The sequence below is a fragment of the Parus major genome, chromosome 4 (genome assembly GCF_001522545.3).
Source record: "Parus major isolate Abel chromosome 4, Parus_major1.1, whole genome shotgun sequence".
In the NCBI taxonomy this organism is placed as follows: domain Eukaryota; kingdom Metazoa; phylum Chordata; class Aves; order Passeriformes; family Paridae; genus Parus; species Parus major.
The window spans coordinates 58546611-58618699 of record NC_031771.1 but is presented as its reverse complement, the minus strand read 5'-3'; the positions used below and the strand labels follow the sequence as shown (position 1 = coordinate 58618699).

Genomic DNA, 72089 nt, shown 5'->3' with positions numbered 1-72089 from the left:
GAAACTGAATAACACTAGCAATAGTGTTATTTGACACATATAAACCAACATTGCATAGGACATGCTGGGTATTAACAATTTGAAACATATCTTTAATTTACCTGCTAATTATCACAAAGTATTCTTAGCATAAATATTTTTATCTCTTTTGCTTATTCCAGACCTTTTTTTCTTTTTTGCTTCAGTTACTGAAAAACAGTGTGTTTATTGTTGATATTGTCATGTCCAGAACTGAAACCCAAAGTTTTCAGGTCCAAAAAAGTCACAAAAAAAAGCAGGCATATCTTCTCAATCCAAGGGTAAATAGCCTCACATTTTACTAGCTGAGACACATAAAAAGGCTTTTCTGCCCATAATTTACTGTAAACTTCATCTATTTATTTTTTTTTTAGCGAAACAGAACGGTTCTAGTGTTAAAATTCATATCAGCACTAAAGTAACACAAGTTCTTTTCCTGATGTGCCAAAGAGAACCTCTCTGGCTTCAGTCTGGAAGAAGTGCCATGGCCACACTTGATGAATGCCTCTTGGAAGAGCTTGTCTGGTTTAAGCCAGAAGATTTCTTCTCTTAAGAAAGCTCTGCTCTCTGAAGACTACATCTACATGTGCACCACCTTCTCAGCTGTAAAATCTATAAAACAATGTCATGGTGTTGTAACAATGCATTGTGAGGATAATTTCTCTACTATTTTAAATTTGGATAAATACTGCTACAAAAACCATTAGAGAAATTTAATCTTAAAATAACTGAACTTGTTAGTCTGCCATTCAGTGCTTAGTATAAAATTTCACCCTACCACTGAGTTTTCCATTGTTCGGTCTATTTACTTTTCCTCTTGCATTTGACCACATAGAATCAACTCTTTCTGTCTTCTGCAGGCATTCTGAATTGCTCTCATTTTCCTGTTTGACTATTTCTCTGTCTTTCAAATTTCATGTTATCTGCAAATATCATTAACATTGCAGATTTCCTTTCTATTTGTAAAGCATGCAGGAGAAAAGTACATGTCCTTGAAGAACAAATAAAATAATAACTTCCGGTGAAAAAATTAATTCACAATATAAAAATGACTCAGAATATTTCTGGTCCTGCATAAGAATCCTGGACATACATAAACTGTTGAGAGGAATGCCAGAAGGGCAGAGTACACAGACACATTTCTTACCTGGCAAGATCTGATGCAGTGTGTTTAAGCCAAGGCTAAACCTAGTCGTGCACATCTTGCTGACATCCACTGGAATTCTGGGGTTATTCACTAACCATCTGTTGAAATTATTTCATTACATAAGAATATCCAAAGCTTCTAGGGAGTAATACACTAAATTTATCAGCACACATGTTCAAAAAATTTAAGGACAGATATTCTGTAAATAATGAAAGCACATCATTTATTTAGTGAATCAGATGTCATTTGTTGAAGCTGGGTCTTCTACCAAAGCCTATGACTCTTAAATACCAAACTAAGCACTGCAAATCTTATTTTTAAATAGACTTCAAAGGGCCTCTGTCTTGTGTCCCAAACTGGTAAGGCAGAACTAAGAGCACAAAACAAAATTAGTTTCAAATGTTTGTTTGAAACTTCTTATATGGCTTCAAAATATTATTTCACATTTCTGATTCACAAAGTTTATTGTTCCAGCATGATTTGTGTTGTCATTTGAATTCACAATGCATGCTGAAAACATAAGAAAACTAAATAAATTTTGGCTTAAAGTAAATTAGAGAAAAAGATTATTTTGCTTATTTTTCCACTACCTTAGTTGCACAAGTATACTGCATAGTGCTGACTTTTTTTCTCCTGTTGTTAACTAGGTAAACATAATGTAGATTATGGGGTCATTCTGCAAAGAAATAATGGTACAAAAATGTAAACTAGAATCTGCTCACAGAGCTGTACTGATCCTTGTAAATTGTGGGTGCATTTAACCTTGCTAGGTATTTGTGACATCCCATCATCTCACTCTGCACAATTAACTCTGCAGCAGTTCTAGACACAATGTCATCTGATGGCAATTAAATACAATCAAACATTCAGAAAGAAATAGTGCACATGGATACCATGATAACCCTTATAACATATTCATTGCTATCTAATAAGGAGTGCAGAGGAAATAGAAAAAAAAATCTGAGAAAAAGTGCCTTGTTCTGACTCTGATACTGCTGCTCATGCATGCTTGATGCCCTTTGGTTTTTTAAGTACTGCTTTATCAATGTTTTAGGTTGAAAAAATATGTGCACCTTTTAATTATTTCAGTTATTTCAATTATGATCAAACAAGACACACGTGAGTTAAATTGTTTTAATGCTTTAAGTTTTAGAAGATCAGCTCTGGAACCATCTAAATGCACATCCTTTCCTCTTTTACCCTTGCTCCCTGTGAAGAGGGAGCTATCTACTAACCCTGCCCAGCAATAAATTAAGGTACCCCCCTACTGTCACAACAGTTCTGAAGATTGCTTCTTTAACACATTGTTTCAGAAAGAGAGTAAACAGGTGCATAGGAGTGAAGCAGGAATATTTTAATGAATCACAAAAAAATATTATTTCTCAAGTGGAACAAAGTTGCTCTTGAAGAATTTAGCATCAAAACCGTCATAATAATTGGGCTACAGGAGTATGTCTGCTTGCTCCTGGAACATAGAGCAGCACCGAAGATAAAGCAAAATGTACTACAATATGTACTACATATACATATACATGCACAGACTTTGATCATCCCTTCTTCTTTGCTGCGGGTTCCTCTTAGGATGGGGCTGTCGTGGGCTCTCTACCTTGGAGAACACCATTTCCTGATGCCAACATGACACATCCATATCCTGGCATGCAAAGTACACAGCCTACCACCATCAGAGCTTTCTCCTTCTTCTGGTGAACACAGGTGACCTGGCTGTTTCTCGTCCTGCTGGGAAGTTTAGCGCAAAATGAAACCTGTTGTTTATACTCTTCCCTTTCCAGATCTGCAGGAGCTCAGGGTTCATCTTCCCCATGCACGATTCTGCCATGCTCTTCCTTTGCCTCTTCTCATGTTTGTTTAAGGATTTCCCATTGGTGCTCTTTTTCATCCTGATAAGGCACCAAATCTCTTGGTTCAGACAATTCCTTCACCTCTGTGACAGCTGAAGCTCGACTACAGCTGTCTCTGGGTGCTCTGTTTGCACACAGCTCCAGGCTGCCTCTCAGCCACCTCTGACAATGCCTCCCCTTCTGCCTCTTTCTTCTCAGCCATAACTGTTGAATTTCCCTGCCTCTTTCTGGTTAAAGTAGATTCAGCTTATTTTCTGCCAATACAATAAATGAGGTTGCCACTCTTACCAGATGCTCAATCTGTCCTTGAACCAAGGACACATGCTCTGAATTTCAATCATAGTCAGGTATATTTGATTTCTAAGGGGCATGAAAATGTGGACAAAACCAATAATTATATCATCCTTCTGTTTTGTCATGGTATTTAACTAGTGATTTGATGTAAATTATATTTAATTTTCTTAATTTACATGAGACAAAGGATTTCATTGAGAGGAGGAGATGCTTTGGTTAAGCTCATATTAAGCAAACACATTAACTATTAACTAATAGTATTTTATTTAATTTTTTCTTCCATTGAAAACTGTATTAAAGTAAGAAAGGTCTCATGTGACAAAAAAAATTTCTCCAGATTAGCCTTTTTCAATGATAAAATATTTTGACATGCTGAAAATTTTTCTTACACTTCAGTGACAGGCTACAGCTTCCTAATGAGGTAACTGCCTCTGCTGTATATTTTTAACAAATTCAGAAGATTGCTAATTGGTGCCCATACCTTCAAGAAAATCAGGTAAGACAATCATCATGACTACAAACCAGTTAATTTAACATGGACAAATTCTCAATTAAACCTTCTATTAGTTTATCAATTAAAATATAAATGCTGGTATATAATTACAGCCAGGGATGATGATTTTATAGAACGCAGACCTCATGGACCAAATGTTATTTACCTACTTGATGAGGTAAAAATTTCCTTTAAAAAGGATATCTGTGAGAATATATTTAAACTTTTATAAGGCATTTGACTTATGCATAATCAACTGATCATCTGATCTAAAAATTAACACTATGCTTTAATAAAGTACATAATTAGTGAACTAAAAAGTGGCCCACAAACCCCTAGAAATAGTCATGAAAGGGAAATCACCATAGAACTCAGTAATTTTAATATGATCCCTCAGGGTTGGCACTGGATTTTGGAATATATAACATTTTCATGAGTGATTTTGAAATAAGGCTAATGCAATCTTAGAACAATTACAGCTGACAAAACCAGGCAGGATGATGAAGAGCAAAGATGGAAGAGTTCTATAGGATGATCTGAAATAATTCAGCATATGAAACAATTAAGCCCACAAAATAATTTAATAAAATCACATTCACATTATACCCATAGAGAGAAAAGTACAAATCATGCCTACAGAGTGAAGGGTGTATTGGCAAAGCAGTGACTTAAAAATGAATCTAGAGTTAAAATGCACAAACAAATGATAAACAGAATTATCTTGTCATTAGTCTCAATGCTATAATGACACAAGGAAAGTTATTATATTCCTTCAGTATATGAACCTGGGAAAACTTCAGTGCATTTTTTGATAGCACTGAAATGGAAATGATGCTTCCACTTCTGATGACCACATTTGGAAAGTCATGGCCCAAAACTGAAGAGAAAAATATGAACAAATTAAAGTTATATTGCCTACCTTTTCAAGAAGAGACCTACAAGGATGCTGAGTCATTGCAGGAAAACCAGGGGAATACAGGTCAAGTTGAACATATTCAAATTGGAAACTCAACTAATTTTCAACTGCAAGAGTGATGAAGCACCAAGACCTTCAAATCAAGACTGAGTACATCTTTGGAAGAAAGTCACAGACCTTTTACAGCCCTTGGTTCTATCAATTTATTATAGCTTAATGAACAACCTGCCAAAAGTAATAGGAAACCAGCTTGAAGCACATTGTCATCTGATGACTTCTCCCATTGAGCTAAGGACCACAAAAAGGAAACTGTGACATTTATGAAGTTTTTCAACCTTTAAAGTAACACTTGAAATTGAAACAGAAGGTTCCCTTCAGCTCAGCCCATTCTTTTCCCTGCCTTGGGCACTTATTTGCAAAGTGCTTTAAGGAAAGACCACAGCTCATAAATGACACACAGACTCTACTCTGTATAACAAAAATAGATTAGGCTAGATCCTCTATTAGCATAAATCGTTGAAATCACATTTTTTTTGGCTCAGTCTCACAGGAAAGGAGAAAATTCCAAAAACCAGGGTTTTGACAGACATGATTTTCACATAACCTAGAAGAAGCATGAACATATTGCTCAGATAATTGCAAGAGAATTCAAAAATATTTTGTGATGATGTTCAAATGGCTTGGAAAGGCTTTCCAGGTTAGAAAGTGTGAAAGAAGCTACAAAAGGTTTTCAAATGTGCATAAATTCAACCAAAAATTCCAACTCAGTTTACTGCTTCTCACTTCTGTAAAGCTGAGATTACATCAGAAACATCCCACATCTGACGTTTAACTTACACCTTAAAAAGTGCAGAAGTAAAAATCTTCTCAGCGTTCGATTTTGGTCTATTTAATTCTTACATAATTTGTTTATTCCCAAGGAAGGATCTAAGGAGGATCACTGCAAAGAGCCAGTAAGGGTGAAAAACTAGTTTCTCCCTTCAGAACATTTCCTAGGAGAAATCAGCTGAAGCTCACATATCTTGTCACTAGAATGTTGCTCCAACAGCATCAAGCATTAGAAATGAGTCACTGGCAATTCCAGAGAGCAACATGTAGGCTTGGGGGGAAAAAAGAACTACAAAAATTTAATCATGATATTAAATCAGCTCTGTTGAGGATTCACACAAGCAGACTAGTGCACAGCCTTGCTGAGAAAGCCATCCATTGTGAATGCAGGGCAGCGGTTCCCAATCCTGCTTCTTTTACTGTCTTGTTTTCCCTGAGTTTTGAAAAACGACTGACAGCAGCCTCACCACACCAGCACCCTCAGGTGAGTCCCAAAAACCTTCACCAATTTCTAGAAAATCAGCTTTTCTGAGCAGTTGTTGCTCCCACATCTTAGTTGCCATCTCCTTGTGGCAAGCTGTGGCAGTACATGGAGAAGCCTGGGAGCAAATTTGCCTGTTAATAGTGAGGAAAAAAGGTCTTGAGATTTTCAGTTTTCTCCCCATTGGCTATCATTAGGCTCTTTTTAACCAACACTTCTTTTCCTAAATTTCCACCAGTAGCTGGCATAATTTTTGACTCTATTCTTACCATCCTTAATCCCTGCTGCTTTTAGCTGTAGCTGGGCATTGCCATTTATAATTTTGTACCTAAGTACCCAAGCAATGCTTGGGTAAAAAAAATCTTTTTTTGTTGTTTTTCTTTATTGATACCCACCTTTTCCTAGATCAAACTTGGAGAAACCTTTCCTCAATTCAGCCTCTAAGGGAAATTAAACACATATCTATAAAGAATGTTGAAATAGCAGACCATGTTCAGCAGACAGACATGAGTACATTGACAAAAATAGAAGCTTACCTTTGCTGTTTTGTTTTTTTTTCAATAGCCCTTTAAAGTCAGCTTTACAGGGGTTAGCTGCAGGAGCACAGAATTCAAATTAGGAAAAAGCACTATTGCCAGATTCATTGAGAGCTGAGCCCATCTGCTTCGTCATCCTCCATCTGACAAGGGTTAACAGGAGATCTTTCAAAGTCAGAAAAGCCCACTAAGGGCAACCACAGGACAACACGAATTTAAGAAACCAGCTTCCTCCATCCAGATATATGAAGGGTGCCTTCTTTCTTGAAGTGCATAGGTTTTGTACTTTTTTCCTTCTTACAGTCTTTTTTATTTTAATCTCCTCTGATACATCAAGAGATTTTCTCATTATCTATTACCCCTTTTTTTGATCCTATTAAGCTTCTGGCAGCAATGATATCAAGAGACAGTAAGGTTCAGAGGTTAATTGTATCTTGTATTTAAAAAGTACTTCCTTTTTCCATTTTAACTGTGTTCATTTTTAAATAATGCTAAAATAGAAAGTGAAAAAAAATCTTTAGCAGAGTTTAAAATAAAAATGAAAGAAGAGAGAGAGAGTTAAATTATGACACCGAAATAATTCTTTCCTGTAAGCCCTGAGGAAAACCTGATATCACTGAGAACTTAACATAAATTGCTACTGTTAAGGTTAGATTAGAAAGAAAATTTAAGAAATAAGCCTTTTAATCAGCTCCTCAGCTGATGTGAATCAGTTCAGTTCTTTGGGAGGTTTTGACCCTAAATTGATTTATACCACCTGAAGATCATGCCCTTTGATCTTTAAATATCTAATAATTTTTATCGATCTCCTGCAGCCTTCTTTTTCAAATCCTAGTGTACAGAACCACACCCCCTACTTCACCTCTGACCTCACCTCCTGCTTCCTGTCTCATCTTTTTGTTCATAAATCCTAGAATTAGATTTATCCCTCTTTTGCAAATCCTTATTTAGTTTCTGATCCATTTTAAGATCATCATCCAGTCAGTAACTCAACATGCTGTACTATTAATGCTCCCTGCCTGACTACAAACACACATCTCCCCCATGTACTGAGCACTTGAATTTACTAAATTTCATCTCACTGATTTCAAATCACTTATGCAACTAATCAAGACAATTTTGAATTGTAATTGTGTCTCTCCCTTTCATTTTTCCTCCAGGAACAGCCTCCTGCCAGCCAGACTGTCTTTTTTAGTTCCAAACTCAGTTCTGCATCAAAATAATTTCATTCAAGCAATGTAACAAGCAGCACAGCACTGGCATACTGCTGACTATAGAGCCACCTTAGGACTTGCTACACCAAAGCTCAAACACAAAGATTTTAAGATTTACTTTCCTCTTTCATAACATACATATCACTGCATTGTATATAATAACCGTACTACATAATGTTTTATTATTTAGCATGGTTGAACTGGATGATCTCAAATGTCTTTTACAATTAAACTAAAAATTACCACAGCTGAAACCAGCACAACAAATCATATTTACACAACTTTATATTTCTTCATATATTTTCCTTTCTTATTATAAATATCACAGAATCACAGAAGAAGTTGAGTTGTAGGGGACCCACAGGGATCATCAAGTTGTACTGGCCCTGCACAGCTCCATCCCCAACAATCAACATCCAAAATTGGACTATTGCCCAAAGTCTTCTTGAACTCAGTCAGGTTTGGTGCTGTGACCACTTCCCTGGGGAACCTGTTCCACTGCCCAACCACCCTCTGAGCAAAAAACCTTTTCCTGATATCCAACCTAAACCTCCCCTGACACATCTTCAGGCCATTCCCTCAGGTCCTGTCACTGTCACCACAGAGCAGAGATCAGTGTCTGCCCCTGCAGTTCCCCTCACAGGAAGCTGTAACTGCAGCAAGGTCTCCCCTCAATCTCCTCCAGGCTGAACAGACCAAGTGACCTCAGCCACTCCTCACAGGGCTTCCCCTCAAGGTCCTTCACCATCTTTGTTGCTCTCCTTTGGACACTGTGTAATAGTTTAATGTCTTTCTTGTATCGTGGTGCCCAAAACTGCCCTCAGGACTCAAGGTGAGTATGTCATGCTGTGTGTCAGTGCTTGCCTATGAATAAGCCTGGACTGATGTGAAGGATGCTTCCATTGGAGGAAGACTGTATTGCAGCTACACTCCTCTTTTCTGAAAGAAACAGTTTTATGTCTTCCATTTGCTTTCGACAGCTAATGAGTCAAAGAAGAATTTCTCAAAGCTGCTTGATGTATGCTAAAAAAAAAACGTTAAAAAGAACTGAGAATACACAGATCTCATCTCTGCCTAAACACCTTCCACTTGTTCAGGGAAAATGCAGAAATGGTTGACACATTCAGTAACAAAAGGTACAGTCTATTTTCAGTGCCAGACAGCCAGCAACCAGAACTAATCTTGTGGATGGACATATACTATGCAATGAAGGCAGAAATTATTTCTTTCAGAAGGATCCAAGGAATACAAGTGCTATCCTGCTTTTGTTCCTCTCTAAAAAGCATTGTTTGTGCTCACCTACTGGGATTTCTCTTACCTCCCTTTCTCTTCAACACCCACTTGGAGAAGGAAACACAACCTATAGGTTTCTCTGTCAAGAAAATACAGCTGATTCACCATTTGACTCTCCACAGATGGAAGCATTGCTATCTGTAAAATGTCACAGTGCTTGGCAAAAATTAGTTACTGTGCAAAGAGCAGCAAATTTCTCCTGGCCCTACAGAAGGTCTAACAATGATTCAGAGAGTAAAGTACTTCAAAGAAGCAGCTGGAGCATAACCTGCTTCTTTCATCAGAAACATCAGTGCCCTATTCATAAGAATAGACTACTGATTAAGCTTTGACAAGTCAAAGAAAAAAACACACATAAAAAGCCATTTCCCATCAGGGCACACATTTAGGAATAGTATTTGCAGCCAAAGCTGATTGCCTGTTGACAACATGTTAAAAAAAATCTGGATTTTCTAAAATTAAGCCCATAATCTACTAATTACAGAGATGCAGTGCTGTGATAGATGAGTAATGACAGAAAAGGTGTACAAAGGAACCTGAAACTGATCAAGGCTTGGTCTTGCATCTCAAAGAAGTTATCAGAAAATAACTCATGTCCTTTGCAGCGCCTTAATAAAGGTTTGGGTTTTGGTGTGTTTTTTTTTTGAGGAGAAACGAGGTGATTTTCCCTCTTTCCATAACACCAGAATCTGGTTGTAAATAAAGGAGGCATGGGAATGGTAGGGCTTCCTGTGCAGCTGCAGAGGTACCTCTGCCCTGTGATCAAAGTGTCCAGCTGTGATGCACTGGTATGGTCCCTGGTCCTGCCCCAGGTTGGCTGTGGTGTGTGATAGATCAGCATTGGAATTTGCTTTCATGACAACTGAGTGCCATTTATATGGCTCAATGTATTTCTTATTATTATTAAAGTTAGAATATCTCTACCTAAAACTCACTGTTTCACTAAATTGCTGTCCAGGGAAGTTCCTTCTCCGTTTGCCTTGCTACTGCTTGGTTGGCTATTCTTACAGCAGCCAACACCAACACTACCCATTTTCTTTCATTTTCCTTATCATAATAATGCTGCTGAGACATTTGCAAAGCTTTAGCAGCATTGCAATATGAAAAAGGACCATCAAAGAAATAAAAAACACATGGTAGTACAAACTGAAGGACTCTCTTAATCCAAAGAATAAATATTTTCTGAGGAAAGCATCAATGTTTAAACTGAGAGAGTGCTTCAGTGTCTGAGACACCACGCAAATCAGCTCTGCAAGCCCTGTGTCAGATGCAAATTGATGTTAAATATCTGGTGGCAAAGAGCGAGAAGATGACAAGCTGTTTTATTCAGGAACTTGAGCTATGAGCAATTACATGCCTCAGACACATTTTAAGAATGTAACTGGCTGTGTTCAGCTGGCATCTTGCTGATCACCCTTTCTTGTTGAATGCCTGTAAGATACATTTATTGTTATTATTTTTACTGAGACACTTCAAGTTGGTTATTCATTTAGTTTTATAGTATTCTTTTGATGGCACAAGGTTCAGAAACATCTTTAAAACACCGCTTCCTATCATAATGATCATTTTACCTCCAAAAGCTGACACAGCGAGGAAATTAAAAAAAAAAATAAATAAATACACAAAGGTACTCGACTGCACCGTAAAGACACTTCTCCACATAGGGACCCCCATAGACACTAATTTGTACCAGTGAGAAGCATTGCTGTAATTTGTTTTGGCCACTACAGTCACAGAGGTTCCAAGAAGCCTTTAAAAATAAAGATTTTGACAGCTCTCTGTTTACCAGGAGACATTCAGGAATTACAAGCTCACCAGATGAGAAGAGCTGGAAAAAATAAGCACCATTATTTCCCATCGACTGCAACACCTAGAACACCACAAACACTTTTAAAAAGTAAAGCAATGTTTGAGATAGAGGGTAAAAAAAAAGAGGTAATATTACATACCCATCTTCTTAATAATAATTTGCATTTCAGCTTACCAAAAAATGACTTGACTAGTCTCTTTCATTTGATTAGTGCAATTATCAAAATAATACCACTTGTGGCATACTTGAGTTACTTCACTTGGTAACATACTTCAGGTACTCATCTTTATTCAGAAGGAAGATCCTAGAGAGAAGTAAATGTAGGTTATCTTTCAAAGGGAGAAATGCAGAAAGACTTTGAAAAAAAGATTGGGAGAGCCAGTTGTCTACATCACCTAAAGAGACACAACGCAGCCAAGCAGCCTGATTTCCCCAGCTGGAGAAGCAGCCCTGGAGCCGCTGAACTCGGGATTCATTGGCAGCTCCTGCTGCTCTGTCTCTGCTGCCTTGTCCCTTTCCCCACCTGCTGGTCATGCTGGAAAGCAGCACAGCACCAATGCACTCTGTAACAGGAAAACATCCAGCTCAAGTGATTCTGTGCTACTTCCAAAGGCCTCTAATAAAATTGTTCTGCTATATTTTTTACTGTTAAAGTTGAGATTAGAAGCCCTGATGAGATATCCGAGTATAAAAAACTCCAAACATTAAAAAAATTAAAAAGTTCAAAATATCTGATCATTGAAGCTTTTCTGAGAAGACTTCTTTCATTTGAAAGCATTTCCCATTTGCTTCAATTCCAGATATAAGAAGGAATATGGCTGCTAGGCTAAACTGTAATTATGTTTACAGCTAACAGGTGATGTGCTCACTGTGGGATTTAAAGTAACTGAAATAATCTGCCAAAACAAACATTAATTAAAAAAAAATAAAACAAAAAAGCCAAACAAATAAACAAACAAAAAACCAAAAACAAACCTAAAATTATTATGTCTCTACTGTTCCATTAGGCATAACAGAGATAAGGATAGCAGTGGCTGTACGTGATGGATTTCCTCACAATGCACCAAAGGCCAGTGAAGACACACCATGCTGGTGGAAAGTAAAAGCATTGCTCCTAGGAAGGCTACACAGTCAAAGGAAAGAAAAAAGCATGACATACTGACAAAAGACAGTCATCTTGAAAAATCTCTGCTCTCTCAATGTTTTCTACCTGAGAAAAGGACAAGCAATTTTCCCTTCCTCTCCCAGCTCCAATTTTTTTTCCACTGGATTAAAAATTTCTACGCAAAACAAATAGGCAAAGCAAAGCAAAAAGGCTCTAATTTCACAAGAGTTGTATCTCTGTGTACACCTCACTCTTAATATAAATTAACAGCGAGGGCACTTCCTTTATTGCTTATTCAGGGCAGCCCTTCCAGGAGGAGACTGTTTGGATTTTGTGTGCAGTGTCTGGCCAGCTGTCAGACATGACTGACTGGAGGGTGATCTCACACTGTGACAGGTGCATCCAGCTTCAGCAGGCAAATGCTGCTCCTTGGGCATCCATCCACAGCCCCCCATATAAAGGCTGGATACACAGCTCTGAGCCAAGCACAGGAGGGCTCACAGAGAAATTAATGCAGGTGGATCCACTGATCTTAGAAAAAAACTTTGCTGTGATGCTCCTGCCACAAAGGCAACCAAAGCTATATTCACCTATTTAGAGCTACTAAAACCTGTTACAATAAATTGCAGGGGGAAGAGAGGAGCTGTGCTGCAATTGCTAAGCAGTTTTCATCTAGTAGTATTGTCATACCCCCCATTAGAACTGGCTTACAGCAGTTTATGAGATGGTAGATGAGCACTAACACATGTGCTCAGGTTTGAGTAATAGAGGTCACTGAATCCTGCTCCCAGCACACAAAGCCCACCACGAAACCACTGCCATGTGAACACAGCACTGCTGCACCAGGCTCCCACAAGAGAAACATCCCAATGCCTCAGAGAAAAACCATAAGATCCTACTCACAGTTCCACACAACAGAAGAAAATCTTCATTGTGAAAACTATTCCTTGTGGCAATGTTGGCATTACGTTCTGTGTGACCTCCCAATTAACTGCAATTTTTGTACAAAAGTACACTTTCAGTGATATGAACAGAAGTAATCAGCAATAACAAAACATTGTCTGACATCAGTTGATGCCAAATGTTTATAGAGATTTTAGTGGATACCTGCCTCATTATTTGTTTTAGCTATCACTTGGATGGATTGTTGCAGATTTTAGAATATTTCATCTCTGCTGATTCTCAAATATCTACCAATACTATGTCCTAAGGAAGGCTATTGATTGCTCACTCTTGCCTATTTTATACAAAGCTAGATTCCAGCTCATAAAAATATGGTAAGATCTTCAAAGATAAAGAGTTAAGGGGGATGTACCTTACCAGGCTTGAGAGCTGAGTGTGTGTGAACCTCAGGAAGTTCAACAAGTACAGTCTATTCAAACTAGCATTTAAAACTTGAAATCTGAACAAACAAGCCCCAAAACCTGTAAGAAGTGGCCTAATTTTATTACAAAGCATAGCCAAAAACTTGTATTTAATGTTAGCAAGCTGTAAGACTTCCTCTAGAAATTGCTCTAAATCTAGGCTAATAATTGAAGTACTGACAGTAATATTGTAAACAGAGAATCCAAATAATAAACAGAGAAAATTTTCTGGTTTGAAATGTACTTAAAAAATCAACTGTTCTGAAGCTATACATATATATTCCACAAGTAAGAATATAGTCCTGGAATTTGCTGTCAGGTTAGGGATGAGCAAATAAATTCAGTCCTTTACTGATGCTTAAAGGCAAAGACAAACACATATTTCTTTGTTATTTAATTTAAAATATTTCTCCAGGCTTAATGAAACTGTAGCTAATCTACAGAGGTAAAGACAATCTCTAAATCTGAGAATTTTTGATTGCAGTCTGACATCTAACTTCTCTTTATACCCTCACTCGCATGAGATATCTACACTGTAAGTATTTAGCCTCTATAAAATAGGCTTCAAATCAAGCTGAATTAACTAATGGGAAGTGATGGTAAAAAACTAAGGAGCATCACGTGAAAAATTGAGGCTTTATGCTTGAATTCTTTGTGGATCAAGAACTTTTTTATGGAGTTGAGCTGGTTCTTACTCCACATAGTATTTCATCCATTGCCAAAGCTGGATTAATGCCATTTTAAGGCTGTGGATCACACAGGAAGCAAGAAGATAGAGAATTTACATAAAACAGAGCCATTTTATGCCTTCAGCAGTTACTTTCACATACAAATGTGGAATTATATAAGGTTGGCATTTGGATGCAAAAATGTTCTCTCACCACTTCTGCAAACAACAGGGAAGTTTCTGTAATTGCAGATTTGCTGGCTGGCTCACCACCTGCAGGGATGCCACACGTGGAGGGGAAGAGCCCTCACACATCTGTGACAGCTGCATGCTGGTGAGTTCAGAAACAAAGCCCGTACAGATGAGGCGCAGCGCTGTAGCAACAGCAGCTATTCCACTTATCATAGCATTGCACACATAATTAAAAAAAAAAAAGTAACTTTAAAACCAATTCACTGGTCTTATCATGTGTATATTTTCAGCTTCAATGAGGCAAGCATGTATTTCATTAGCCTTTTAGTGTAAAGAAGAAAAAAAAACTCTCAAAACCAACCTTATTCCTGTTTCTTAACCTTGACTTCCTCAAAGCCCACCTAAAAGGCTCCACAGGCAAACTCAGGAAATCACCCTTTTCAAGTAAACACATCCTACCCAAAGGTGAATTATCAGCGTAGACACCAATGACTGGAAAATAACTGAAAGTCTGTTTTTCCTCTTTGCACCCTTTGAAAATAATCTCCATCTGGAGACAGCATGAACTTAATTTTACAGGGGCCTCCTCCTCAACAAACATACCAGCATGTTTACCACAATAAATAAGTGTCCTGAGGAATTCTTCTTACTCTGCACATAGCCAAAGGCTAACTCAGGCAACATCATCCCTTGATTACGTTCAAGTTCATGCAATTTCTCAGCTCTTTTCTCAACTCTTGCTTTCTTGATAAGCAAAATGTTTTTCTGATTCTTGCAACAGTAACTACTCCATCAGCTGTGATGCCTTTCTGTTTCATGGGGGCTGCAGTTTTCCTGACTTGTTCTATTCTTTCCCTTAGTCCAATCACCTTCACTGAATATCCAACATTCCCCTTAGTAGGTAATTCATCTCAGGGTATATTTTTTTTCTGAAATGCACAAATTCTGTACTGTCTGTAACACAATGCTGATTAGAGCTGCACTCAGGATGTGATACCCAACACAACACTGCAAACCAGAGCTACAGGAAAGGCTCAGAGCCCACAACAGCTCCTGGCAGTGATAGGCCAGGTACCTGTACTACCTAGCATATTGGAAATGTGGTACATGATCCATGAGCAAGATGCTGCTGCAATTACCAGGGTCACTGTGATCTAGCAAGTGCTGATTCTTTCAAGATCAGAAGAAAAATGCAAAGGAAGAAAAATGCAAAGCGAGAAAGGAGAATATGCATCTTCACGCAATGGACTGCACCCTGTTGCTTGAAGTTAGGGTGTGTGGAACTGTTTTGAAGTGCTTCCAGTGTCATCTTTAATTTTTCCTCTGTTTTGTATTCAATTATTTCCTTCCTTTCTTCTTCAGACTCCCTGAGCTCTCACAGAGTTCTCACATGGCTTATTCACTCTTACCCCTAGATCTCACCTGCGCTCACTTTCTGCGCCATTGCTCTCACCTCCACATTTCTTCTTTAGTAACTTTTTTCTGTAATTTTAATCTTGCCCTTTATTCAGTAGGATTTGCAATCAAAGTCTTGCTTCAGTAAATCAGAGTAGTTTCCACACTATCAATGTACAAACTGGGCCAGAACACAAGTCCTTGTCACAAAGCTTGTACAGCACATACAGTACTTTACAAGTACTTAACAGGTATGAAATATGACACCAGTTCAATGACTGTCACTGAGTAATAATTAGGTTCACTGGTAAGCTGAGTGAATCATAGGACTGGTTCAATTGGGAAAGATCTTTAAGGTCATCAAGCCCAACCATTTACGCAGCACTGCCAAGTTGACCACAGTTCCTAAATGCCACACCTACGTGTCTTTTAAACACCTCCAGGCATAGAGGAGTGATTTCACCCTTTCCCTGGACAGCCTGCTGCAATGCTTGGCAAGTCTTTTGGTGAAGATGTTTTTCCTAATATCCAGTCTAAACTTCCCCTGGTGCAACTTGAAGCCATTTTCTTTTAACCTGTCACTTGTTACATGGGAGAAGAGACTGATCCCCACCTGGCTACAGCCTCATTTCAGGTTGTAGAGAGTCATAAGAGCTTCCTTTCCACCAGGCTAAAAAGCCTCAGTTCCCCAAGCTGCTCCTCACAGAACAAGTTCTCTTGACTCTTCATCAGCTTTATTATTCTTCTTAGGATGAGCATTTAAAAATGAAACCTTTTCAAGAAAATAATAGTCTAGCAAAGAAAATCACAACTTGCTCAAGGTGCTAAATGTTCCTTTGTAAGCTGATACACAGAACCCTCACCATCCCAATATTATTAAACACATTTTCTACTTTTACTCCTTACTTTGAAAATAAGGAAAGGCCAGATTGGATGAGGATTCATGGAATCTGATCTACTGAAAGATGTCCGTGCCCGTGGCAGGGGAGTTGGAACCAGATGATCTTTAAGGTTGTTTCCAATGAAACTCATTCTACTATGAATCTATGACAGTGTGACCTACAAACCCCTAAAAACCTACACATACATCTGAAGGCTTCCACAGTAATTTCCCAGAAAGTTGTTCTTGCAAACCAATGACTTTGAATCAATAAAATAATCAAGGAAAGGACTAGGAAGGGTATTCTATTGTATTATTGCACAGTAACATGAAGGCAGGAAAGAGTGAAACCTCTCATTTCTGACTTCCAAGAGCCACTATGAGTTATAAGAAACCATAAATCCTCCTGCTGAAGAACACATTCAGCACAGGTTGCAAGGTGAGCAGCAGCAGTGTGAGCAGCAGGTTGAGCTCGGGGTGGTGGGAGCCCCAGGCAAGAGGCCAAGAAACACAACCCTTCGAATAGGAAAGGGCCTGGGGACCCATGGCCACCAGACACTGAGATGAGACAGGAGCTGAGGACTCCCAGACTTTGGGTACCCTGTGAGGGTAAAAAAGCCCAGGAGTTCCTTTGTTCAGGGTCCCTCATCAGAGGCAGAAACTTGAGCTGCTATTTTGTTGTTGCACCAAAACCACAAAGTTTAAATTATTTTAAGGATTGAGACATGTGAGACTGAGCTATGGGACTCCTGGGGTCAGCGAGTAAAGGAACCTTGTCTGACTGTGTGAGTGTGGGAAGTGTAGAGTCAAGCCGGGCAATCACGAGCTCACTGGAGCTGCCTGCTGTGAAGGAGCTTCAGTCCCAGCTCAGGTGCTGTGGGTGTGGCTGCCACAGCAGCACCTGGATGGTTGGACAGAGAAGTTTCCTTAACACTCCTTGTAAATGTGGAACAAAACAGGATAATTTTCAGGGTTTGAAAATGCTGCATCATGTACTTTTGAACTGATTAAGAATCATGAGGAGTTTCCCAGGAAATCAGTTTTTAAATTTTTCGACTTATACAAATGCATGCTAGACAAGCCATGACAAATCCAAAAATATATATGTACTTTACTGTACTTATTCCCTGTTAATAAAAAAATAAAGAATTAGAAATACAAGAGAACTGGTAAAGCAAGTGCAAAATAACATGCACAGAAATGAAGAAAATCCCTCCATATTTACAGATGTTCATGCAGTAGGTAGTCCCAAAGTCAATCATAGATTCTGTAAGGTACATAAGCCTAAACACAAGTTGCAACATTTTATTACTGTATATGCTTTTTCTTTTTAATTGTCTGAGACTGCCTTAGCTCCTCAGTCCCATGGGCATATGGGCAAGCTTCAGAAGGTAAAGAACAACCATCAGGATGATGAATGTAAAACCAACAGAGGCGTGTTTTAAATGCTTCAGCTGAAAGGCGCCGTTTCACTTCAGGTTTAGTTTTACTTGGTGGTTTCTCTTTTCTCCAGTCACGAATATGAACTCTCCCATTTTGAACTATGATTTAAAAATAAACAAAAATGCAGCTGTTAATAGACAGCCATGGCAATTATAGTGGAAAAAACTGCAGTGACATTCTGTGAATAAAAAACATTCTACAAATGGATCACTCAGGCAAAACCAGATGAGCAATTTGTACAGAAACAGAAAGACGTACACAACAAACCAAGACAATGCAGACACAGTACACAGAAGACTTGATTGATTTCCCTGAGAGATGTTTTACTGGGATGCAGAATAGTTTGAGGCACCTTTGCATGACCTTTGTAGAAGTTTGTTAGTTCATTTTAAATATAGCAGTTGGGATTACTTAGATTAAAATCATCTGAACTTAGATTGCAAATTCTAACTGAAGAATTTTCAACTTCAAGAACTATAATTCTTCTCATGTTTGCATCTTTATGATTCCACATTTAAAATGTGATTACCAGCAAATGTCTTTCACAAGGGTCATTCACTGACCCAAAAATGCACTGCACAGAGAAGATGACATGTCTAATCCTTCATGTGAACCAACTCTGAACTATCACTGGTTTATAAGGATTCAGCACTTTGGGCTTTTTTAATTCATTTGCTGTGGCAGGACCATAAACTGTACATGCACACACTTTTGATTCTCTGTCAACTCCTTAAACAAGTAAACAAAATAGATGAAAGGAAGTTAGCCAGAGAGGAAGAAAAAAGATGACAAACAAGAGTGAAAATTAAGAGGGAAGAATCTGCCACTTTTAAGTTGCTATACTCTATTTTCATATTCTCCTTCAATCACACCTTCTGCACCAGACTCTCGTAGCTTGAGATAGTTAACCAATACCATTCTGCACTCTGATATTTGCTATTCACAAAGTAAGTAGTCCAGTGAAGGCTGAGTATCACACAGTCTGCACTGGATGAATTAATTTCTCCAGGTTTCTTTGTGATACACAGATCTGAACTCATACTAGGCCAATCAAGAAGCTATTTCAGCTTAGCATTAAAATCCCTCACAAATGACAAAGAAAAATTAACAGCTATTTATGATCAAGCATAATTTTTCCCTAGAAACTCAGTCTTGTATTGGACAAGACACCTGATGTGTAGAAACTGTCACCAATCAGTTATTCTAAGACCCACTTTTTGTTTGGTGTGTGTTTGCAAATCCATCCATTTCCATGTTTTAAACTGAGTTAAGATAACAAAAGAGCTGTAACTATGTTCTTCTCTGTCCTCATGGGCAGGAGCAATGTCCTTGGAGACCACCAGAAGTTTCTTGCTATGGTGACATCTACTAAGGGAGGAATTGCATGGTCTCTCCCCAGGCCCTGGGGAGTATCTATGTGACGTAAATTACTGAGCTAACTCAGATTAAGTCAGATCTTTCTCTACAGGTAATGTGCACACAGCCTCTGAGCCAATTTAAAATGCTCATTCCATTTACAATGTAACACGTTGCAAAACTGATTTCACCTGCTCCTAATGATAGCAAACCAAATTCAGACACATAATAAACTCCATGAGACCAACTTTTTTAATGGATCATAATTCAGGAGGATTTTGTAAGCCAAGTGTACAGAAATCTTTAGTGGATACTAAACCTGCTTAAGTTGAGCTCTGGCAACAAACAGATTGCATACTCAGGATTACTTGACATAGCGCACTTCAAAATTGGAAGCAGCTTTAATACTGATAAAACCCTGAAGATCTCCTATTACTGCAAAGCTACATTTCAGTTTTGCAAAACTTCACACTGACAAAAAAGCCCTAAAGCAATTACACAAAGCACACTGTCACCACACATTACAACAGGGAAAAGAAGCCTAAACACAAAAAACTGCTATCAACAAACCCAGCCAGCCACAGAGACCTGCTACTGAGTTCTTTCTGCCACACTACCAAAAGCTGCACAAACACAAGGTACCACAAGCTACATAAACACATCAAGCTTCACAATTATAGGTTCTTAAAGAGGCTAATTTTGTTTCATGACTGCATTTATACTCGGGGGCTTGGTATGGTCAGACTAAGCCTCAGTTAAATGCTTTAGTAAAATTGCTCTGTATTTGACAGCCTCAAAACCATTAGTAATTCATAGGAAGAAACAAAAATAAAAGATCAAAGAATAGCATCAAATCAGCCACTTGAACAAAAGGTTTGTCTTTTCAGATACAGTCAGTGTGGAACATTTTGCTGATAGATGCCTCACCAATCTCATTCGTAAGAGCTTTACTAACAATATCTTGGAGCAATGGGCACATAAAGAATATTCAGCTTTCCACAGATACAAAAAGCAGTCAAAAAACCACCACCATAGTAATTCTTCAGCTAAGTTTAACTGCATATAAAGGAAATAGAATAAATTATTAAGGAAAAAACTCAAGACTCCTTTACCTTCAAATACTTGATGATTGTTCTTGAGTAGTGTTTGCAGGCCTCCATATTCACTCTTCAGCTTTTTTAAAGTCTCCTTATTCAAGTGTTCTGCCACTTCTCTCAAGGAAAGGCTTTCTGCAATAAAAAATGGCAGAATTATTAGGAACTTTTGTATATAAAACCTTAACACAATTCAACTTCTATATAAGTTAATTACTATGGGCAGAATGTCAGAATTATCCACCAGTATGACAGCAACTTTTTTTCTCACAATATGATGTATGGTACATATTTTATATGCACATTGTCTGTAAAACAACAGCTTTCATTTTGCAGGACTCAGGTCAGAATTTCCACACTAAGACACACTTTTTACTTGCTCTGTTTTTACAGTAGCATGTAATCCTCATTGCAAAAAGCACTGTTTATAAGCATGTAGTTAGAAGATTCAGTCAGTAACATATAACAAACTACAGTGAGTAAACAGAACAGATGGAAGAAAATTGAAAGATTGTAGTAGTGAGAACTGACTGCTTATGCAATTAACAGCAACTTAACATTCTTTTTGTTCCTAAAACAAAACTAAAAATTCCTAATCATGTTGTAAGCTAATGCCACTTCAAAGCACTTCTTACCAACTCTTACAGACTTATAGCTAATCTGTTAATATTCTAAACCACAATACTCTTCCCAGATAAGGTAGAGTTGTGGGCTTAGTTGGGTTTGGTTTAATAAAAATGGATTCTATAATAGTATTTAAATGTAAATCAGGAAAAAATCTCACACCAATTTCAAAATATTCTTCTGTGTATTTATATTTACGTATTTATGTGCAATAAAACATAGTGGGGAAAAAAAGCATCTTGGATTGCAACTGTATTGTCCTCAGTGTTTCTAAAAATCTATTCACAAACACGAAAATTTGCTAGAAAAGACATGTTCTATCAGTTAAAGATAGCATAAAGGAAAGATAACCTCACCTCCTTGATTCCAGGTATTCATATTTCCACCCTGCTTATCAGAACATGATTTTTGGGGGGCTGCATTTAACAGCAAGTTCGCCACATTGAGAACCACTTCATCTACAAAATCCCTAGGGAGGGAAGCACAATTTCTGATTTGTTCCACTTTTTCTCTGGGTTGAAATCCAGGCATCCAAACTGTACCCGCTGTCTCAGTCTCATCTTCAGGAGGTTCTGAGCCTGCTTCTTTGCACTGACCACCACAGTGATCCTTATGGTTAAATCCAACCCTTCTGTCACACGTGGCCAAGGCCCAGGTCTGACGACTGTTAATAAACTGTGTGATCTGCTGGTCAATCAGAGCATGTTCTGCAGCTGGATAGGTCCTGCTTTTCCCAACAAAGCTGACCTGTTTTAGTAGAAATAGGTAAATCACTATCAGAGTCCCGAATTTACACCCAGCCCCACAACCTCCACATGTTTATGGAGACTTCTCAATAAAGAACCTACAGTACCTACAATAAAGAACCTACAATAAAATCCTGTATCAACTCAATGCTCAATAACACCTGAAGGGTTTTTAATTCCAGTCTTTGAATACTGGTGCCCCAGAAGAAATCCAGTAAACAAATCACAATCCATCATGCTATACAATCACACAGCAGAACTATTGTTTGTGACCCTCAGATTATTTAAAGCTGGACATCTCTTCCAACTCTGAGAACATTTCTTTGAATGTCAATGGACAAGAAATACAGCAAAATTAAGTATAAAAAAAGTAAGACAGGCAGCTAAAAAAATTAAGGCAAAAAAATAAGGGTTTTTTTAAAGTTTTCCATCATATAGAGTGACATAAGACAAAATCATGAAACGTTTCATTTTTTCCTGTTTTAGCACTGTACCTATAACATTAAGAGTAGAATTCTCAAGAAAACAATGAGTATTTTTAATCTCTTTTCAGAGCATCCTGTATCAAGTAATGAAGCTGACTATTGTCTTATCTTACAACAGTAACAATGAACAAACATCCATATGCTTCAAACAGAGCAAATTGAAAAAAAATACAAAAGCACTACAGAAGCCAAAATTACCCTTTTTGTGGATGGAATTCTAAGGCAATCTTCTTCCACATGAAAGCCACATACAAATCCCACTTGAGCAACAAAATCAAGATATTCTCTGTACTGAGTTTTCTTGCTTTGTCTTCGGCTGTATTTTCCATGGAAATCAAAGAAGCAGCATGGCAGCACAAAGTAGCAACATGAATAGGAAGACCTACAAGAAGGATAACAAACTGCTGAACAGTAAATTATTTCAGAAAACACAAAAATTTAACAACCAACCTATCAGATAAAAGCAACAATGGATTTTTTTATTAATCAACAGAGCCTCATGCAATAATATTTATAACTTCCTCTTTCAGTCAAACTATTAGTTTAGTCAAAAATACCATTTCACAAAGTACTTGATGTAGCAACTTACTTTGCCAACTTAATTTACAGAAGTAAAACTCTAAATTACTGCTGCTGGTTGAAAAGAGCACAACAGCTCAAGGGAAGGCAGAACCATATGCTTGTATTTACAAGAAAAAAAAACCACAAAAAAAACCTTCAAACAGCTCCACGTATAAGGAATAAAAAATTTTTGGCTTTTGAATTTCGAAAGTAAAATGCTGCATTGAATTCTATGAGAAAGTAAATACTGCATCTGTGCTTCTCCACAGAAAGAGAAACATTTTGTAAAAATAATCAACTCCCATCAAAACTAGCCCATCTTACAAGAAGAACAGGTGTGGAACCAAAGCTGACAGTTTTTACCAAGCCCATAGAGGTAATTATGGAGGGGTTTGTTTGTTTTCTACCTATTTTTTTAACTCTTTCCATCCCACTCCCCTTCTTCTGCAAAAATACCTAGCTGCAATTACAGGTATCCACGGTGTTAACTCATCTGAATGGTTTCCTATGAGCCAGTCAGTATCTGGAAAGAGATGACTGTCACCTGGAACGATCGTAGCTTCCTAAAAAACAGAACACAGTAAGTGAATCCTATGACACGTATCTTTAAAGCATTTTATTTAAACCACTAAATAATAATATAAAGTAATACCAGATGACAAATATAAGGTGAATGAGCACCACAAACACCAACAATGTTTTCCTCAATTAGCAGATTTTATAGCCACAGAGAAGTAATTAAGCAACAAACACCCACAAAACATGGGTCAGAAAAAAAGTGGAACAGCAACTCTGATTAAGATATCTAGCATTTAAATATATGTAACGAATATTATACACTAAATTATGATTTCTTGCCTATCTCCTTCTATGACTTGTATGCCTGAACTCAGTTTTTCAGAAAGGCACTTAATTTGCTGTTTTGCAGCCTAAAGGACTTACACAGCTTCATTGTTATTTTCTCCTTCACAGGTGCTGCCCAAATCAAAACCCAGTATACAGAACACCACTCTTCACATGCTATAGTTCATATATAATAAAACAATAACAAACAAAAGAAAGCCCAAATTAAAGCAACAGGCTGAATTCTTCATACAGGCTGAATTCAAATGTTCTACAGTGCCCATAATGTTTGTGCCTCACATATGTTTTCTCACTTTGAACGAAGTTCAGCAGAGAAAGTACTGAAAGATATTGACACCATGGAAGTAGACTAGATATTCTTCCCTGAAAATGCACATGAACATTAAAAGAATTATTGGGCAAATTTGAAAAAAGTTTTACATTTGAATTTCCACAGATCTTTAGAAAAAGTTCTGAAAATGATATCCATAATCTCTTATTATATAGAAAATATATGTTTTAAGAGCTTAAAATTCACATGTATATGCAAAGCAGTATCTGTATAGGAATTAAAGAATAAAATAAAACAAAACCACTTATTAGGGAATTTCAAACTATCTTGGTTACTTTCCAAATCCCTCTTAAAGATCAATAAGGTGATTGTTCACTTAAAATTGTTCACTTTAAATAGTACAGCTCATTTTTAGATATGTATAAACATTTATAGATAATGAATGTAGCAAGTTGGGGTTTTTTTGGCAGATTACTGGATGCTAAATCACCAAGCCTTTGGTCAGTGTTTTCTTACCGCTGGTTAAACGTGTTACTCATACTTTACATTTCAGTTTTGACCATTCAATTTAGGCATTAGACGAGTTATCAGTGCCACACTGCCCATTTTGACAGTCACCCCCAATCAAATTTGTATCCACCATGTCTGACAGCAGTTTGGAAACACAGAGTGCCACCTGTTACATCCATTTACGTTGTTAGTATTGTACTGAACCACACAGATGGCAACATACACCCTGCAACTCATGTTGTAAGTAAAGATCAAAACAAAATTAGCTTCAGGCTATGGCTACAGGAGCCTTGCAAAATCATTTCATCCTTCCTGTTCATTTTCTTACTCCTTCCAGGATAAATCATCTTTCCTCAGCATATATTTTTGTTGTTTCTTTCAGGGCAAAAAAAGGAACATGTAGCACAAAGCTAAAGAGACAATGCTACTCAGCATGATCAGATGTGACTTTAAATAGAGTAGAAGAGGAACGAAGGAGCACCACAGCTTGATGTTTTGGGTTGTTTGTTGAAGCTTTTCAGTAAGATCTGCTTGCAGACTGCAGCAAAGGAATATAGTAGTTTTGGCAACCTGTACGCAAAATGGCAGGGTGGCAAAGAGAAAGAAGGCTACACAACACTGAAATCTGTGAGCTCTCATCTGTGAAAACTGATGTTCTCTCCTTATTTACTGTGTTAGCATCCAAAGATATGTTGAATGAACTTTAAACAACATTACTAGAGAATAACCACAGGTGGAAAATTATTTTACTATATTGGGAGCTGCCAGCTTTTGACAGAACAGAGTAAGAAATTTTAGACCTGCAGAACAAGAAACCAGGAATACCTCACCTCCAAAGGGCAACGGCTCATTGGCACTATGCTTTAATGAGTATCAGATTAAGAATACCTGGAATCAAATTGAATGTTCCTGTGCTCAAATTGTTCATAAAAATACTAACATGAAACTTGAAATATAATCCCTTTTGCACACTCATTTTCCTGTTCATTTCTGAAGGCCAGTATTGCAATTATTTAGGTTGGCTCCTTTGAGGTTTAACAACAATTCTGGTCCCAGAACAGAACACAGCACTAGAAGATCAGAATCACTTTCAAGAAAATATCCAAAATTATGAGTGGCTTTATTATCTTTTATGTGCTAGTGGTGCAAACAAAACTGCTTAATATTGATTTTCCAGTAAAAAGGAAGCTTGTTTCATGATGTGTGTATCTGTACATGCAATAAGAAATCATCCCAATCATTCTTGGCTGAGAAATAAGCTAGTTGTAAATATGCAAGGGTGCAATACAAGATTTTTCTCATAATTCCCTTTACCACTTATCTTACCCCCAAGGGATATGGGTAGCATCATACCAAACCTATGGGTCTCTTTAGATAACTGTCTGTAACCCAGTATGCTTCCTTACACTTGCATCAAAACAAATGAATAAATGTACATATCAGTAAGACTGACATACATTTGCATAATACCTCTAAATGCGTCTCTGGTCCATACATGTCCCATATTTTTCTTCTCCTCACATCAATTCCTCTGCCTGAATGCTGAAATATTTGAACAAAAGAAAGATTCAATTTAAGTACTGCTTTTAGCAGAAATTTCAAATAAGTTCAGTAAATGTACATTTTAACCTCGATTACTTCATTCATGCTAAAATTTAGACACGTAACAAAAACCAGCTTTGCCATTTCGGGCAGAAGTTGAACACTTTTATTCCCTTCTTTCCCTCTCAAATATGAAGGGAATTACTAGGAAACCCTAAGAATATATCTGGTTCAAAATTTTACCTGGGCACACCTATTGAGACTGCTCTTGAAAATCTGTATTTTTACAAATGTAAAAGCAGAGGTGTTGATTTTTGGTTGATTTATTTTTAAAATATCAAAACCTTTCACAGGGGGAGTATTACTGCAGTGCCCACAGGGCTCAGAGCAGAATGCTACTCTAAGCAGTTCTTAGTGGAGAACCACCATTCAACTACTGAAGCCCAAACAATTTTTCCCCTGCTTGAATTAAAAGGAAGAGGAAATAGACTGGAAATTAAAGCAAGAATGAAGAACGTGCAGTATTTGTAATTCAAGAACCTTGTGCAGAACTAAGCAAAATCAATTACTAAAAAAAGTCTCATAAAAATCTCATACATTATTTTTTTGTCAGTCAATGTTTGTCAGCACTTAATGAATGAATCACTGACTGAATGAAAAATCCACATGGAAAACAGCAGCTTACGTTACACAAAAGTTTTTTGGTGACACAAGAATAGAAAACTTGTGCTAGAACTTGGAACATTTCCCTACTCCCCCACAGACATTTCTTTATCTAGAGAGATACTAATTTCCTCTATAAATTTTCCTATGTTCTCCCAAAAGTGGAAGATGCAATTTTCTGAAACAGACCCAATTTCAATGGGTTTTGTTTAGTCTCACTTTTCTTTCATTGCTGTTTCAAAAACTATGTTCCAAGAAACTGAATTATACTGTTGCCACATTTTTACTCCCAAAAGTAAATTATGCTGCTAGGCATTTTTAATTAAGAAATCTCAGGATTGCTTTCAAAGATACAGAAAAATATTTTCAGGATGTCACAAGTAGTTTGGTTAAGAATAAGTTCATGAATCTGGCAAGATAACATCTTTGTTGTTCAACATCTTGCAAGAGAGAATCTGAATCAAAATTCCATATTGCTTTTTGCATAACTAAAATATTCCATTACTTTTGTTTTTTCTTCTTAGTTTAACTCAGAAAAAAAATAGAACTGAATTTAAATGAAATGCACTAATTAAGATAAATAAATGAATGATTTCTAATCCTCTGGTAGGATTTTCTAGTTAGTAACTACAGTGACAAAATCCTGTTTTAGCAACATGAATTAATTTATTTTGGCTATTTGCATGCCAGAAAAAAGGAAAGTATAACAAATACTGACACTAGTTGTTAATAAACATTTTAAAAAGCATTCTATTTACCCCTTCATTGTTTAGAATATGAACCAGCAAACCATTTCCACATCCAAGATCTACAAATGACTGTTTCTTGGTTAACCCTTTTTCTTTTCTCTCTTCTTCCCAAAGAATCTAAGGCAAGAAAACAGAACATATTAGGCTTCCACTCTCAAGTTTCCCTATAAGAAACCATCAAAGGTTATTGGAGAAGAAAGGAGAAAACTAGAAATGCAGACTTGACAGAAAACACTCACTGTACTCAGAGGTAAAAATAACTTTAGAGGGGGGAAAAAAAAAAACAACTAAAAAAAAAAAACCAAAAAACCAAAAACCAGAAAACCACTGTTTATGAGGTGGAAAAGGAATTAATTTGAAAAAATATCAATAATTTTCTAAGAGCTAAGCCCATCCTCCACTGTGTTTTGAGTCATTGGGAGTTGAAATTAATCAGGGCTTTACAACTCTGGGCTAGAATGAGAATAAATGTAAAGTAAGTTGCTAAAACAATGGGTGCAAGAGAAGAACAGTGAAGCTTCTGTGAAACAGAAGAAGCAAGGGGAGTATCAAGTAAACTCCACCAGACTCTGCAAGTAACACCACAGATGCATTTATATCCACTGCACTAAAGAAAGCATTGATGGCAGAGCTGAAAATAAACCTCAAAATATTCTTTGTAATCACTTGGCGATTTACTGGTACAAGTAACATCTCTTTTACTGAACAAAGCAAGTGTTACCTAGCAAGTTAACTGTCCCAAATTCTATACCAACTAATGGACCCCAAAGCTTTTAGACAAATTCTAGTCCCTGGTCTGTACACAAGTAGGTACTTTTACACAGATATGTAATCCATAATTAATAAGTGGCTGTTTCTCTGCAAAACATGGATTAACCTTTACCACTTTCCAACTCTTTTTCCTTCAATGAGAAGTAAGAGACCATACACTCCTAACTCTGCACTCTGATTTTTTACCATGACTACCTAAATCCTGAAGAGTACTTAACTATGAAAATTAGTATTTGTAATATCGTCACTTTTGAATATAAATTTTGCTAGAGGGAAAGAAGCTGAAAATAAACATAGTCTGCTAATCTCATGCATTGTTTTTAGGTTTACCTATCATTGTACTGTGGCACTCTAGGCAGTATCCCAGAAATCCTTAATTACCTCATTCACTGATCCTACCTGTTCTCCAAGTCCTGCAGAGTTTTTCATAACACAAACTCAACAGCTACATCCTTGACCATGCTCCTGGTCAGTGAGTGATCTCAATATGATTGCAGAATAAAATGAGGTCACATTGAGATGTCATAAACCCATAATAACACTGGACCTACCTTTTCTAAATCACCTGTGTAATGCACTTCCAAACAATGAGTTTCATACACCATCATAAAGATACCTGAACATTTTGAAGCAGGTTAGGTTATTAATACTTCAAGTTTTTATTTACATAAACTATATATCGAATTACTTTAATAACTTTCTGAAAACTACTGCTAATTAGCCAAAACATAATCACTGTAAACCAACACTCACATGTATAAAAATGCCATCACTCCAGAATTTTCTTGTGGCTACAACTAAATTCCTAATTTTCGACATTGAATACTAAGATGGTGGTAAAAATAGTAAAGATGAGTCTATTACATAGCACTTTCCACAAGGCATTATCTAAGGTTCTAAGGGGTTAAATATTTAATTATCAAAATAAATTAGTCCTGAATGAGTACTCTAAATGAGCTAACATTCACAAATACTGATTTAGGTAAGATGCTACAAGTATAGTTCAATGTAGACATGCTCTTGCCACTGCCAGGTTGGCAAACAAAAATATTTATGTGCCTGCCTTTTAAAAACCTGAAGTTTCTAAGAACTGCAGGTAGCAGAGTTTTCATAGAATCTTAAGTAGTTATATGTTTAAGAAAACTGCACAAAGCATTTATCTGCACTCCTAGCATCTGCAGTTGGCCTTATTACACTTGAAGATGGGATTTGAGCTGAAATTTTATCAAGAAAAGGCACAGCAGTGAAAAACCATTAAGATTTTATTTGTTCGTAGTATATAATGAACAAGTAGTAGAAAAATTTATACAACAATGAATCCTAAACTCCAATTGATCCATCTTATCACTTCTACATTAGTGCCTTTGCCTTTCTCACCTATAAATAAATAAATTTTGTGTATGTAGATAACAAATCTCCTGTGACAGAAGAGTGCAAATCTTCATTATGTCTTCATGAAGACGTTTTTTTTACCTCTAAAATTACCTTCTTAAGAGAGGTTCTATTATTAGGAAATATAACCTTACAGCATATTACTAGATAAAGCAGTTCCCTACCAGCAAGTAAGTGGCAATGGCAACATCTTCATAAACAAACTTCTCAGGATCTGTCACTTCAGGCCACACCTTCGGAAAAAAAAACAAAACAAGAAACAACAAAATGAAAAACTAGATGAAAATTTATTTTCTGCATCTGAAATAACCTAAAAAAAACTCAGACACAGTAATTTGGATACTTATTCACTTCAGTAAGTTTCTGGACTTCACAGATTTTGCATTTTAACCTCATTAAAATATACCCAGAGAACAGACCATGGATCTTTCACTTTCTCAGGAGAAAAAAAATCTTATCTATACCTCTGCAAGATTAAGAACATGAACATTTGTAAATTTCTATTCACAAGGGAACAGGCCTAGAATTATCCTGGCACAGTGGACACGAAGAATCAAAATCTTAAATAGGAAGACAGAAAGTGAAAGTATTATTCTCAAGTGTTACTTTGTAAATGAGTAATTGAAACAAAGACTAAATACTCAACACCATGCAGAACTGAAGACCACACTGCTGTCTTACCCAAATATATAGTTCTCCTCTCCTATGTATCTTCCTGTAAGTACTGAAATATTAACAGTAAAACCTTTCAGCATTTTCACTGGATTTTTTACAAAAGTATTTGCCAATTTTTTTGTTTGCAGCAAAAGCCAAGTTTGCAAGAACACAAACATTGCTTCATACAGTGCTCTGTTGCTCTTCAGGATAAGTAAAAAGATTACAGTGCTGCTCCTCTAACTCAAACACATATTAAGATAGTATAAAAAGGGTTTTGAGAAGGAGGTGTTTTATTTATGCCTTCTAAAATGTGGATGACTATTTATTCCACTAGACCTTCCTCGTTTGTATTGTAAGTGATACATCCTGGAATACGCCTAACTCCTCCAAACATTTATTGAAAATTAGTAGGCTCTAAATCCTACTTTTCCAATTAAGTTCTTCCAAGTACTAAACAGTTTTATTCTCCATATATACCAAAAAAAACCCCAAAACATGAAACCAAAAAACATACTTATAATTCAATTGCTTCTTTTATAAAAAGGAAGGATAATATTACTGCTTAACTTACCTTTACCATCTTTTTGTACTTTTCTTTGAGGTCCTGATAAACATTGCTATATTTTGCTACCGAAACGAGTGAGAGTGTACTTTTAAACTCACTGGGCTTTTGCTCCACAGACCATTTAGCCAGTTTGGACAAAAGTTCATTTCCAAGCCATGCTAATTTTGGGTACACAATTCCATCTGAAAACCAATCTTCTGGAAATGGAGCTACAACAGATATAGACCTTAAAAACAAACAAACAAAAAAACAGCATACAGAATTTCATTACTTCAGCTATCTCAAGGACAGAGAAAACAAGGATTAAGTGGAGAAAATCAGAAGATCAGAGATATAAAACTAGACTGGAGAATAAGTCTATAGAATTATTCTAGCCTCTAGAATAAGACAAACAAAAGGAAAGTAAACCAGTGAAGTTACTGAATAATGGAACAGTTTCCCCTGAATTTTGTTAGCTCATTATCTCTCAATTTAAACACTGTACATAAGAGTCCATGCTGCATTTAACACATTAAATGAGGACTCACACATGATGAGCAACCTGATTTCACACAACAGCCAAACACTAAACAGTGAAAATCAACTTATGAAATTCCTGAAAAATAACAGGACAATTTAGGAGAAAAATATATCCATTGCCACAACTCACATTTCATTATCTCTAACTTTATTCATATTTTATTACACCTACATCCCCAGATGCCCAGGACCAAACTGGTCCACATTTCAGTGACTGAAGCTCAGTGTGTTTACAGCAACTCTGGTTTGACCCTCACCCTTACTAACACCCACAGAACCTTTTCAACAGACACTGCTACATCCTTATGATCAGAAGAGGCATATTTTTTCTAGACCACACATGGGTACAGTCAATGTTTACATTCAAAAGTGAAACAGGTTTGTTTTATGTTGTTCTTGGTATTGTAGATGTTTCTTTTTAGAGAACACTATGCACTCATACCACACCACTACTGTAATTTATTAAGCAGAAAATTATAAAATCTCAATTGCCAACATACGAATACTAAACCATTGTGTGACTCTTTCAATAACTGTTTCCTTCCTCTCTCACTCCCATACTTACCACTCCTCATCTTTTATGTGTTTAAGTTGAATTTGATAAATATTGCACTTTTTAACCAGGTATTTTCCTTCACTCTTTTCCTCCAAGGGCAGAAAGGTCACAGTTCCATTGCAAAAATCTGAAAAGATATGCAAATAAGGGTTTATTATTCCATGGAGCAACCCACCCTGGTTAGCACCAAAATGAGCTTCTGCCTGCAAACTAGTGAGGCAAGACATAATAACAGAGAAAGAACCACAATGTCAGGAATAGATCTGTTTCTTGGTGTTTCCAACATATGAAACTACGATTTGAATTCTTCAAATCTAGCATTCTATTGCATGATGTTTCCAAAATATCTAGGGCTTACCAGGCATATTCATGTTCATCAAACCTAACTATTTTAATAAAGGAAAAACTAAACAATAAGATTTTTCTAGTATATGACTGGTGCTTTTCCATACCCCACAGCAAATCCAGAGCCCTGGGAAGCAGGAAGCAGTATTACTTACTCTAAAAACTAAAAAACTTTTTCCTGCTGTTGTTTACGCTGGGCAGTTGCTTCAGAATAACTTATTAAGTTCTCAGTTTTGAAAATGTTTTTAATTACTGTCACAACAAACATTCTTGCTGCTAAAAATACTATACTGGCTACATAATCAATTTTCAAATGGACTCCAAAATTTTATGAGTTAGATAAGAAAGAATTAATTAGCAGTAGAAAAAATGTTAAGTCTTGCTATCCTGTCTCATCCTTAGCAATTCCACTTCTAACATTTTTTAATTGTAAACAAATTAGTTTTTAAAAAAATCTCCTAGGCTTGTTCTCAGAGATAAACTCTATAGATGCAGTTCAGGAACATCTTTTCTTAGCAACAAAATTAAAAATAAATCAAAACATATAATATTTTCTTTTAAGGCACCAATTTTTTGAAGGCATCAGGTAAGAATCATAGGCCTCAAGAACATCCCAAGTGTGCCCCATAAATGACTATCATTCTTTCTGAATTGTAAGTCGAGTTGTTTCTGGAATTCTGGTCATTTCCAAAACATTAGTACTAGAATTTAATCCCCATCAACCTTTTTTTCCAAAATTTATCTTAAAAACAGTGTCAAGTGCTACCCTATGTAAATTTCTTTATATCAGCAGGATTTATTGCAGCATATTACCCTCATACAGTGTAAGAAAACACCCCAAAGCAAAACAAAAACAAAACAAAAAATGTTGAGCTTCTTTCTTAAGGAATACTAAACATTAAGAAAGTCGATACAAACACTTCCACTTGTCCGGGCTGGTGCCATAGCTGCCTACTCCTTTCAGTAATTCTGCATTTCCAAACTCTACAGTCACTCCTCACAAGCCCCTCATTAGGTCTGCAGCACGAGCAGCGTTTGTGCGTGGGCAGCTCACTCGTGACAGGAGCTCCTGAGCGGCACAGGCCTTTGGCCTCTGTAATTTGTATTCCAACTGCTGAAACTTCAGCGCTTCCTAACGCAACGAAAGGCAAAAATAAACCCTAAGCACACGATAGGAACAAAAGACTATCTTCGTTCGCACAAATAGGGGAGAGAAAAAGCGGCATTTCTCTCATCCGCGAGACAATCTCTGAGGGGCCAGGGCAGCGACAGCCCCGGCCCCTCACACGCCCCGGGCCCGGTGCTCAGCGCCGTCTCCGCTCACCTTGCACCGCCAGCTCTCGGGCCGGGGCGGCGGCGGGCCGGCCCCGGGGCAGCAGCGTCCTCAGCACGGCGCGGAGCTCGCCGGGCCCGCCCCAGGCAGTGAGGGGCGGCGGCAGAGGCAGCTGGCCCCGCACCTCCCTCCAGAGCCGGCCCAGCTCCACGGCCCCCGCCGCTCGCCCCTCCTGCCCGCCGCCGCCTCCGCCTGCCTCCGCGGCGGCGAAGGATGTATTTATCTCCCCGCCGATCGGCACCGTGCCCTCCGCCTGGACAGCGGCGCCGCTCAGCCGCCTGTTCGCCACCTGCGGCTTCTCCAGCCACACGCGTACGGCCGCCCAGAAGCCGCGGGGCAGCGCGGTGCCGCCGGGATCCCGCACGGCCGCCGTCCCCACCGGCCCCATCCACCGGCCGCTGCCGCCGCGCTGCGCCGGGAGGCGGAGCGCGTCGCAGGCTGCTCCCGTCAGTTCCCGAGGCGGAGACAGCGGCCGCCGCAGGTAGGTACCGGGTCCCTTCGCCCCGGCCTCCGGCTCTGAGGCTCCAGGTGCCGCGAGGGACCGCTGCGGTGCCGTCCTGCGGCTGAAAACACGGGGAGCCGCCAGCTCCCAGCAGGACGTGAGGCTGGAGGGTTGTCACCGCATGTGCGGCTCTGTCGGGGGAAGGTCTGTGCCCCTGTGACAGCGGGTGCAGAACAGCTGCGTGAAAACGCCTCCTGAGAGCAAAATCCAGACCGGGACGGCTGACTGACACTGGACAGGCAGCCCGGCCCAACAGGGAGACATCTCGGTACACTTTTTTTAGCAAATAACAGTGCATTTGTAGTCTGTTTTTGCCGTGCCTGAGCAGAAGCGAGGCCCTTCCGTGGGCTCGGACCGCTCGAAGACCGGGCGTGCGATGAGCGCACACAGAAGCGCTTCGTGCCCTGCCTTCACCCTGCCCGGGGCTGTCCTTCACCCTGCCCGGGGCTGTCCTTCACCCTGCCCGGGGCTGTCCTGTGCCCTGCCCGGGGCCTGTCCTGTGCCCTGCCCGGGGCCTGTCCTGTGCCCTGCCCGGGGCTGTCCTGTACCCTGCCCGGGGCTGTCCTGTCCTTCACCCTGCCCGGGGCTTTCCTTTGCCCTGCCCGGGGCTGTCCTACTCTGGGCGACTGCCGGCAGCAGATTGCTCGGCAATACAGAGCCACTAGAAAATAAAATAAAGCACTACTTATAGAAGCTCTTAGCTATAAGGGTACACTGTCATTATTCTTGACAGCCACCAAGTCTGAGCTGTGTCATTTGTTAGGCAAGATAGTTGAGGATAGTAGCCTGCGAACTGACCTTAGCCCTTGTGATTTATGACACTTTTTTGGTGCCTGGGTATGAATTTGAATTCCTAGCAGGAGCACCTTCCACGGAAAAAGGTTTCCAACTCAACATTTTGTAGTGAAACTGCAGCAGTTCTTTGCAAATTGAAAATAATGTGGTTTTAACTTCCACCTTCACACACGTTTCAAAATTTCAGAGCAAGGCTGAAATTAACACTGAATTTATTCGTTAGGGCACCCGTTGTTACTTTCCTATTGTAACCACCTCTTTTGATTTCTTAATTAGTTTTGAAACTGTTGACCTGGTGCCAAATTATATGAAGTCTGACAATTTGTAATATATTTTAAGTACAGAATGTTGTTTTTTGGTTTTTTTTAAACTCTTAGGTTTTCTTATTTGGGTAATATCACTGATTTGCAATGTAAATAAAGTTAAATGTAATAGCTGCAACATTCCAATGTATTTTTTTCTGTTCTTTGAGTGAAAGCTTCCAACTGCTGCCTGATTTACCTATTTTCCATATAGAAGAGTAATATCTGTTTATTTGGCTGGAGGTTGAAACACTTTCGCAATGTTGTTGTTTTTTTTTTTTCTTTCCAAACCTGTTGCTCAGTACTGGAGCTGCGTCTTCCTTGAACTGATTTGGAAGTCACATGCAGAAATACTGTACTGCTGTTCTCTTTTACTGTGTTTGTACTGTTCAGAACTAGGGAATGACCTCCACGAAAGGATAAGGCTGAAAGAAAAGAGAGGTATCAAGGAGGTATATCAAGATTATGAGGGGGAAAAAGCAGACTGCTGAAATAGTGTCTGTACTTCATTATGTTCAAGGTCTGTACTGAGCCTTTGGCCAGCCCTGGGCCAGGATGTCCTAGGTATACCTTTGAGTTGCTTCTTTTAGTCAGTCCTGTTAAATTGTGTCCAGCTTCTGCTGCCCTGTCCTGTGGTTTTTGCACCCTCCAAGCACAGCAGAGATCTCTGCTGTCTCTGTGGTGGCAGGAACCCCTGGGTGTACCGTGAGCAGCAGAGGGCTCTCCAGCAGCAGCTTCTGGAAGCAGCAGAGGCTCAGCCTCTATTTCTTTGGGCCAGGTTCTAATGAAAAGCAGGATTCTCCTCTCCTGAACCAGTGCAGTTGTACCTACTGACAGGGAAATTCTGCAGGGTCGGTGCAGTTTTGTAGTTCTCTTATCTGACCCATAGATGCACTCAAGTAGCCAGCAGACTTCATGGGGCCTTACTCCATTTGTTGTTTAAGACATGGTATTTTCTTGCCTGGGACTTTGATCACCCCCTTTTTATCGCCCTCATACTTCTAAACAAGTTCATCCTGGATTTAATTAACAACTCTTTTAATTAATTTTACTAATTAAAAAAAAGCAAACCCATGCATCTGTGGTGCTTCAGTTTGTGTTTTATCTTGTTTGCTACAGTTTAGCTAACAATGGCATCCACACTGAATCAGAAAGAAGTGACTGGCAACCAAAACTCATGGGATAGTTTGCTGCCAGATTTCCCTAAAGGCCCACTTTCCAGATATCGTGACAAAGCTTCCTTCAACTGGAAGGAGATGGCAATATTCATAGATGGTGAAGATATCATCCAGCTGAAGGTAAATTTTGCAAGAATTGTAAGCATGTTTTAATTGTGGAGGTATCAGTGGAAGTAAGTATGTTTTTTTTTAAAAAAAAAACATATTCTATATTCTAGCTAATAATACTTTAACTACATTACCTACATTATAGTTAATAATATTTTGTAAATATGGAGCACAAAAAAATTTGATTTGCACAGCCAATTTTCAGAACAGAGCTGAAATTTTAAGCAATCTACTCTGCTGTCTCATAAGACTAGTTTAATTACTGAACATCACTACAGGGGAGACCAGCAGGTGCTACATTTCAGAACCTGAGTTAATTTCAGACTGAGAACTATACTATACTTCTTTACTGTTTGCATTAAATCATAGACCCTATGGTTTTGCAAGGTACTTATGCAGAGCTAAGTTCAAGCCTCTGTCGAACAGTATTTCTGTCTTTGACCTAATTTCCAATGATGTTCTGTGTTTGCATTAATGCTTATGTGGCATTGCACTTGGAGATTAGCATTTGAACCTTGCCGAAAGCTAGCTGTACCAAGAAAAGAGATTAACTGCAGCACAAGAGATGGTGAGGAAATGCATGAGTTGGAGATATATGGGAGGACAAAGGGCAAGCTTTTGGAAGGTGATCTAGATTTGTATGGATTTAAGCTAATCTTGAATCTTCACCATAATTATAAAAATCCTAGCCGGTAGGTCAGAGGAATCAGAAAGGCCTGGTTCTGTATCTGACTGGTGTGTGTTAGAGCACAGAAAAAAACACAAGTTCTCTGTGTCTGAAAGAGTTTCAAAGCTGTGTGGGCATGTAGAGTTGTTTACACAGAGAAAGGGAATGACTGCCTTTCAAAGGAAAGCACAGGAGGTCTGGGTTTCTTCCTTCTTATGTGAAAGACAATTAAGAAGATGTGGATATCTTGAAGACACAGCTCTGGGATAAACAAGGTGCCATAATATATTATCTAATACAAAAAGGATCCAAATGACAACATTAAAAGATGCACATCCCCACACTGAAGGGCTGAATATGATGGTTCCATTAAATGGAGTCTTTTTTTACTTCCATCTGGGAACAGAGCAGTTGTGGTACCTTAATGGCTTTACCATCATTGCATATTTCTAACTGAAACTTTAAGCCCTGGAGTTTTACCTTTATTCTCAGAGTGAGGGACTTTTCCCCCTTAGATTCTGCCAGCAGCTTCATATATTGAGACAGTGAAGCTGCTACACAAAGCAAGTAAGTTTGACCAAACTGTTCTTGTGGATTCAGAAATAATCAGTGAATCATTTAATGGTGAAGAAGATGTCATAAAATGTAGCTGCAAGAGCTGTATATGACAGGCCATTTAAATGTATTTTTTAATTCTCTGGAATTTTTGGTTTATAGGTTTATACCTTCCAGCAAATGACTGTAGTTTGAGACCCAGTGTTACTCTAGAAGTTAACTGTTTTTGTTAATGCTTTTAGGTTAATAATATTCTCATGTCAGTTTTTTCCTCTCCAAGAACAGAATCTTCTCTGCTCTGGAAAATGACCCTCTATTTGCACACCATCCTGGAGAAGATTTGTGCCGTGAAAAATATCAGGAGGTGACATTCCTGCGCTGTAAAAGGCTCTTTGAGCATGACTTTCTTACTCACCAAGAGATGATGGAGAACCCATTCAGGCTTTTTAATATGCTGCTCTGTATAGGAATGTATGATTGGTCTCCATGTCTCCAGTTTGTCTTACATAGTGGTGTAAGTACACTTCAAGGGTTATAGTGGTGTATGTTTGTACTTAAGTAACTTCTAATACCATAATTCTGTTGCTTTATGCCTGTTTTATTAAAACTTGATATTTTCCTCATCCTTTCTTTTCAAAAATGGTATTAAGTTTTAACTGTTTAGAAGAGTCAGAGAGCTGTGGGTAATCTTTGTTGTTAAACCTCTGTCTCAACTGGAATCCCACCTGGAAAGTAAAGGTAACGCAGTACAGACAGAGATGCAGAAAAAATTTTGATGCCTTCTTTTGTTTACTCCTCTGCCTCCTCTCTAGGGCAGCCAAAGAACTTGGTTGTTGGTGTTGCTAAAGATTTGCAGGTATCAGAAAGTTACCTGCTCTAAGCCCCAGTGTCTTAATGAAGGGGAGAACCCAGAAGTAATGGAAAGCAGTTCAAAATTTCTCACTGACATCAGTGGCTGTATTCTGTTAATCAGTTTTTTCCCAGATGGATCTCTCACAAAGACTGCTCAATATAGCTGGTCAAATATTATCACTTTCAATCATAATTAATAAATTAATTGTTAATGTTCACATAGCTGGGGAGCATCTAGGAATTAGAGTTTTGTTGTGTGAATACCTATGTAGGAAAACTGAAGGTAGCTTTCAAATCAGCATTCTTGTTTGATCTTGAAGCAGATACCTTCAGTTCCCAGTCTGTTTGCAATAAAATGAACTAAGATAGTCCTGAAGTTTTCCTTTGCTCAAGGGAACATCACTTATGAAAAGTGGAAAGAATTTTTCAGCATTTGCAATGAAGACTTAAACAGGTTAGAGCTGGGACAAGATCAGTCATCTATAAAGGTGCATTGACAAAATCAAATCCTGACTAACCTCCCCCAGCTATAGTTTAATTATTTACTATGCAGCCCACTTTCCCTGGTCTCTTTACTGGACATCACTATTAAAAATCATGTGCAATTTGTGCTTTTCATCACAGAGCACTGATTTCATTCATTATTCTCTTTTTACAGTTATTTGCAACTTCACTTATGAGTGCTTCTAAGAGATTTGTACACATCTGGAAACAAGCTTATAGCATGGAGGTAATTTTTTCTAATAATTTGTGAGAAATGGACACTATTAGAACTGTGTCACTATTTGCAGTTTTGTGTAATTTCTGATCTCTTCACATACCTAGGTATCTCTAAATGGCAAAAGAAAATACCATGGAGCAGATTCAGGCATTGAGCTCTGACTGTCCTCACTACTAGCTCATAAACCACTCCCTGGATGTGTTTTAGGCTGTTGAAGTTAACATCCAGACAAAATTTGGGAACTTTTCCCAAAAGGCATATAATGTCAAATAGATGACATTACACCAGTTTAGGTTCTGTCCCAAGTCGTTTAAGACTAGAATACTCTTAACCATGACGTGTTGCCATAAAAATTCCATTCTAACACTATAAAATGGAAAATAATAATTTCTTAATGCCAAAGAAATGCCACATGGAGTTCAGTGGGGAGTCGGGACCAAGTACTCTGCAGAATAAATGCAGCCTGTCTGATACAAAAGGTGCCAATCCTAAATAGTTTCTCCAGTGTAGGCCATGTGGGCAGTGTTCACTGTCTGGCCAAACCCCCTTTGACTTTTCAAGGTAAATATTCTGAGTGCACTTAAACTGAGCGTTGTGCTTCTTTTGTTGCTCTTTATCACTTCCTGTTTTGTATTGGGGGGTTTTCATCAAGTTATTCTTCAGTAGCTGAATTTGAAATCATTTGAAAGTCTTGTAGTTTTAATTAATGTAATAAAGTGGTCTTGAATTGTGCTCTGTATCTCCTTATTTAGATTTTTGGATGTTTTGCTCTGACTGAACTCAGCCATGGAACTAACACCCAAGGCATACGGACTACAGCCACATTTGATCCTAGCACTCAGGTTAGTTCCTGACACACACTGTCAGCCAGGCTTCCTTTCCATGCAGAACTGTGTAAGGAGTTGGTCACTGCACAGGATTCAGCTCTCACAGCTGAAGCAGCTCTCTCAGTTCTTTGCTTGAACTTGAGCTCAGTTTAACCTAAGACCTAGGAAATGCTTCCCAGCCCATGGAAAAGACCTGCTTTTCTGTTTTTTTGACTGCTTAAATGAGCAACTAAAAAAGGTGAGTTTCAGGCTTTATAATGAGGCAATGAGCTTTTTAAACTCTAAACTTTTTCCTTAATGCATGTGTTCTCTCCAAAGTGGAACACAATAAGAGAGATCTCAGGTGCTGGGATGCAGTACAGAATAAAATCCTTGCAGTTAATGAATATTTTCAAAACATTGCCAGGGTGATGAAAAAATAATAGCTGTGACCTGATTTTTATTATTCACATAATTTTCTGTTCCTTTCCTGATTACAGGAATTTGTCATCAATACACCTGACTTTGAAGCTGCAAAGTTCTGGGTCGGTAATATGGGGAAGCATGCCACTCATGCAATTTTGTATGCCCAACTCTATACTCCTGATGGACAGTGCCAAGGATTACATTCCTTTGTTGTACAGGTAGGGTGGAAATTTGCTAATCCTTTTATTCTTTTGGGGAAGAGTGGGTTCAAATTAAAGACTTTTTTATACTATTATTTATATCTTACCAGCTGATTCTTTATATAATACCTTCACAGTTTATTGCAGTTGTAACCAGGTTGTAACTTTTTTTAAATGTTCACTGATTTCATGAAGGTTATAGAGCTAGTTTTATACTGTCAGTTTTCTGCAAAAACTTTTGAAAATACAAAAGAGCTGAAAAGTCTCTAGACCATCATGGTACTTATATAGTTAGAATTCATCTGTATTCTATGTATGAAGTGCTGAAAGTCTTGCACAGGGCATCAGATTATTTATGTCTGCCAGTGCTGCAGGCTGATCTCCATGAAATCTGCAAACTTCCACCACAGAAATAATTTTAAAAAATTGAAGGCATCAGAAAATATGTCTGTGCAATAAAAGACTTCTATGTGGTAAAATGAACTAGTTGCAGGCTGAACAAAGTTTATTACAGAATTGGGGAATACCTCAAAGCTGATTGTTACATAAAAATCCCATTGGTTTCTGCTGGGTCTGTGTACACCTGAAGGAGGTTTCAGTGCTAGTCTGATGAGAGAAGTCATCAGTGTTAAGGGATATTTAACACAGTGGTGTAATTAGTGTCATCTTTCAAAGTAATTTTAATTAAAGTATCTATGTCCTGAATGAGAGGATGCACAAGTATCCAGGATTATGTGCTTGAAAGAAACAATGAGATCTCTTTATCATTAGCAACAGGGTACAAGTTGGGAATACTTTCAACCTTTGAAACATTCAGCCACTAACTTTCATTTTCCATTACTGAAATGTTTTGTTTTACTTCCCTACAGATTCGAGATGCAAAAACTCTCCTACCAATGCCAGGTGTGATGGTAGGTGACGTAGGAAAGAAGCTTGGGCAGAATGGGTTGGATAATGGGTAAGTCATTACATTTGAAAGAGAAAACATTCTAGGTTATATCACAATGTAGTGGTGCAAAGATCCCCCTATATCTGTTCTGTCTTTACTCCTGAAGTGTTTACTAGTGGTTTTGAATTGTTGATATTTCTAGAAAAAGACCCCAGACTGAAAGATCTTGAATTTCAGTATTTTCTATCTGAAAAAACGGCCTTTCAGCCTTTCTCACTCTTTAAAATGTGAAATGCTCCTGGTATTCTGTGAATGTCCCCAAGCAGTCTTGCAGTTATAGACTCTTCAACAATAATAATGGAAAAAAAAAAATATCTAGTAAGTTCTGACTAAAGAACTTTATCAGCCTCTGCACCCATCTGGGTGTAAGACTAATTATTTTTTCTGTTGATTTCCAGCCCACAGGAAAGTTAGTGGTGGTCCCCAGACAAGGCTTATTTTCAGTAAAGATTAAGATTAATGAGGCTGAAGGGAGAAACTATGTATCATGTTTTAACTATGGGATTTCTAGACTGCAGCCAAGAAAGAGAAGGCTAGTTACTTTCTTCTGTATTATGTGTGTACAGTTGAATTAAATACTTGGCTCCATTTCTTTAGTCATGTACAGTTGAAATAAAAATGTACTTGGCTCTGTTTCTTTAGTCATGGACTCCAAGGGCCTTTCTCTGTCTACTTTACTAACCAAAGGTGTCTGGTGGGGTGGAGATACAGTGAGGAAACAGAGGTCAATTTCTGCATTAAAACAGTCATTATGTAAAAATTATTTAAACTCTTGCATTAGTTAATGTAGCTCTGTATAAAGACATAAACTTTAAATGGTGAAGAGTGGTTTTACTTCTGTATGCCTCAAATTTGCTTCTTTCTGTTGATTCAGTTTGTTACCGATTTATGTATTGTTTTTTAAATCAGACCATTGCAGTAAACACAGTATAGACTTCTTAAAGTATCCTGGTTTCAAATATTATGGCTTTGACTGACTTTCCAGAAGGTTGTAGGAATTTTATGATTATATTTATATTATATTTATATTTAGCTCATTGTGTTGATTCTCTGTTTCCTAAGGACACAGAGGAAATAAATTTTAAAAACCCAAAACAACCCAAAATTAATTCATAGAGCAAAACCATGAGAAAGACGTGAAAAGGGGGATGTTTAAGGATAGGTGGGTATTTTTTCCTGGTTCTGCATTACAGACTAGTAACCACCAGATGGCACAGCAGCATGGGCCTGAGTAATCTAAATGTTATTCATATTTCTGTAGAAGTATTTAAATTCTGCTGTTCATTCTTATATTGCAATATAGATTTATGTGCAAAGCAGGAAAGAAGAGTATGTGTGTTATGTGTCTTTAAAATGTACATAATTTTAAATCCATTTCTCCATTATCTACTGGGAAAAAATGGAGTATTTCTTAAAATATTGGTAATAACTGAATAGTTTGAAATTATAATCCATAAAATACCCTTTAAATGTGATACCAGTGACTTCTTATCTTAATGTTGGATGGAGTCCTTTATCTTAGTTGATATCATATGTCATTTAAAGCAGTCATAAGGCATTTCTGTTTACTTTGTATATGTTGTTTAACAAAAAAATAGTATTATCTTGAAACAGTAGTTCCCAAAGAGCCCTAATCATGGGTATATATCTCTTCAGTATTCATTAAGACAGTCCCTGCATTAGAAACCTTAAGACAGCATTGCAGATTAAGAGAGAAGGATGAGGGAGCCCGAGGTTACCCATAGATAACCCCTCATTCAGCTAAAAACTCTAGGGGCCCATTCCTGAACTACCTTAGCTACTTTCTTTTTGGAGAGGTCGAAGATTAGAGGCAGGCCAACATTGTTCTCAAGAACTAGGGAACCAAGTTTTGTTCTGCAGCCCTCCTGCTCATGCTGAGATGTCAGAAGTGTCAGGGCTTGCAGATGTCAGCTCTCAGAAGGTCTGGATGGGGACTGGAGAGGAAGTTCTGCATTTGTTTGCAGAGACAGCAAGCCATGCCACACTAGAAAATGGGCTCTTGGCTGCATGATCTGCAAAATGTCAGGATCCCGAGGGAGGTATTTCACCAGATAGTGCCTTGTCAAGGTGCTCTCCTTGGCCATTTAGCAGTCTTATGTCCTTGTTTATCCCAGAGAAAGCACAGACTTGTAAGTGGAGAGGAGAAAACCTTCCCTTACGCTGTGGCTACAAGTATTAGTCTCCACTACATGCATTGCCAGGCTTTATTGAATTGTTTGTGAAGTCTGCTCCAACTCCCATGAACACCTAGTAAATCAGGTTCCGTGTAGTTACACTCAGGACATGTGGTCAGAGTCGGGATCAGAGTCTGACATCTCTGACAGAGATGTTTGATTTTGTTCCTGTGCTTCAAGAAATGTATGCTAATAATTTTCAATATGGACAGAGAGTTAAGTTTCTGAGCAGTAATGGAGGTCATGGAGGAGAAATTCCAGAGCCTCCTTGTAAAATGCTGTTGATTTATGCTATGTAAGAAAACAGAGTAGTTGATTGTAGTTGTCCATTCTGGCTTTAAAAAACAATCTCCTGGGTTATTTGACTGAAAACTGGTTTCCTGCTTATGCAGAGTGTAATGTTTTTAGTAAGAGAAAGAATTTCAGAACTAATATGGGAATTTTTGCAGTGCAAATCTATTTCTAAAATTAACTTTCCAAATTATTCTCATAGTTTGATAATTTGAGTGTCCAAAAATCACGTGGTATTTGCAGGTCTTTGTAACTTTAGCTAACCTGACAAAAAAAAAAAAAGGACAAAATCATTGTAAAATATTTTAAAATATTTTTCGTTCTCTAGGACATTTGCAATAATTTGTGTAATCAACACATAAAAGGGTTAAAAATAGATCTCTATTTTTTCTTTTGGAGAGTTTAGACTGGTTTTGTGTTTTATTACCAAAATTAAATTGGACTGCCACCAGGGGATGCAAATGCTTCAATCTTTATTTTATAATATTGAAATGTCCACCTGTTGCTAGTGCTCTGGCACTCTTTGATATATGCTGCTCACTGAGGACCTAAAATGGTAGTAGCTGGGGGAAAAAAAAAACCTGCTGAAAAAATCCCTGAGTATCTGGAATTTCAGGGGCTTTTCAATAAAATGTGTGGAAGGCATAAGGAGTCAGGAGGTGACACACACATAAAGCAAGAGCTGGGCTATGTGTTGATGTGCATTTCTGTTTTCTTCCTTTGGTGTGGGGTTTCTTTTGTTGGTTTGTTTGGTTTTTTTTTTTTTAGGGGGTGGGGAAGGATGTACCTTTGTTGCTGGAACATGTCCCAGATTACCCATCATTTCAGTGCACATCAGTAAATGATTGGCACTGATTTGCTGGTGAACCAGTGTCATGTCCAGTTTTAACTAGTAGCAAATTTCTCCTTTCCTCTCTCCAGAGATGGAAATGATGCCCAACTGAATCTGCATGGGGAAGAGTGAAAAATCAGCTATAATTGTATTTCTGAAGTTGTGCTTACCATGCCTGTCTTTGTAGAACATGTTCTGAGCTTATTCTGCTGCATCCACTGATAACATATATACTGTTTGTTGAGCAGATAAAACCTTTTGTAAGGGAAGAACTAAAGTAATGAAACTCATTTTACCTTAAGCCTTTGTAGGGAAGAAAAGGGTCTTTCTGGAGGAAGAATTGTTAACTGGATCTAATGATAATCGTGGGCCTGGGAAAACTGATGATGTTTATTAGCTGTTCAACAGCCTTTTGTGTACAATTAAAATGGGGTCAATCTTTGCACAAATACAGCACACTAAAATGTTCAGCATGTTCTCTAGCAATCAGTGAGGCCAGATTCAGTTTTCTGGATATGGAAAACAAAACAAAACACCCAAGAAGGAATGGGTAAAGGGGATTTATTGGACAGAAAAGCAATAAATTGTGTAAACTAATCCCTTCTGGAAAGAGATGGCTCAAAAAGCCCTCACTATAATTCCTTGTTTATTGGCAAAGATAGGATATATCACATGACTTCCAAGCCTTTACAAATGTTAAATGTTAGTTCTGACTTTGTTTTTTCATCACTATTTCAGTATCAGTGCCAATAATATATTATGATGCTGCTATTGTTAGTTTAAGGACAGAGCAAATTAAAGTCTAGTTCTTTTTGTCTTCTACTATTTATCCTCTTAATGGTCATTTAGATTTTGCAACTGTTGCAGTTATTTCAGGAGGAAGATAGGAGGTATAATACATGGTTGAAGCCTAAATTGTCTTTGGAGCTTAATCTTTCAATCTGAAACAGTAGCTCAGTGAAGATAGTATCCATAATCAGCTTCTTTGGTTATTTGCTTCTACTCTCACACTGTTTTTTTTTTTTCTGCTGTGATGAACATTTATGTAGCTATAGGGGACTCAGCTAGGGAACTGGAACAGCCTGAAAACTTATTAAAGAAACCCCACCATTTTTTGCTGTCTTCAGTCAGGTAATTTGACAGGTCTGGTTCACTGCAAGGCCTTAAGAGTTTTGGTACAGGAAAAAGAACAGAGATGTAAGAAATGTAAAAAATAAGTGTAAAAATCGGTCCTGCTTCCCAAATAAACCAGCTTGGGCTTGTTTAATATTTTTTATTGGCTTATAGCTTCTGACCTAAGTTTCAAACAATTGCAATAGCAGTATCTATGAAGTGGTTATAGAAGAAAAAAAGAATGTTAAAATGCTCATACCTGTATTTATGTTATCATGAGAACTTTAGTCCCTGTGAAAAGTGCCACTTCCACAGTTAAAACTAGCTATTCTGCAAACACATCTTGCATGTTTTCAGTTTAAGTTAAAGCCATAATTTTTGCAGCAGAATCATTGACATTTCCCTGCTTTGCCCTCCTCATGCAGTTTCTGCAGTCAGGTTTGGACACTGTGAGGGTACATACAGTGCTGTGCCTGTTACTAGGCTGTGGTCACACTGCTGCAGAGTGCTGCCTTATCCCCTCATTTTTGTCATGTTCATGTGCCTCAAAACTACAGCCATAGCAACTTCACACTGAAAGGTACTTGATGAGGGTGCAAATAGGGAAAGGTAGATTTAGATCTGGTCACACATTTGCTTTTTGACTTACAGAAGGACAGCCTCACATCTGCAGTGAACTTCAACCAACCATTTTTGTTCCTTAGCAGAGCTCTGTCTGCTCTCAACAGCTGCAGGAGCTGCACATCCAGAGCTCCTCGCAACACTGGCACTTGGAGTGTAAGAACTTCAGTGTGAGTGGGTCTTTGAGTGCCTGTGGAGTCCATTAGAATTAGGAGGCCTATGAACTGCTATGTTGTTTTATCATTGCTATAGCAGAACAGAGCTGCATTCTTAGATTAGAGCCTTGATTGTAGAAAATAAAACTCAAATAGTGCTGTTTTCCCCAGTTTCAGTGTAACTCTTTTCAGCTCTAACCTTTCTGTGAGCTTTAGTCTAGAATATGTGGCATTTTTCTTTCCTTCTGCAAGTTTTTCATCAAACCTCTGAAATGTTATTCTTCCCAAGGTTTACTGTATCCCATAAACAGCCCTGATATCAATTGACTCACAGCCTTCCCATACCATTCACCTGCTTTCTGTTTTTGGCTGGAAGCCTGGCACTAGAGATGATTGCACCATCTCTAATGTAGTCAGTAACAAAAGTTGGCAGAAAAGGGATTTTAGTGAGTCTGAATTTCACCAAAGCATATTTGAGCTATCTGTACTATAGGTAACAGTTTATTAGTTTAGTACTGGCAAAAGGAGCTTGTAGCTTTTCCAGCTGCTCCTCTTTTATCAGCGTTACTGCACACCAGATGAATTACTAATGCATGATTTAAAGTCAGTGAGATTAACTTAGTTTGAAATGTTCCCTAAACTACTGGCCAAAGAACCCAAACAAGAATGCTACTATTGGAATGGCACTTCACCCTGCTCAGCTGCTCTTGGTAGAAATCTGTGTGATACAGTTGGGGTTTTTTTATCTGTTATAAAAAATCTGTCTATATGATGCAGAATTGCACTTTGCTGTAGAGCCCTGTGATATTTATTTAAAGTGACAGCTGTCTGTCTGTCTTGCTGAGAGGTCTTAATCTCAGTCATGCTACTTGCTGTGCTGAAGAGGCCCTGAGTAGGGCAGCTTTCAAACCTCTGGTCTTGTCATCACTGTGAAATTTAGCCATTTTCCAAACTTGCTGGTACATGATATCCCCATGACTGTGTATACAGTTCCATTATTGTAAGATATTTCTTCAGTTCTTCAAGAAGATTTTCCCCCTAAATGCGTTGACAGATGTGGGCCAAGTCTATGCATTCTAGGCTAATAACCATTAAAAACGTGATCGTCGACTTCATTAAATCTTATTATTTATTTTTAATATGTTCCAGTATCAAGTTCCAATTGGCCAGTATGTCTAACAATTCCCAATAGCAAAGTTCTTGGAGAAGGAGCATAACAGCAGTTGGCAGCAATCTCCCAAGGTCGCTTAACCCACCAGTCCTGTGAGGTTCTGCTTTTATTTTCAACACTCGTGCTTATAGGCAAAATATCTTATTTCTTTACACATGGAAATTTTCTGTTGAATTTTTAATTGCTAGTTCTGCTGCTCTGCTTTGCTTCTTAAAATCTTTGCCATCTGATATGCATATCCACATATCTTTTTATAATATATCTGCAATGGATAATATCAAGGGAAAAAATCTAAACTTTAAAAAACTGTTACTTGAATTTATTTTGATTTTAAGAAAATAGACTATCATAATGATAAGAAATTCAGTATTCTGGTTCACTAGCTGTGAAAGCAGTTATTAAAGATGGGTGTGCTTGTTGTTTTTAATCATAATAATTTTAGGTAATCTTTTGTGTGGTACAGAATTAGCTTCCTTATATTTGTGTCAGATTATAATAAAACTTTCTTGAAGGTTTTTTACTCTTTCCAACAGAAGACTTCCCTTAGATTTAACTGTTTGGGATTGTATTACAGCAAGTGAAAGTGGGTAAAATTGTTGAGGTAATCTTAGGACCTGTTTTGTTCAGCACACATCTGTCACATGTTCATTATGAGTAGGCTTGGAATTCCTAAAAGTAGGCAATTGGCATATAGATTTATAAAGTAGCAGCTTTTAATTTGCTTTTTATGAATGCTTGAGTCTCAATCACAGGTCAATATAAAAAATTTTCTACAACTGCACAACTTTGCTCAGTGAATTGAACTAATCACTACAGTGTAAAACACAACCCATAACAGAGGATAATTTGCCATTTTATTCGTTGTCATTATCTCCCTGGTAACAAATGACAGAACAAAAGAAAGTGTCTTCAATTTGTACCAGGGGAAGTTTAGGTTAGAATCTGGGAAAAATTTCTTCACTGAAAGAGTGTTCAGACATTGAGACAGGCTGCCCAGGGAAAAGGGGTGGAATCATCATTTTTGGAAGTGTCCAGAAGATGTATGGGTATCATACCTGGGGATATGGTTTAGTGGTGGACAAGGTGCTGCTGGGGTAATGGTTGGACTCTGATATTGGAGATATTTTCCACCCTAATGGCTATGGACACTGCCATGAAATCTTAGATTCATCACATACGAGGCTAAGCATCTTCCAGAGATGTATTTCCAGAGAGAAAGCCCAAGAGCTGGAGCCCTTGAAAATATTGTCTATATAAATATGTCCCCAAATACTGTATCATCTCTCTGTTAGGTCAATTCTTCATTTAGTCTGTCTTATAATTCCAGCTTTTATCACCCATTCAATAGCTTTTTAAAATAATATTTCATTGCTTTCTTCCATGCATCCCCTCCTACTTGTGAGGGATCCTTACAAACATCCATGGAGCTCACTTACTTTCATCACTCTGACTTTTTTCTTAAAATTCTCATTTGCTCTAATGGCTTGTAAAAAAATGCCATTGATGAGCTGCTGGTGTGCTGTGACTGGCAGGCATCCTGTCAGGAAAATATTCTTCAGTAATTAGTGTCTGCTTCACTGTTTGAACATATTTGTAGCTTCCTGCCTTATGCTTTCATTGTAAGGTCCTAGGAGGAAGCACCTTCTTGGAATTCTATGGATGGACAGCAACTGTGAAAAATACAGTGTAAACCAGAAACCTAAACCTTGCCACACACAATCTTCTATAATTAAAGTAATGAATAATAATAATTAAAAAGCTCAAGTTCTTTCTAAGATGCATGCTATTGCTTAAAAATATAAGTTGTTGTATAGTTTTAGTTGTGATTCTGTTTGGGATATAGGGAGCAGAGAATGTGAATTTAGCCAAAAGATCTTTCTAGAAAGAGATTTTTTATTTTCCGTGATATTAAAAAAATATTAATGTAGATGGAAATCAGATTTTTTGGAAAATCTGAATTTGCTTCTATTACATAGTGTATTCTCACTGAAATTGGCCTTTAACAAAGCACTTATTAGTGTTGTTGGGGCAGCTGGCTCTTGGTTGGGATAGCATGCCTTTCTCCAAGTCTGAAAATACTGAGTTTCTCTAAGGCTGAATAAATTCAGTATTCAGATATGTTTCCTTGGAAACAACTCATAATTTAAAAGCACATGCAGCAATGCACCCATTATGTAATTTATTAATGTGGAAGACCTGGCTCTCATGAGCCATATTAAATAGATTAGCCTTTATTGGCAGGAAAAAGGAATTTTCTTTGATTACAAATACAGCTTTTCAAGTGCTGTTAGATAGTGAGATACTCGTGATGGATTGATACTGCTGCTATTGTGCCAAACTGTGTTGCCTATTTGGGTGAAACAGTTCAATCACTTTCTTCCTGAAGAATATGAACATATCAACATTCTCCCTATCTAAAGAACTTCCCTCTGTATTTCTGCTAGAGTGCTGCAATTTAGAAAGGGTTATCCTGCTCTTCCAAGATGCCACATTTTAGGGAACAGAATTCCTAATTTGAGTTTAAACAAAGGAAAATTTCCCTTTCGCTTCCTTCTCAGAGCACTGTTTCAGCTATGTCCTTATTTGTATTGCAGTAGAACGAGTGATACTCACAGATCTGTATTTTAGACTCATAAAAATATATAGTGTATCTATTCCAAAGCAGTCTCCAGACTGGACTAAACAACACCTCAAGAATATTGTTCTGCAGAATTGTTTGAGGAAGGGAATTACTTGGAATGAGAATGGCCCAGTCCCGTTCTAGGCAGCAGAAGGAAGTTGTTCATCTTCCCAAGGTTTTTGACAGCTGAGATACCAACCTAGGCAGCCTAAGTCATGCAGCCTGAGAATTCAGTTCAGCTTTCTGAGGTGTCAGTGAAAGTATCTGGCAAACTGCCTGTGTACAAGGTTTTTTATAAGTAATTTCACTTGTCCCTTCCCTTAACCAGAATACATTGCTCTTCCTTCCATTACTTTGTTACTTCTTTTCTTACAAAGCTGCTGAAATGGTCTCTTAGAGTCAATTAAGTGGGATTTTTTTGTTTTGTAAACATCACCTCTTAAAAACAAAATTAAAAATCAGAAGAGTTACAACAAATAATTTCTCTTCTTGAATTTATTGTGCTGCTATAAGTCTGCAAATCTTTGTTGTCCCAGGCACACTTGCTTAAAATTGCCGACCTGGCCTGATGAGCACTGCTTTCAGATCACTGATGTGCCTGAGATAATTTTGCAATCTCATCTTTCTTGTGACCTTTTTTCTGTAATAAGAAACCTCAGACTATGTAGACATTTGTGTTTGTGTATTTGTTTAAACAGATTTGCCATGTTCCACAATGTCAGGATACCTAAAGAAAACATACTGAATATAGCTGGAGATGTCACAGCTGAGGGGAAGTACTCGAGTTCTGTCAAGGTATGAAATAAAGGTCTTGTTTCATTAAATATATAAAAGTATAAGTAGGTTGAAAGACAGAGCAATGGGCCTTGTATGTCAGGAAGTTCTGGATACCTGAACTTAAGGCTGTTGACAATTTCACATGAGGTATGAATGTTGTTTTTTTTAATTGCATTTCAGAGATGTCTCAACTCACCTTGCTGGCTTGACTGAACTTCATGCTCTTTGCACAACCCCACTGCTCCCAAAGAGTTTAGAGTTTCACTGTGTTCAGGCAAGACTGTTCTGAGTCTCACCTGAATACCTCATCTGAATGAGTCAAGAAACAATATTGACAAAATTGCTTCTGATCATGTTACCAGGTTGCATCTTTATGGGGGTAAAATGAAATGTTAACCTCAGCATCCATTCTGTGCTTTCTATTAATTCAGAATGTTAAAGAACGTTTCAGTACAGCTCTGGGATCCTTGTCCAGTGGCAGAGTTATGATCACAGCATTTTCTGTGACCAATTTAAAGCTTGCCTTGGCAATAGCCATTCGCTTCTCAGCTGCTCGCCGTCAGTTTGGACCAACTGAGGATGAAGAAATACCTGTCCTTGAATACCAAACACAGGTAAATACTTTGGAACTCAATCTACACTTCTATATATGAAACTCACATTCAGAACCACTACAGATCACAGTAGTGACTCTGAAGTTAGTGACTCTGAAGTTAGTGAAATTACCTGAAGCAACATTCTAGTACAGCTTTAGGGGTTCATTCCAACTCAAAACCTTCTTCTGGCATGACCAGGCTTTTAACATAAGTTCTTGGAATAGCAAAACAAAACAAAAAAAAAAATCATGTTTCTCTGAAGTACCTAGAGACATTTGTCTTCTAAAATAGTAACCTTTTAACAGAATGACTGTCTTACAGGCACATGCAAAAGTACTGCAGATGTAGAAAGTAGCATTTGTTTCAAAACACCACTGCTTCTTTTGTTGCTGCAGTAAGTTTCTTATTTGTAGCCTGTATGCTTTAAAAGGATAGAACTCAATGACATTTATTGTAGAGAAATTTCAAGCTAATACTTGAATTATTGAATTAAAGAGGATTATAACCAAGGTTTCCCTGCAGTTTATACAGAAGAAAAACAATTTTTGGACTGAAAAAAACTAGAAAAAGTGCATTGAGAATAACTGGGGGGGAAGAGAAAACTCAGATCTGCTGAATGACAAAGGTTAATACATAAGAAGTGCTGAAAACAAACCTGCCCAGTTGGTCCTTGCAGTGTCCAAGGAATTTGCAAAAGTTCATGCCTTTTACCAAGTTGACACTTACCTTGCAATGTTGAAAGATTTCATGTATTTATACAACCTGGTGGAAGGTGCCATCCTTCCACCATTTCTGAATAAGCCAGGGTCTGCTTTCCACTATTCTTTGAGTCTTAATTTTTCTCAGTTTTGGGTTGTTCTGTGGGTTCTGCTTACTGAAACTCTAATTGTCTTCTTCCTTTCCCATAAACACTTTAAAGCAATTTTTCTTTTCCTTTGTGAGCCCCATGAAATGGTTACAACCTCTGTCATGTTTCTAGTGAAGAAACTTATGAATCATGACTGACCCTGACATGCCAGACATTTTATAAACACATGGCAAAAATATGTCTTTGGTCCCCAAAGCTTCAGTGAACTTTTTCCCTGGTTTAAGAGAATGTTTATCACAAATTCATGAAACATGAGAACTAAAAGAATACAACCATAACTTGTATAAAGAGAACAATAACCACCTATAACATAATTAAATGTAATTAAATTAGATGATAGGTGGTTATTGTTCTCCTCTCCATTAAGCAGTTTTCCATTTTGAACACAGTAAAAATGAATGAGTTGGTTCAATATAACTATTTAAAACATATATCAATTTGTGATCAAATCAATTTAATTCTTTTTTTTTCCAGCAATGGCGTCTTTTACCTTACCTGGCTGCTGCGTATGCCTTAGATTATTTCTCAAAGTCCCTGTTTGAGAACTTTGTAGAGTTCTTTGCAGGTGTGTTGACAAAGCAAAGGAGTCAGAGACAGGTGAGATGTTACATATTTTCTCTTCACTGAATTCTTACTACAATAAAGTGTAAACTGTCAAATGGAAGACCTATTTAAAGTCTTAGGCTCTCTAATGATCAAGAATGACAGAGCAATTCTCAGAAATATGGGGCATACAAAGTACCAATTGAAGCTGTGTTTAGAAAAGCAATCAAATTAGTTTTGATGGAATGATTAAAGTATTATTGATTTCTGTGGGATTGAAGGTTATGGTCTCTTGCAGAATTTTTTATCATAAATATATTATGATGGTGTAAATTCAGTTTATAATTGTTGGAAGTGATTCTACAGGGAACATATATCAAAGATTTTCTGAAAATATACTAACCTTAATTCCTTCACAGGCTCTCCAAGTCTGGATTGAGTTTGCAATTCAAATTCATGCATTAAAATAAATAATGTTAGTGAAAAAAGTTGACTTTTGAGTCTTAACGGGGAATTTTTCACCCACAATCAGTCTGCTGGAAGTCATCTCTTTACGGAGGAAATAGTGTAATCTATCAGTCTCTGTGCAAGGACTGATTCTGAATCAAATTAACTGCAATAATGTGTTAATAACAGCATATAAATTTTATTTATTTTTATAATTTTTGTCAATAAAAATTTTGAGGGCCTACATACTGGCTTTGTATTGCTCATGTCTTACTTAAATCCTCAAGGATCTTTCAGCTAGAATAAAGTTCACAAAATAACTTATACTAATGGCAGGGTATTTTAATTTCTCCTCTTTGCACAAAACACAGAAGAATTTAATTGATTTTTTCTGTGATACTTCATCTCTGGAGATCTGCAGTGCAGTCACTAATCTTAGGGAAAACAGTGGCTATCAGAAAAAGGTCATGATAGGAATTAATATCATTGCTGAAAATTTTAAGAATGTAATCCTTACATTTTTTGTTCTACAGAAGATCTTAAAACAAAAACCACCAATCAGGGAGGTGCTCTTAAACAAGCTTTGGTTGTATCAAGCCCCTGTCTCCAGAAACCAGAATTCCAAATGTATTTTCAAAGGGAGGTCAACAGACTTAATGTAAATGGAGGCTACTGTGATCCTCTGGAGTCTCTGAGGGAGTACATAAAAGCTTTCCTGCTCTTTGCAAAACTGATGCTTAAAAGATCAGTGAAAACTATGTAAGGCAATAAATATTATAAATATCGTGTTGCTGGCTGGGGAGAGATAGGATAGAAGCTTTTTCTGGACAGGCCACCCTCAACCACCTGCTTCTCCATTTTTGGGAGGGAAAGCTTGGCAGTTAGTGAACTAACTCACTCAAATGCTGTGCCAGCTGGTACAGCTCAGCTAAGATGCACCCATGTGCCCATTACCTGACACAAATTATTGCTGTCTCATATAAGAAAGTTGGTGCTGGAGGTTTCTCAGTTGTGGCAGGGTTTTTCTGTGGCACCAAAGAATATGCTTTGCACTTACATAAATCTCAGAGAGTTCTATGCCTGTATTTCCAGTTACTGTTCTTTATAAAGCAATACATGTATCTGTGCTTTAGGTGGTCACCAAATTAATTTCTATAAAAATTATTCCTTGTTTATAATTTGTTTTTCGCAAAGGCTGATCTGGGACGTGAGATTCATGCTTTATCTTCTGCCAGCAAACCACTGGCATCTTGGACTGCTCAGCGGGCAGCCCAGGAGTGCCGAGAAGCTTGTGGAGGACACGGCTACCTTGCCAGTAAGTCACAGACACTGCATGCACTGATCAGAAAGAGAATGGCTATTTTGATAAGTTCTTCCACTTCTGTTCTGCTATGATTTCTGAATTTTAGCTATATGTTTAGAAAGTATTTTATCCTCATATCCATATTTTTAAACTTTATTTTATACCTGAAGTCATAAAAAATCTCCCTAAACTCATACAGGATCTGCACCAGCATTTTGACAGACTGTACAAGTAATTCAGTCTCAATTTTGAATATAAAGATGCAGACTTTATACATTAAAGTTTCTCTTGTAAGTTAAATGCCACACTCTTCTAAAAATCTTTACTATACAAGGTAATGAGTGAGTTTTCAAGCTCATCTGTTTGTAACTTTAGTTTTACAGGAAAAGATGGTTCTCCTGCATTTTATCACAAAATAATTATTTAATCTCTCTTAGTTTTTCTGATGTGTTGCAATATATTAAACTGTGCACTTCTTCTTCACAAGTGAATCGTCTGGGTGAAATCCGAAATGACAATGATCCAAACTGCACATATGAGGGAGATAACAATGTCCTGCTTCAGCAAACCAGCAACTACTTAATGAGCTGGATGAATTGCATAAGAGGTATGTTTTCATTGTGGAATCTTATGCTGTAGTCAACAGTGTGTAGCTAATGGAATTAGGAGGTAATTTCATACTGAAAGCAATTGACAGTCATTTCATAATTTTGTGGAGCATAAATAATGTGCTTCAGACTCCATCATATGGTACATACACAATACAGAAATATTTGCTGCAAGAAATAGTCTTTCTCCTGTCTTGCAGAAGCTAGCTGTAGATGTTTTGCCATCCCTAATCAGGTTAAGTCATATCTTGCTCCCTGAGAGGTGCAGTTTAGTTCAACCGAAATTCCTTAGCACTACATCCAGGTCTGGGGTGCTAAGCAGAAGAAAGATGGGGACATGTTATAGAGGTCTGTGATATAGGAGGCACCAAGATGCTCAGAGACCTGGAGAACCTCTGTTATGAAGACAGGCTGAGAAAGTTGGGTATCTTCACCCTAGAAAAGTTTCATTATGGCCTTCCAGTACTAATAAAAAAGAGGGAGAGCTACTTTTTACATAAGCAGATAGTCATGGGCCAAAGGAGAATGGTTTTAAACTAAAAGATGAGAGATTTAGATTAGATGTTAGGAAGAAATTCTTCTCTGCAAGGGTGATGAGACACTGGCACAGGTTGGCAGAGAAGTTGTGGATGCCCCATCCCTGCAAATGTTCAAGGCCAGGCTGGATAGGGCTTGGAGCAGCCTGGTCTAGTGGAAGGTGTCCTTGTCCAGGATGGGAGGGTTAGATCAAAATGACGTTTAAGGTCCCTTCCAGCCCAAACCATTTTATGATTCTGTGACTCTGTATTGGTAAAGTCATCATAGGTCTGTTTATTCTACTTGGAACAGTTCATATCACCTGACTTGGTAGCAATATCCATCACCACATCTTGTAGCTCTCTAGATTTTGTTTCAGTTTTCCAGAAATGACTTTCATTAGCATCATACAGAGCTGGAAAACTCAGCAGTTGGAGTTGAATCTTATGGGGAATAATTATAGGCAGTGATGTCAGGTTTTTCCACGCTTGTCCACCAGTCCTCTTTTGGCTGGACTAGGCCATAATAAAATAAGTATTATGGCCTAATTGCATCTGGCCTGTCAAGTGTATGCATGGCTTTGTAATAGGCTTTTAGTTCCAAAAAGTCTGGTTTCTTTTCTCATAAATCATTTTTATTTTCTCTGGTATTTCAGATAAAGCTCCTTTTGAATCCCCTTTGGGAACAATAAACTTTTTGCAAGACTACCATCATATCCTTGGCTGGAAATTCACAGCCATTAGTGTTGAAGATTGCATGGACTCCTCAGGTAGGCTTCTGCTGTTATTAAACTGATTCTAGAATTTTAAATTCCTTTCCAAAGGAAGGGATCCAGAAATTTGAAATTCAACCTCTGCTGCTTATTAGATATTTGTCATATTTGCTGATGTTTTTTGTATTATACGCATTTTTATTTACTAAGAACATAGTTTACATTTCAAAATACATTTTATTTTCACCAAATTCACTTCTGGAATGGAGCATCAGATAATGTTTTTTCTCTTTTGTTTCTCTAAAACAACATGTCTGAGTTAGGGTTTTTCACCAGTGTATTGCTGTTTTCCAGTTTTAAGGGGATTGACTGCCACTACCTTCTATCACTAAATATTTTCTTTTGGAGAACTATACAAGGGATTTACAAGTATGTTAAAAAGGCATGAAGTTCATCTGCTTTTGACAGTTGCTTTTGATTGTACAGAGAAAAATGAGTAATGATGGAAAAGGAGTTCCCTGTAGTTTTCCTGCTTTACTCAGCTATAATCAAGTCAAGTATGACATTAGATGCTGTTCCCATTTGTGCATCACTGTGAGCCCAGATTGGCCCTTGGACTCAAAAGTTAAAAAGAAGCTAAAAATAATACCAACACATAATGAGAGAGCAACACCACATGTTCTCTTGTCTCATGTAATACCTACTGAACCAGACCATAGTTTAAAAAATACCTGAATCTGTTTCTTGATTTGTTCTGGTAGAAACTGGACTGTTAATTTAGATGCCTTAATTTAGGCAGCATGTAAACACTCCCTATACTCTAAGGTATATTCTACATTAAATCTTCAGCTAAGAAACAAGCAAGCAGGATTCATGCAGGCACTTTATGCTGAATAACTTTTTACCTTAATAGTTCTAAGCTGCTCTTAGAAATATGACACAATTATGTGCAAAGCTAGTAATTTAAATGTGATTACATTCAGCCACCAGTGAAAACAATGTTGCAAGTCACTTGCTTTCAGTAATTGCGGAATACCTTCTGTTCTTGTATTCTCAGAAGAGACTTTGTACCTTGCAGGCCTAAGTCTTAATATGGAAAAAAAAATAATAAAATTTATTCAAGTAAGAAGTCTAAGATGAGCTGTGGATACACCTTGTCTTTCAGCTTGGGGTCAATTTGAAGTAGTGTATGGCCAGACATGGTTATGTCTTCACTGTCCACTCTCAATCTGACTGTTCTCCCCAGATATTTATTGTATCTACAATGTATCTAATGGACAAAGTGGCATATCAATGGATTGATTAATTAATGCTTTCACTTTTTATCTCAAGTAACAAAATCTGTGACTGCACCAGAATTTTCATGTGACTTCTTGCATCATAAATGTGAATGTTAAGAATTTTGCTTTTTTCTTCTTTATAGTTCCTTTAGCAGCTTATAAATGGCTGGTTTGTTACCTGCTCCGAGAAAGTCACCTAAAAATGAATAAGGAGAAGCAGGCTGGACAAAGTGATTTTGAGGCAAAAAACAACTGTCAGGTAATATTTAGTAAAACCTTTCTTATTTTTTATTTTCACCCAAGTCTGTCAGTTTCTGTTAGTTTTATCTTCTTGTGTCATAAAGTACAATTTCCTGAACCATAAAGCAGCAAGTCAAAAAACTAATAAAACTTAATTCCTGACCGTGTGCATTGCATAAAACACAATAGCACGAGGACAGTTAGACATCAGCAGAAGTCTTCCAGGATATATTCAGGACATATTTCCCTTCAGAAAAGTTGCAGGCATGTGCTGTGTGATGTCTGCAATTTTGATAGCACAACTTCTGAGGACTAAATCTGTGAGTATTAAATACACTGCAGCATCTGATTATTACTTCTCCATCTGTGCTTGTGGCCAAATACATAATGTAGGAAAGAATCTTGCTCTGGCAGGTAGGTAAACTAGATGACCTAATAGGTTTTTTTCATCTCTAATTCCTATAGTGCAAAATACTCATGAGAGATACCAGACTGACAGCACTGGAACCTGGAAAGGAAACATTGACAATTTACATATAGCAGATCCACTCTCTCACCAGAGAGGTTTAACAGCTAGGGATGGCTTAACTCCAATTTTCAGTATTTATCCCCGAGCTCACCACATTCCTCTACTACCTCCATGAGAAAAATTGGCTCACATGAAGAATGAACACTTGTCATTTGTCACTGAGAAAGGTCAGTTCCCTGAGGATGGTCAGTGTCATTTACCTTATCTGCAAAGCTAAAAAACAGCAGGAAGGAATAGTCAACATTCAACCCTGTGCCTAGGAAGACCGAGCCTGGCCTCAGTAGGGGGTGATCTGTGTGAAACCACTGGTAGAGGGGAGAAAATCTTTCCTGCTTTTACCCTAGAAACAGCGTATTAGAGAAGCTCTTCAGGGTCAAATCCAGATATATGAATTTCCAGATACTCCAGTCTGATTGCCTGTCAGTTAGCCAGGTTTTGATGAAGGTGGTGCTGGGGCCAGTGCATTAGAGAGAATGGTGAGCTCAGAACTATGAAGATTGTCTTATTCAATCTTTATTATTTACTGTATTAATTAATTTTATTATTTTATAAATAAAAAGTATTTAAATAAAATATTTAAAATTTAAAGAGTTTCAGGCACACAACTGCTTTTGAGATAGGTGTTGATATGCTTTAGGTCATTAGTTTTTCTTCTCTCCCTACAATTCATCCTCAGGACAGCAGGACTTTTTATTTTAAATGTCATGCCTCAAAAACATCTGAAAATGATTTAGAAGCTTTGCTTTGAAGACATGTACATATTTGATTTAAAACTTTCTGGGCATGAAGAAACACTTTTCTGTCAGCCCAGTGGTTGACTAATACAAAATATTTGTTCATGCTGTGGGGGATCTGGAAGAGATTCCTAACCTATCCCTGGGTTATTTTGGTTTGGGGGCAGCTTGATAGAAACAATGCAGAAGTGCAAGATGGTAAAGAGAAAAATAGAATTATAGGGGAGAACAATGGGAAAATTATTCTCAGTGTTTCGTTTGTGATGTTCAGACTTATTTCATTCTGTCTAGGGAATTAGCATATCTCAAAAAACCATCTAGTAAGGGGGCAGTCCTCCATAATGCTGCAGAGAACAGATGTGTATTTTGCTGTTCATAGACATAAGTGAGCCACTGGACAGCTGCTGTTGAGAGAGACAGTGATCTTTGGAATATGCCTTTCTTACATGCTTCAGTCGATCTAAATGCAATGATAATGCAAGTATTTAAAAGAAAATAATTAAAACTAATCAACTAATTCTACATGAAAATGATTAAGCACCCAAACCTTAACAAAACAAACTAAAAAGAAACATGAGTTTACGTCATTGCAACAAGTCAGCCAGGACAGCAATGGCATCGCATTCCCCTGCTATTTAGCTTGAATGTTGTCAGTCAGCAATCTATTCCACAGCAGCACGTGTAGCAAAGTTGAAGTATATAAATGTAGACAAGTGTTCCAATGTAAGTACATACAGTCACCTAAGGTTTTATGTACTGTGCATTAACAGAAACTGGTGACTTGTCTTTCTCATCAGATAGTTGGCAAGGACTTGTTGCATAGTTCCTTCAAAACATACTGCAATCTATTACAATCCATCAACAGAATCCACTCATGCTGACATGATCAGATTTTTGTTTATTATTTGAAGGGACTGTAATAATTTTTCAATAGGAAGATTTTTAAAACTCTGGATCATATTAAATAAATACAAACCTACCTTTTTCTTCTTAGATTTATGTGGGTTTCTTAACAATCCTAAATTTAGCAGACTTGAGTTTATATTGTCTTCTCTCTGATGTAACTTCTTGATCTCATAAACCCTGGGTGCAGCTGCCAAATTACACTGGTAATTAGGCATTCTGTCTTACTTCTGTAGGCGTTTCAAGAGACATTTCATAACTAACATTTGCACAGACATTGTGGAAAGTGTTTGCTCCTACTGTTTCTTAGAATTTCTCAAGCTATATCATCAGACCTAAATCAGCAGAGCTCCACTAACTCCACCAGAACAATTCCATTCTTCACAGGCCGACTGGTTCTTTGTATTTGGTTACTCAGTGTCCTTTTTCCCTGTCTCCTAAGGTGTACTACTGTCGATCTCTGGCAATTGCTTTTATTGAGCAAGCAGCCTTACAGCGCTACCACGACTACACTCACAATCCCAGCGTCCCAGCGGCTCTGCAGCCAGTGCTCAGGAATCTCAGTGCTCTCTATGGGCTCTGGTCCTTGAATAAATACCTGGCTGTGCTCTACCAAGGTGAGACCAGCTCCCTGAATGTGCTGTGCATGTCACTTTTATAAAGTCCTGACTTGGCTGGGGCAGAGAATCCTAGCAACAATTTATATTACAGCATTTTCTTACTGCTTGTTTAGTACAAAACAATCATTCTCAACCAAATTTTCAGGAGCAGGAATCTGCAGCGAAAACTTGACTTACCTCGGAGATGGTGGAGAGATCACAGGTTTTGCTGTGATCCAGTGCTTGTGTGAGAGGATGAGGGATAGGCAGCAGGATGCTGTAGTGTAGCTCCTTAGTGCAAAAGGTTCTAAATAGCTTAGATTAAGAGTTGTGCAGTCAGCTCATTAATGAAAGACTGTCAGTTCAATTACACTGGTGCAGCTACTTAGTCTTGACTACTGAACTTGACAAAAAGTTTGTACCAGTGTAATCTTAAGTGGTATAAGCTTCTCTGTGAATGTTTTTAAGGTGGCTATGCTTCAGGTGAACAACCTGGGAAATTTATTCAGGATGCTATTCTGGAGCTCTGCTACAGGGTAAGCCTGTTTATTATGGTTCAATATATAGTATATAAACACTAAAAAAGAGATTCATGGTTTGTAGTCATCAGATTATTCTGTACTTCAAGGAGTACGTTAGCAGGATATTACATAAATGGTTTCTGAATAATTTTCTGTAAAGTTTAGCAACTCATTGACTCTGAATCTAGTCTTAATTTATTTATCAATAAATGGAAAACAATTTGTCCTACCAAATAACACCATAGCATTTGTGGCCTTGCAATCTTCATTGGAAAGACAATGAAATACTTCAGCGTTTTTTTTTAAATTTCATTATTGAGTTAGTTTGTGATTTTTATCTTTATTAGCACAAAACCTTTCCAAATTGCAACATATTCTTTGCAGGTCAGCAAAATTTCAGAGAAGAATCTGGTAATTTTGTTTTTAAAGTCCAAAAATATTTGTGTTTATATGTGTAAGTGGCACCATATTTGTTAAAATATGTTTAAAATCCCCTAGGTAAAGGAGGAGAATGTTTAAAATATGGTCTTTTTGCAGTTACCCTGGGAGTGAAAATTCAAAATAAAACTAGGCTACTTATTGTGGATTTCTCTTAAATTATCAAAGTTGATACTTTACAAAAATAATTTTTATTCTGCTCTGTACTTCAGCTATACAACTACAAGTTGTCAAATGTATGTCCTTTGGTTTTAAACAGTTAAAAGATGATGCAGTTGCCCTGGTTGATGTCTTTGCTCCTTCTGACTTCATTCTCAATTCTCCCATTGGTAAAGCAAATGGAGAGGTAAGAAAACCCATTGTAAAATTTTAAGTTTAATCATGAAGAAGATTATTGCCTGTAATTAGCCTTAACATATTCAAGACATTTTACAAGTACTAAAGAAAAGAAAGATAATTTTTCAGTGGAAAATACTACCAGGATTAAATTGATCTCAGCAGAAAATGAACTTTTTCATTTACTGGAAAGCTTAAGCTTAAGCTTCAATGTAAAACTTGTATGGTATTGCTGTAGTTGCTGTTGTGGACATCTGTGCACTGAACCAAAAATGGGCTGAGTGAGATTTTTTGGTATACTTACACAAAGCAGGAGTGAAGAGCATAAGAAAGGCCACACTGGATTCAGTTCACAGGATACTCTGTGGCTGACAGGGGTGGATGGCCAAAGAGAACACTGTGAGACAGATGGAATAGCAACAGAGGTGCTCTTTTCCTGATATCTCAGCTGTTGGCAGTTTAAGAAGTGTCTCATGCCATAGGTTCTGTTTGTATCATTCTGCTTAGTAGCCACAGATGTGTCTATTCTCCATTTTTTTCCATCCATTTTCAAATTCAGCTGTCATTTGGCTTGTATCACACCATCATTTCTACAATTTAATTATGAGTGTTGTGAGAAAATACTTCCTAGTCCCAGTCCATATCTGTTTATTGTCTGTGGGAGCCTTTTCATTCCACTTACAGACCTTGTTTTCCTTTGCTATTTTCTGCATCTGCCATATCCTTTCTGAAGTGGCATAACCCAACCTACAAGCAGGACTCAGGGTGTGGATGCACCATGGTGTTGGCTACAACAGCTCCTGCTCTTGACATGTCTCAAGATCTGTATTTTCTTCCAAAGTCTCAGCAAACCAAAATTCTTTCTTACTGGTCCAGACCTACTCATCAGGGCCAAGCTGTGGGATAACTGTTCTGTAGAAAGCAGTGTCACAGTACAGTAGTTTGGGTGGGTGTAGATGGACACTGTAGATAATCCCTGGAGCCAGATGTTTGACAGGAATGCTGCATCAGACTCCGTGGTTCTCAGTATTTCCTGTGACTGCTTGTCTCAAGTTGCCCCTTGTTCCCATGGTGATCCAGCAATACAGAGGGCAGAACAGATGTTTCTAAGCTGACCTAACACAATGATTACTTTGTTAGCACAGCCTTTGCAAATGAGGCAGGGAAGGCTGGTTCTACCTATCCAGCCATCTCCTAGAGGGCTGTAATCATCACTGGAAACTTTGTTCCCATTCCTGTAGGTTTTTGAGGATTAAATTAATGCAAGAGGTCATGGGAGGGAAGTTCCAAAGGTAGCTCTTCAGCAGAGCGCAGTTTATTAGAATGTTAAGAGTATCTGTATTGGCCAAAAGCCTGTTTTAAGACATTTTTCTGTCTCTAGCAGAAGCTGTGAGCAGATGCTATAGGCAGAAATATAAAATATGGTACAAGTACACAGTGATCCATTCCTAGAATAGTACCCCCTTTCTAGCAGTCACCTGCAGATTTCTTGTCATGATAGATTTGGCTGGCTCCTCATTGGGTTGCTCTTAGCTCTTGCAAATGCAGAAGCCACAGAGACTTACTTAGATTAGATACTAATATTAGAAGTATAACATGTGAGAAATGCACGTAGGAATATAAACACTGCCTCATGTACTTAATTTCTTATAAATTCATTGAATCATTGTGGCAATGCTATTCAACCCGTGTTCTACAGAATTCAGGAAGGTTTTCTGAACTGCCTGTAAGTCTGTGGTTTTCAATTTCAACTGAATTTCAAAAAAGGCTGCCAGTCCCTCACTCAAAGAAAATACTTAATAAAGATCCTTGTCTCCTGGCTGTCTATGTTCAATCCTCTATCCATTGCTGTCTTTGCACCTTCTAAGAACCAGTGCAAACATTTTAGTAAAAATTACGGTATTGTAAAGAATGGATTATCCAAGTATAACAAAAAGGTGAATTTAATTCAAGATAAGTTGTGTTGTACTGCAGTGGAGTATGCCTTGCACCATAAGCCACAGATCATAGCTGGAGCTGAGGAAAAGTTCCAAATCTTTTTATAGGCAGTTTAATCCCTAAAGAAGAATTCAAATTCTGTTTAAAAGAAACTTTGATAGCATGGACATAATTTCTCCATAAAGAGTTGACAATCTTAGCCTAAGTCCGCGAAGGCATTGCCACATTTATTTCAGGATTAATTAAAAAAATTTAGACAATATTTAATCAGAATTAGAATGGAATAAGTAGTTAACATTAGCCCATGTAATCAATGTAAAATATATTTAATGTTAAATATATTTCAATATTTATTTAAGTCATGGCAGATATTTAGGGCCACAGCATCTTTTGATGAAGAAAAAAGGCATTTCACTGTAATTCACTGACTGCTTTTATGCTATGATAATATTTTGTTACACTGTACTCTCTTACTGCTGAAAATAGTTCTTTCCTGATTTTCCTATCAAGTTATTTAAAGTTTTAAGCTTTTGTTAAAAATTAATTGATAAATATTGCTAGGATAATATACTTTTTGCAAAATTTGCTTCTTTTTAATTCTTCCACAAAAAAATTGCAAATTGGTAAAATGCCAAATAAACAATCTACTCTTGAGAGAAGAATTTCTTGTGCTCAAATCAAACAGTTCACACTGGGAGAGAAGTTCTGTTACTTTCCAGAAGTGTGTTCAGACAAAGGTAACAACAACCATCCATGGGTGCTTTCAGACACTGTCCTCAGGTTTAGACAGAACAAAGATTAACTTAATATAACCTTGTTTCCAAGTTTCTACCTTTGATACTATGACTCTTGTCAAGTGAAAATGAGAAATAATAAAGGTTACTGGTTTCCTGCTCTTATTCCAAGGATGGCATAAATGACTCACACAGAAATCTGATGTTTACAGTACTTTGAAATTTTGTACTTGTTGTTTGCTCTGGTCTGTACATTATTATTCACATTTTTTATCTAGAAATTCAATCAAAATCCCATTTCATCCAATAAGTTAACTCAATAATCCATCTTGCAGAAGTTTTGTTTCTTCTCTATGTATTAATCCTTTTTTTATTATTATTTTGCAGTTATATAAAAATATGTGGGGAGAGATCCTTCAAGGCAACAAAACTCTGAACAGACCTTCATGGTGGGCAGAATTTTGCATTAATAAACCTGTTATAGCCAGGCTGAGGTCAAGGTTGTAAACCAAGCAACTCCTACGAGTCTGGATGGGCCTGAGGTGGATACCTTGTTACAAACATCAGGAGGAAATGAGACCATATGTGTAAGGCTGAAAATGGAAGTGATTTTCATTGAGAGGTGCCAAGTTATTTTAAAACTTTGAAATCAAGTCCAACTTGATCTGAAGGACTGTTAACATAATAATGACAAAAGCAAGAGCAACACATCTGCACACTATACATATTTAATCAATGAAATTTTAAAAAATGAAGATTTATTATAATTGCTGCTTTGCGAAGTTTATATTAAAAAAAATTCCAATCAGTATCTTGTCGTTACTTTCATATTACAGAAGGTAAATAATTAAAAAACATTTGCCACCAGGGGGATTATGAATAAGCTGATAAAAACAAAAATTAGGACAGGCTGAACAAAACCTGTATTAACTATGATTATAGTGAGAGAACATTGGGGGAGCATCTTTTTCCTCCTCTGTCCTCAGATTGTAGAGAACAAACCTGTATTGCCTTTCAGAAAGACAGAAAGGAAGAGGTAAGGAAAAGCAATCATTTCAGTGTTAACAAAGCCAGGTATCCCTCCCTGGAGGCACAGGATGCCTTCAGCAGCTTGCTGACTGCCCCAGTTCTGGGGAACCAAAGGGTGAGCAACGTGGCAATATGGAAAGATGGCTCTGATTAGTGACACACCCTGTGTTGTCTTAGCTCACAAGTGGGAAGTTGGAAACAATCACACTGTTGGTTTTTAGCTGAAGGGAATGTTCTTTTAGTAAAGACAACTTCTTAGCCAGACTGAGAGCAGTCTTAAATATTAATGATTTTACCACTGCATGTTCAAAGTCAATTAAAAATGATCACCATCAACACACTTCAGTTAAAAAAAAAACAAACAAACAAAAAGTCCGAGATTCTGTGGCTGTTGTTTATAGTCCCACTGGAAAAAGGGATAAAAGCTGTCTTGTTAAATTGTAATTTTTTTCCTTAATTTCTTTTTCTTCCCCAGAGATAGTCAGTGTTTCCTGTGGTTTTTCTGCCTCTATTCTTTTTTCTTCTCTAATGAGGTACCATAACCATCCTGATGTCCTAATAGGAGATCTTTTTCTGGCAATTGAACTGTAGGAAAGTTTAACCTTCTTTGCTAAAAGAAAAAGAAACAACCCATTATAAAGTATTTACTTTCTTTGAACTATTTTGCCTCTTTTAATAAAGTCCAGTAGGTGGCGTCATTCTATGGAAAAAAAATAGATCAATACAGCTGAACACCTATCATTGGATGTTATGGAGTCATGGGGTCTCTTGATTATCTTTAGGAATTTTCCATATCAATAGGGAATCCAGTGAGTGTCTCTGAAGGAAAGAGGCAGAGCTTGTTACACCCAGTATCCAATGTGAGCACCTGGAGCTCTGGCAGTGAGAAAGGCAAATGGGGAAGAGATGCCATGATACATTAAATGTAGTAGCAGTGATCTGTCAGTCTGCACTCTGTACTACCAGAGCTGATCAGCAGCATTGTTTCATACATGTGTGTGATTTCACCATCACCTCTGAGCTCTTCATAAGTGACTCAGTCTTTTCTTGCCTCCTTCCCCGCATCTGGGAAACAGCCATGTGTAAATCTTGTGTATAAGCTGTGAGTCTCTTTATGAGGCTTTGGTAGCCCAGAAGAAAACACAAAGGTGTTTGGCATATAGTTTAAGCCACCTTCATCCCAATTGAAAAACCACAGCAAAACTGTGTTACAGTAGCACAGACCTGGAGACCTGGTGAACCTCAGGGATACTCACCAAACACTTGACAGGATAAAGATACACCCTGTAAAATATATTCCTAAGCCATTCCTGGTAATCTTATTTATTATGACTATTTCAGCAATAGCCAACCTCCCTGAAAAAAGCTGAGCCCCTCTCTGCTGATAAGGACTGTACAAACTGTCAGGGAAAAGTTCTGTTTGTTCTGAAAAGCCTCTAACTTCAACCAGAGCAAGCACAGCAGAAATTGCACCAGCAAGGACATGATTATGGGCAGGCAGAGTAAATAAAAAATAATAACTGGGCTAAATAGCCCAGTTATGGACCCTAAATATGAAATGTCACACAGCCTGCAGTAAGCTTTGAGCTTCAGGGGACCCTTGGATACCTGGTTAATGGCAAGAGTTACAGACCTGAGCACCAAAGCTGAAATAAGTGGAAGCACTGAGGACTTGGGCATTTACTCAAAAATCCTGCATCCCCAGCCACTGGCTGCTGGTGGCTGCTCACCAGGGCTGTTTGCAAGCCCAGTGCAGGTGTTCAGCAGCTGTCAGACTTTACATGCTGCAGCAAAGGCTGTCATGCTTTTCTCTCACACCCAGTACAAAGCCATGGTGCAGCAAAGCCAGGCTCATCCTATGGGCCAGAGCCACTCTGCACTCTTTATCAAAAGCACTATTTTCTGTATGAATAACATGATGTTATATAGAATAATGATAACTGTGATCAGGTTCTTTAATCAGGTATGACTTTGAATTTCAGACCTCCATTTTTAGCCAGATCTGTGTGATCAAAATTATCAGCAATATATCTTTTGCAAAATATCCTTTTCCTCTGAAGTCGACAGCCAAGGGTTCCAGAGGTCTTCTATGTCCAGCTTCTCAGAGCAGAAGGATTTGTAACTTAGAGCTTGCAGAGCTGCAGCATGGAAAGAGAGAGATGTCATGAAATTTGGCATCCGATTATCTACTAAATCATAGGGCAATAATTGAACAACTACCACAAGATGTCATTATTATATGCAGTTTCTTCCTCTTTGTAGAACATTAAATAAAAGAGGCCTCTGGCAGAACAGGGAAGTCATTTCCCTCCCACTTCAAATGCCAAATAAAGTTGGATGTGTCATTTTATCTGGTTGGGGAGCTGGGTCAAAGTCAGTCAAGTAGCTTCAGTCCAAAACAATTTGGCCTCAGGAATCTCCTTTTAAGCTGCCACGTGCAGGCACCAGAAAGCTGAATCCAAGTAGGCCTGAAAGATCCCTAACAATGCTTCCCCAGTGCCCTGTGCCCTGCTCCTCTTCTGGAGAGTGGCAATTTTCTGCTTTGTGACTGTCCAACCACCTTCCTGCCCAGGGTATTTCAAAACAGGTCTTTCTTCTATGGTAAGATATTTCTGCTGATGTGACTCAAAGCAGAAAGGTTCTAACAGAAAGAGTAAAATTTTTTATGTGCATTAGAGGACCAAATGCACACACCTCCCTTGCTGCTGTAGCAAGATAAATATGTGAATATTTGACCTTTTCAGGAGTGGTAGTTTCAGGAGGAATGATTTGTGGGTCAGGTGAAAGCCTTGCCATGCTTTACATCTGCAATTCTGTGCAGATATTTCTGCCTGAAAGCCTCCTTCTCACTAATAAATGCTTTATCACACATTCTGCAGGGATGCAAGCTCCTCAACTGTTTGCTTTTGTTCATATATTTTCTTTCCTGACTTAATGTGTTTTCAAAGGTGAGTGGTGATTTCATTGCAGCCCGTGCTACCAGCATGGCCAGTCTCTCTCTGTTCCAGCAGTTTGGACACCACAGGGTGTGTCCTCTGGGAGCACCGTACCTTCACAGGCCTCAAGTGTTCTGTTATTCCCAATTCTCATTAGCCTGAGATCAGAGCCAGATCACTTTAACTCGGTTCAATGGCCTAAGGAGCAGCAGAGGCAAAGGGGAGCTCTCTGCATGAGACATCCATGTGATGGTATCATCTGAGCCAAGCTCAGCCAAGTGGGGCTCAGCTGGGTCACAGCAGGCTGCCCACAGCACTGCCACTGGCAACAGAAGAAGAAAGCTTCATTCTTCTCCAAGCAAGTCAAGTCACAGGTTTATGAAGTACAAGCAGAGCATTTCACATCAGTCCTTTGCAAGGCAAAGGGAGAGGGAAATGCTGAAAACAGCAGTTCTGCTGAATACCTTGCCTTGTTTTTTTCTCAGATGTTTGCAGCCTGGATGCCTTTGTTCAGCATTGCCACAGCATGAATTTCTCTTGAATAAATTCAAGGTCTATCAGGAACTTCTTCACTGTGTTTGTCAAATAATAGACTAGTAAGTGCATGGCTAGAAGGATTCACAGTGTATTTCCTGAAGACAATTTACACATTTTTACATTTTTGGTTTGGTCAGCTTTAGTGTAAAGCATCTGCTGAGATTTGTGTCAGCCTCCAGAGACCCAGCATCACTGGGCATTAGCTGCCTTCACCTGCCCATGTTCTTCCATCCTCCTGCCCTTCCCAACTCATTTCACTTGTCATCTCTCTAATCAGAGCTCTGCTAAATACTTATTTTTGTCAACTTATAAAATATTCATTGTTATTACTCCTTTTAAGCAAAGGATATTTTTAAATTACATGTTCTTGGATAGAAAAAAATGCCTCAATTCGTGATGTCAGGTTTTTTCAGAAGGGCAGTTGTCTGCAGCATATTTGCCATGAATAACCAGAAGTTAGAAAACTTCTAACTTCCTGTGGAAGGACCAGCATGGATCTGGAGTTTATTCCACAACTGAGACTGGGACATGACTCCATGCTTTCCTCCTGTGACCCATGGGCCAGAACAGGCTCCCTGGTATCCAGAGGAATGCCAGCATACTGCCCCTCTATTGAATATATACTCTATATACTGCACTTGCCACCTCCTTACTGCTCCACAGGGCAGCCTGTCCACAAGCAATGGGCAACTGTTGCCTGAGAATGGAAACCCTTTTAAATAAAATGTGTGGGTTTGTTTTTGTTTTTTTTTTAATATAAGAATCAAAACAAGAATCTATAGACAGACATAATTTCCTATGGCAAAAATAATGAGCTTTGATACCAAAGTTGTTTATAAAGAGGCAGAAGAAGTATTCAACAAGTGGTTCTGCACTATATTTATCTGTTCTTATCACTGGGATGTGATAAAATACTTTCCAATCCCTCAGTAACCCAGAAAGCTGTGAAGCAACACATACTGTGGCAAGCACTAAAATCAGCAGAGCAATGTAACAAAAGGTGGTGAAGACTTGACTGGCCCACCAGATTAGAGTTCGCTGTTCTACCAATATTTTAAAAAGAAGAAAAGTGGCAAAGTTTATTCTATGACAAGCTAATGGAAAACCTGAAGGGGTATTAAGTTAATAAAATAATTAGCATATAGCAATACAAAAAATATAAATCAGAAATTTTACAGAAATTACAGTTTGTCAGACAGATTTGATTTCATTCCAGGTATTCTCAGACTCTGATTCTTGCATATATGTGACAGGCAACATAGACATTTACCTCTAGCACATCATATTTAGTGTCTCATGAGACTGAGATTAAAAAATCAGCTTGATGTCTATCAGCAAACACACTTGAATTGGGTTAGGAGTTTCATGTCTGACAGGATCTCAGGAAGCCATCAGTGGAGAAATCATTCTCTGTGTTTAGGGATGTTGTTAAGGATAATCCTAAACCTGCCACTGCTTATTATTTTCCTCAGTGAGCTGGAAATAATTTTAAAATCTCTTCTATTAAAATGTGCAGAATTGGTGGACTGGAAAATAAGGTGAGAACAGATATAATCTGAAATCCTTAATAAATTTAAACCAGACTGGTTTTGCTGACCCAAGTATGCAACATCTCCTTCAAAAATGTAGGGGTAAAGAGAGATGTTGTCATCCTAGGCCAGACTGAGCTAAGGGGAGGTGAGTGTTTTTCTCTCCACACTGGCTGATTGCTGTCATTAAAGACTAACCTCAACTGATGTATTTGGGAGAGAATTGAATTTTTTCTAAATGCCACAGGAGTGTCACAGGAAGAGTAAGAAAATGTGAGATCATTATAACCTTAATATGATCAGAGAATTGATTCCTGTCCAGTCCTCCTGTTAAAAAAGGCAGCTCCAAATGCCAGCCTGTCCAGAAAATGGAAGCTGTATTGTGTGTGAGTATTCATCTGTGCTTGCAGAAGCCATATGCCAAACTTCTGCTTTCCTTACAGGGCCCAAAATAACAGAAAGGAGCAAAAATACTGAATTCAAAGCCAGAGAGAAGTGTGGTACAAGAGAAAACTGAACAAACTCAATGTTTAGCAGTCAAAGAGGAGCTTAAACTTTGGAGCAGTTGCAGTATTATAGGCTTCTCCAAAGTGGAGCAAAATGTTGTACGTCAAAACAAATATAATTTGTGTCTGATCACTGGGGAAGAGATTTAAGGGTATGGTTTACTTTGAAGGAAGGTTTGTGCATATACACATTATTTGGGATGACCAAACCATAGTCTATGGTTTTGTTACATGCTGTACCAAGATCCTTTAAATCAAAACAGCTGGTGCCATATGAACTGCCCTCCAAAAACATACTTGTCTGAGTGTCACTAAATAATGATTTTTTTCTAA

The 72089-nt window shown here is 37.9% G+C and overlaps 2 protein-coding genes across 5 annotated transcripts; one reads left to right on the top strand and one right to left on the bottom strand.

The window, feature by feature from the left end:
* Positions 1-17530: 17530 nt before the first annotated feature.
* TRMT44 (tRNA methyltransferase 44 homolog) lies at positions 17531-33946 on the bottom strand. Its single transcript, XM_015625024.3, has 11 exons — positions 33530-33946; positions 31870-31987; positions 30792-31011; positions 29728-29796; positions 27410-27517; positions 25917-25988; positions 23258-23364; positions 22439-22622; positions 21366-21756; positions 20404-20520; positions 17531-18033 (listed from the first exon to the last, which is right to left on the bottom strand). Exons 1-11 carry the CDS (start codon positions 33924-33926, stop codon positions 17801-17803), a joined length of 2016 nt encoding a protein of 671 aa, XP_015480510.1. The 5' UTR covers positions 33927-33946; the 3' UTR covers positions 17531-17800.
* Positions 33924-66030, top strand: ACOX3 (acyl-CoA oxidase 3, pristanoyl). 4 transcript variants are annotated; one of them, XM_015625021.2, is made up of 18 exons: positions 33924-34019; positions 36257-36435; positions 37926-38159; positions 39156-39227; positions 39971-40060; positions 40525-40668; positions 41520-41608; positions 51296-51392; positions 51806-51988; positions 53313-53435; positions 55023-55143; positions 55619-55738; positions 56911-57024; positions 58391-58506; positions 61096-61270; positions 61721-61788; positions 62471-62557; positions 65607-66030. In XM_015625021.2, the coding sequence occupies exons 2-18, from the start codon at positions 36268-36270 to the stop codon at positions 65724-65726; spliced, it is 2121 nt and encodes a 706-aa protein (XP_015480507.1). In that variant the 5' UTR covers positions 33924-34019; positions 36257-36267; the 3' UTR covers positions 65727-66030. The 4 variants fall into 4 exon arrangements, 3 of the variants coding, with proteins under 3 accessions (XP_015480507.1, XP_015480508.1, XP_015480509.1); XM_015625022.3 differs by lacking the exon at positions 33924-34019 and adding an exon at positions 34043-34308; XR_004496971.1 differs by lacking the exon at positions 61721-61788 and having other exon boundaries at positions 65607-65644.
* The last annotated feature ends 6059 nt before the right edge of the window (positions 66031-72089 follow it).

Bases quoted from the DNA above. Each gene is read 5' to 3' on its own strand.
- TRMT44 (XM_015625024.3), bottom strand. From the start codon at position 33,926: ATGGGGCCGGTGGGGACGGCGGCCGTGCGGGATCCCGGCGGCACCGCG. The intron at 31,012-31,869 runs GTAAGTATGGGA...TTTGTTTTTAAG, and splicing joins CACATAAAAGATGAGGAGTG to GTCTATATCTGTTGTAGCTC. The intron at 25,989-27,409 runs GTAAATAGAATG...CAAATATTTCAG, and splicing joins ATATTCTAAACAATGAAGGG to CATTCAGGCAGAGGAATTGA.
- ACOX3 (XM_015625021.2), top strand. From the start codon at position 36,268: ATGGCATCCACACTGAATCAGAAAGAAGTGACTGGCAACCAAAACTCA. The intron at 41,609-51,295 runs GTAAGTCATTAC...TTGTTTAAACAG, and splicing joins CAGAATGGGTTGGATAATGG to ATTTGCCATGTTCCACAATG. The intron at 53,436-55,022 runs GTGAGATGTTAC...TTTTTCGCAAAG, and splicing joins AGCAAAGGAGTCAGAGACAG to GCTGATCTGGGACGTGAGAT.